Raw genomic sequence first — 72,089 nt, 5'->3', positions numbered from 1 at the left:
GAAGTTGGGAATAGTATGTGATGAGTGTGCGGGATAGAGGAGAGAACCAGTGAAAGAATTTCTTAAATGTGTTATTGCTATTTTGAACTTCTGTTTGGTTGAGCTTGATGCATATGTTTTGTTTTTCTTAGTTATATGTCTAGAAGTCCATGTTCATTAATGCATTATTTTTAGCCACATGTCCTAGTTGGGTTTACATTAATTTTAAGAATATTTTAGACCACTATCACCTTTGGTTTAAATTTGTTGGCCATTTATTTTTAACATCAAGGCTACTAGAAAATTTGAATTTGTCAAGTTTAAAGTAGTAAGCAAGTTTTGACTCAGTCTTTTAAACACTAGATTTCTTTATTAAATAAATAGTTTTAACAAATGAATTAATTTAAATGCTAGGCAATTAGTAGGCGCGTTTATAACTTCACAGAATCGCTTGCGTAGCGTGAAGTTTAACATTCAATAAATTAGTTCAATAACCTCACACCATAACCGTTAGTTTTAGTTAATTCTTTGCTAAAATCGATGATTCGCCTGCGTAGCGCGATAGTTAACTTTTAATAAATTTTAAAAAAAATTAATTTTCTCAAATATAGTAATTTTCCCAAAAGTCATAGCGTGCTAATAATCCTTGTCATGACTACGCATTCACTTGTGTAGTGTGGTTACGATATCTTGTTATTCTTTATCAATTCTAATAAAGTAAGTATTAAAAGCGAATAGGTAAAACATGAAAATCATATAAATCACAGTTTGTCCAAAATTAATTCAAGCCAAGTTTTAAGTCAAAAAAGCGACCGTGCTAGAACCACTGGACTCGGGGAATGCCTTACACCTTTTCTCCGGTCAACAGAATTCCTTACCTGAACTTTATTTTTGCAGACCAATAATAATAGAGTCAAACCTTCCTTTGACTAGGGATTCAAATAAAAGGTGACTTGGAACACCCAAAAAAAATCAATTCTAAATGGCGACTCTGAACAATAAAATAATCCCTACTCAAGTTTGTCACTTTAATTGGAAAAAATCTTTAACCCATAATCAACACACATTATCTTTTTGGGGTAGAAAAGGGGTGTGACAGCTCTAGCAACTCTGCTGGGGAATCTCAAGAATTCGAGCTTATACATTTACTTTATTTGGCTTTATTAATTTTTGTATATACTGTGATTTATTTGGGCCTATTGTGCTATTTGTTCGCTTTTTACCGCTTTGATATTGTTGAACTGTACATATAAATTGTATCCTCTCTCGCATCCCTCTGAGTCTTCTGATAATTAGTTATATTGTGTTTGCCTACCAGTATCACAAAATTTCTGTCTTGAGATAAAGCCAGTTAGCCTACCAGCTTCTGGTGAAGGATTTAGTCACACGTGTTTAGGCGGGAGAGTCGTTAGCTAGCCAGTGTTGTTCCACTACTGGTGACGCTTGACACTCCTCGACTCGGGTTGTCCGCCCGGGTAAGCCAGGTCTAGATACCATCTCCTTTAGGATTTACAAACTTAGAAAAATAAGCTACAAGCAATGAATATCCCTAGTAGGCTATGCTTTATTTGCATCATGTGCATTTGACTTAGCAGTGCTCGACACAGAGGCCGAGTTTTGTTTTAGGACAGGCCTTGTTGAGACCATTATATCATGTTATGTGCTACTTGTTGCATTATTTGGGAGGCTTGCATGTCGACCGACTTTAGCATAAGTCAGTTGAATGAACAGAGAAAAAATGATGTGGTCTAGTACATATAGTTTTTAAAGATTAATTTTCAAAAAAAAAAATATAGTCAATTTCAACCGAACTACGCGGGTCTGATTCTCACCGGATGTGAGATACGTAGGCAAACCTTATCGGTTCCGGCCCCCAATTTTCAAAAAATCCAAAAAGATATTTTTCTTTAATTCTTTCTTTAGCAGTGTTTTTTTGAGACGTCAAATCCAAAAATCCAAAAATATTTTCTTTCTTTTTTAAAAAAAACAAAAAATTAAAATCCAAAACTATTTTCTTTCTTCTTTAGAAGTCTTTCTTTCACCAATTCCCAAAAAAAAAATTAAAAATATTTCTGTTGCTAGGAGATTTTGTCGGATTAATTGTATATGAAAAAAAAGAGTTAGTTTATCTATTTTATTTATTACGTTCCTGAACTACGTAATGATCTGATTCATGCGGTGACATGATACGTAAGCAATCCACAAAAGGTTCGATCAAAATATTTTTCAATGATTCTAAGATGAGGGATCAAAATGAGGCGTGACTGAAAAGAAAAAAGGAGAGAAGAAGATAAGAGCGTCAATAAGAAGCAACCTCATAAGCCGGAATGAAACATGAAGCCTCCAAAAGCATGTTAGAAATAGTGACAATGATATGAGCATGGCACATTACGTGTGATTTATATCTATAAAATGCTGAACCCTAACATATTTGTTCTCTCTTATATAGTAAGTTTAAGGTGGTTGGTTTGTGGTGAAACTGGCAACACACCATTACTTCACCAGATCTAAAGGAACAGTAGTAATGGCCAACGATGATGAGATCGAGCTGGTCAGTGACGACCCCCAGGGTCAGTCAGTTGAACAAGAGTCGGAGAGGAAATAAGAAAATTGAGACAACAATTGTCTGATGTATATCAAGCTTGGGTGTCTGGTCAGCCTCTACCCCGAGGTCACTTAGAGGGAACTTTCACCGCATCCCTGGCTACTCAACCACCACTCCATGCAACGAGCGACCACATTTTACCGCCAGCTGGTACCTCTAATGTGCGACCGGAGGTCGCACCGGTCAGAACACTCCTCTAGTCACGTTTGGCGCATTGGTATATACAATCCCGCCTCCACCTCCTGTGACGAGACCAATCAACGAGCCACCATATCATGTTTATGATGGCCAATACTAATCTCCAAATATGGCTTTCGGGGTCTCGGCTCCATACAATCAGACTCCTCAGTATGAGTCACCAGTGAAAAATGAAAAGCTTGCCAAGACGGTTGAGCCGGATGAGATGGCGAGGAAAATAAAAAGTCTTGAACAGAACATAAAGAACATACAAGGACTAGGCGGTCACAAAAGTGTTTCGTTCAGTGATTTATGCATGTTCCCTCACATCCATTTGCCACCAGGGTTCAAGACCCCAAAATTTGAGAAGTATGATGGACACGGCGACCCTATCGCCCATTTGAAAAGGTACTGCAACCAGGTGAGGGGTGCAGGTGGAAAAGAAGAATTATTGATGTCTTATTTTAGGGAAAGTCTTGTGGGGGTAGCCTCCAAATGGTTCATTGACCAAGATATCTCTCACTGGCATGTCTGGGACGACATGGCCTAGGCCTTCATCAAACAATTTCAATACAATATTGATATTGTGCCGGATCACAATTCCCTGTCCAATATGAAGAAAAAGCCGACTGAAAGCTTTAGTGAGTATGCAATCAAAAGGAGGGAGCAAGCGGCTAGAGTTAAGCCACCCTTGGATAACCACGAGTTGATCATTATTTTTCTGGAGGCCCAAGAGCCTGATTACTTTCACAACATGATGTCCGCAATGGGTAGACCTTTTGCGAAAGCGATAAAAATAGGAAAAATGGTCGAAAATGGCCTCAAGACTGGCAGAATTGTAAGTCAAGCTGCTCTCAAAGCCACCACCCAAGCTATCCAAAATGGGTCGGGAAGTTTGGCAAATAGAAAAAAGAGAGATGAAGGGTCCATGATGACTTCGGGATCCAGGGAAGTTCAAAGAGGGGCATCGCACCCTTATGTGCAAGTTCTGCAGGGGAAATCCAGCTACCCTCAACATTACTATCCCCCGCCAATTCCTCAGTACTCTGTGGGACTGCCACAGTATACAGTGTTTAATGCTCAATCATATGCTCGGTCTCCCAATCAACAAGTACGGGCACCAGCTCCAAGGATCCCCAGACCTCAGCAGCAAAATTTTCGGGCACCCTACAATGCTCGTCCCAGGCAGGATTATGGTCGAGAGCTGAGGCGGTGGAAAAATTCACTCCATTGGCTGAATCATACTCTAGTCTATTCCAGAAGCAAAAGCAGATGGGCGTGATTGGACCTATTGCTCCCCACCATATGCATCCTGATTCACATGGATTTCAAGCAAATGCTAGATGTGAATCATTCAGGTGCCCCAGGGCATACCACTGATGCCTGTTGGACTCTGAAAAGAGCCATAGAAAGACTCATTGCGGAAAAGTTGATTGTGGTAACAAATGGCGAAGACCCTCCTAACGTTACAAACAACCTGCTGCCAGCACACAACGATGCCCATTTTGTGGGAATGATCGGTCGAGATCAAGAATACAAGCCGGTTGGCCGAGCAGAAATTACAGTGGGAACGATTCAAGAAGGAACAGGACTGGAAGTAAGTCCAAGCCAAGATGCACCATTGATTGTGAAAGGCACCCAGAGCTCAGGGAAGGCAACTTTATTTGTTCCAAAAATCTCGAGGTTGGAAGTTAGCTCCAATGTTCCAAGACCAAAGTTGTATGTCCTTAGAGGTCACCCTATCACCAAGAAGAATCTGGGTGGTACAAAGGGTATAACAGAGATGATCATAATCAAACCTGTCGTACAATCCCATGTGACAAACACGAAAACCATTCCTTGGAACTACAGCAAAACTGTAGTAACCTACAAAGGCAAGGAAATCATAGAAGAATTAGGGGAAACTGGAGGTCTGACTCGATCAGGGAGGTATTAATCTCCAGAAGAGTTGAGGAAGGCCAAGCAAATTAGAGAAGGCCAAATGCCAATAAAGAAACCGGTCACGGAAGAAGAGGCGGAGGAGTTTTTGAAAAAGATGAAAGTTCAGGATTACTCAATCATTGACCAGTTGAGAAAGACTGCTGCCCAAATCTCTCTGTTATCTTTGCTTATACACTCAGAAGAACATGCCCGTGTACTAATCAAAATCCTGAACGAGGCACATGTCTTAGAGAAGACCACTGTGAATCAGTTAGAGAAGATGACCAACAAATTTTTTGAGGTGAACAAAATCTCCTTTGCTGATGATGAACTTCCCGAGGAGGGAGCCGGGCACAATAGGGCTTTGCACCTGGTTGTCAAATGTGAGGGGAATTATGTAAAGAGAGTCATAGTTGATGGAGGCTCGAGTGTAGATGTATGTCATCTCTCTACCTTGCAGAGCATGAAGATCAACACGGACAGAATCCGAGCCAGCAATGTTCGCCGAGCTTTTGATGGCTCAGCGAGAGATACCATTAGGGAGATCAACCTCACTATGATGATTGGGCCTGTTGATTTTGAAATTGTCTTCCAAGTAGTGGACATGGAAACTTCTTATAATTTTCTTCTTGGAAGACCATGGATCCATACAGCCAGAGCTGTGCCATCCGCCTTGCATCAAATGCTCAAATTCAAGCACGACAGGCAAGAAATTATTGTTCACGGAGAACGAGTCATCCTTTTATAAAGATCTGTTAATCCCATGTATTGAGGCCAAGGAAGGATGTGAGTCTATTGTCTATCAGGCTTTCGAAGTGGTTGTTGTGGACCATGTTGAGGAAGGAAATCCCATCATGCATCCTCGTCTCTCCGCCACATATGTAATGGTGGCTGCACTTATGATGAGACAAGGTTATGAGCCAGGAAAAGGCTTGGGGACATCAATGCAAGGATTTTTATAACCCATTTCTCCGGTCAGTAACAAGGGTACTTTTGGTTTAGGCTTCAGGCCAACACAAGCAAACGAAGACAAAGCCAAGCAACACAAAAAGCATGGGTGGGTCTTGCAGCAACCTATCCCTCACATTTTCTATATTTTTGTCAAGCCACGATTCAAAGAGGGTCAAAATTCCTCGGCGCATGCAAACATTGATGAAATTTGCCATGGCCTCAGCCAGATGTTGTCTGAAGTGAATATGATCCAGGCTGGTGAAGGCACTAGTCATGCCGATATGCAACTAATTGGCCCAGACACCATGCTCAATAACTGGGAAGCAACTTCTCTCCCCACAAGGAAGGAGTCTTGGTAGTTGACTTTTGCAGCTTCTTTCTTTTATACTTTGGGTTACTTTCAGGGTTGTAATCCAAACATCTTAGTATGATTGTTTTATTTTGATGTTAACCCTTCTATCCTTTCAAATTCAATGAAATGCAGTTCAGTTTCGTATTAAATTTTGTATTTTTTCCTTTTCCTAATTCCTGCCATTTTATTTCCATTTCAGTTTTGTTAATGCTGGCTTTAATAACATGACATGCATGTGGAATTCACGCCCAGATCTCAAAAAGTTGTCTAATTTCGAAATAATGCATCAAGAGGTCGAGTATGATGAAGATAAGGTTTCTGATGAAATAAAAAGAGAGTTGGAACAATTTGAAAACAAGCCTAGGCCCAAACTCAATGAAACTGAGCCAATTAATATCGGAGGTCATGAAGAAGTCAGAGAAACAAAGATAAGCATTCACACTAAACAAAAAACCAGAGATGCCTTGATTCAGCTTTATTTGAGTATAGAGATGTGTTTGCCTGATCTTATGATGACATGCCTGGTTTAAGAGTCAATTTAGTGGTTCATAAGCTTCCCACGTATCCTGATTTTCCACCAGTCCAACAGAAGCAACGTAAATTTAAAACGGACATGAGTGATAAAATCAAAGAGGAAATAATGAAGTAATTGAGCACCAATGTTGTCAGAGCCGAACGATACACCACCTAGGTGGAAAATGTTGTGCATGTGCCAAAGAAAGATGGAAAAACTAGAGTCTGTGTTGACTACAGAGACCTGAACAAAGCAAGTCCGAAGGATAATTTTCCTTTGCGAGACATCCATATTCTTGTAGATAATTGCGCAAAGCATGAGATATAGTCATTTGTAGATTGCTATGCTGGGTACCACCAGATTCTAATGGATGACGATGACATAGAAAAGACTGCTTTCACCATTCCATGGGGTACTTATTGTTACAGGGTCATGCCATTTGATTTGAAGAATGCAGGGGCAACTTACATGAGAGCCATGACTACCATTTTCCACGACATGATGCACAAAGAGCTTCAAGTATATGTCGATGATGTCATCATAAAATCAAAGACACAGAATAATCACGTGCGCGATTTGAAAAAAAATATTGAACGGCTTCGAAGGTATGACCTTAAGCTTAATCCAGCCAAGTGTGCATTTGGGGTTCCATCTGGGAAACTCCTTGGTTTTATAGTCAGCCGGAGAACATCGAATTGGATCCATCTAAGATAAAGTCCATTCGAGATCTGCCACCCCAGAAGAACAAAAAGGAAGTCATGAAGAGGTTGAACTACATCAGTAGGTTCATTGCTCAACTCACAACCACGTACGAGCCCATTTTTAAGTTGCTGAAAAAGGATGCTGCTATCAAGTGGATGGACGATTGCCAAAATGCTTTTGACAGGATCAAAGATTATCTGTCAAAACCCCCTAGACTGGTCCCACCTAAACCTGGTAGGCCTTTGTTTTTATATCTATTGGTGATGGATAATTCCTTTGGATGCGTTCTGGGGCAACATGATGCAACAGGCAAAAAGGAACAAGTAATATATTATTTGAGCAAGAAGTTCACCAATTATGAGGTTAAGTACACCCTTTTAGAAAGAACATGTTATGCCTTGACTTAGGTCGCTCAGAAGTTGAGACATTATCTTTTGGACTATACTACTTACCTCATATCCAGAATGGATCCTCTGAAGTATATCTTCCAAAAGCCAATGCCTACTGGCAAGCTCGCAAAATGGCAAATCCTGCTCACAGAGTTCGACATCATCTATGTCACTCGCACCGTGATGAAAGCACAGGCTTTGGCCAATCATTTGGCAGAGAACCCAATTGATGATGAGTACAAGCCATTTACCACATACTTCCCAGATAAAGAGGTCAACTCAATAGAGGAAGTAGTTCCAGACGACAACCATGTATGGAAAATGTATTTTGATGGAGCTATCAATAGCAAAGGAGTTGGTATCGGGGCAATCCTCATCTCACCTATTGGACAGTATTACCCTACAATGGCCCGACTTCGGTTCTTCTGTACCAATAATACGGCAGAATACGAAGCCTGTATCATGGGTTTGAAAATGGCCCTCGATCTAGATGTGCATGAACTATTGGTTATGGGAGATTCTGACTTGCTTATCCGGTAAGCCCAAGGCAAATGGGAGACTCGAGACATCAAGCTTATTCCATACAGATAATGTGTACAATATTTGAGCAAAAGATTCAAATACATCGAGTTCAGGTACATTCCCAGGTTTCACAACGAGCTAGTCGATGCTTTGGCTACTTTAGCTTCGATGCTCCCTTATCCGGAAAACACTCATATCGATCCACTAAAAATCCAAGTTCGGAATCAACACGGTTATTGCAATACAATTGAGACAGAACCAGATGGTGAACCATGGTATCATGACATAAAATGATTCCTGAAAACAAGAGAATACCCAAAGCATGCCAAGGGAAATCAAAAAGAACTATAAGGTGGCTCGCCAGCGGTTTCTTCCTGAATGGGGAAATTTTGTAGAAAAGGACCCCAGATTTGAACTTGTTGAGATGCGTAGATGCCACAAAAGCTGAGCGGATCATGAGTGAAGTGCATTCGGGGGTATGCGTACCTCACATGAATGGATATATTTTGGCGAAAAAGATTCTGCGGGCAGGGTATTATTGGCTTACAATGGAGCGAGATTGCTTCAGTTTTATTCGCAAGTGTCACCAATGCCAGATTCACGGTGACCTGATTCACTCGCCACCTTCGGAGTTGCATCCCATGTCCTCTCCTTGGCCTTTCGTTGCTTGGGGAATGGATGTTATTGGGCCAATCGAGCCAAAGGCTTCAAATGGGCATAGATTCATTTTGGTTGCAATTGATTACTTCACCAAGTGGGTGGATGTTGTCACTTTCAAAGCAGTCACCAAAAAAGCAGTGGTAGACTTTGTTCATTCCAACATCATCTGCCGCTTTGGTATCCTAAAGACCATTATCACTGGCAATGCAGCCAATCTCAATAGTCATTTGATGAAGGAGGTATGCGAGCAATTTAAAATTATGCATCGCCATTCTACCCCTTACCAGCCAAAAGCCAATGGAGCTGTTGAAGCGGTAAATAAGAACATCAAGAAGATTCTTAGGAAAATGATCCAAGGTTCCAGACAATGGCATGAAAAGTTGCCTTTTGCTCTTTTGGGATACCACACGACTGCTCGCACATCTGTTGGTGCAACTCCTTATCTGTTGGTATATAGAAGGGAAGCTGTAATACCGGCTGAAGTCGAAATTCCCTCTCTTCGGATCATTGTGGAGTCGGAGATTGAAGATACAGAATGGGTAAAGACCCAATTAGAATAACTTATGCTGATTGATGAAAAACGGCTAGCAGCAGTGTGCTTTGGCCAGTTATACCAGCAAAGAATGGAACACGCTTACAACAAGAAAGTGCGTCCAAGGCACTTCGAGGTAGGCCAACTCGTTCTGAAACGCGTTCTTCCATACCAAGTAGAAGCTAAAGGAAAGTTCGCCCAAACTGAAAAGGACCATACATCATCAAGAAAGTGTTACCAAAAGGGGCCTTGCACTTGGTAGATGAAGAAGGACGGGTACCAAACATGACTAATTAATGCAGATGCAGTCAAAAGATATTATGTCTGATATATACCCACTGTGAAACTTTCACGCATGATTTTCTTAGATCGAGATGACGAAGGCTACCATTGCTCGCTATTACAAATAAGTGTCACCCTTTTGTTACCCCTTTTAAGCTGTATTTGTCTTCCTGGTTTTCCACTTTTTGGAATATGTGCAGTTACAAAAGCAAAAAAAAAAAAAAAGTCAAACAATAAATTTTCTGAGTCATTGAACTACGTCAGACCTGATTCCGAAAGGATACGTAGGCAGCCTTACCCTGGGTTCGGTCCCATCACAAAAAAAAATCCATATTCCCAATACTCCAAAGCTGGGGCAAAAGTTTGTTTTATTTTACGGTTTTTTCTGTAGAAGCGATTCCAAAAGTTGTAATTCAGTTCAAGGTTCTTTTTTCCTTTTCCCTGTTAAGAACTTCTAATCGATCTTTGAGAATATTTGAAGTCCCCATACCAGGGGCATTGGGCAACCTTCCGCATGTCGTATCTTAGTAAAAAAAAAAAGAAAAATAAATGAGAGAGTCTTATCGGTGAAAACCATATGGGCACCATAAGGCGACAGTGATTAGAGAAATGAGAGAGGTCAGTTAGCGAAAACCCGCAAAGGGCGCTACTAGCTAGATGAGGGTCTTCGATGCTCCGGCATGAGCACAACCAAGACAGTTTCAAGATGAGCATTTGCGACGTATTTTGAGAATTAGACAGCTCAGACAGATCAGGCGTCCAGTCCAAAATGCATGTCATGATTCATTGAAGTCGGCACATATCTCCAGATAAGTCTCCTTATTTCTCTCCCCAAAATGGACACCTTTTATTTAGACACAATACCTTTTTCACTTCCAATTGCTCTTCTATTCTTTTCCATAATTTTTCTTAGATTCCCTTTTGGTCTAATCTTGCATCAAAAGCAAAGCAAAAACTGGCTACAGTTTCCCCGTAATGCCGAGCATAATTTGGAGCATATACGGCATTGGCGAAGGCAGGAATCCATCTGTGATCTCTTTTGATAAGGCGGACAAAGTGTCTCAAAGAAACTGAAAAGGACGCCTAAGCAAGACTTGCTTCATGGGAAAGTTGATAAGCACTACAGACAGAAATTGGTTCTGGGTGCAAGACAACTAAGTTTGATTTTAAAGGAAAATTGCCTTGCCTTAGGGACAAGGATTAGCAGTACCATGGACATCCGGGTATGAAACAGCCAGGGGCAACGTCAGAAAGACAATGTCTCTAGAAAGCGATACAGAGTATCCGGGAACCTCGGTACCACACTGACAAAATCAGTTCTTCGACAGCGGAAGGGTGAATTCAAACTACTCAGGGCATCAAGGCCACAAACCGACCACCACTTTAAAAACTCACAAATTTTTCTTTGTTTGAAGCAGGATCAAAGCAGTGCAGAATGGCGATTCTCAAAGGGCGAATGTCACCAAAGGTAAGTTTCCTCAAAATCTCCACTTTCCTTTATTTACAGCATGCATCATTATTGTCCATACCACCCATTTTTGTAGCTTAAACCAGGTAGAACCTTTTCGCCTAGGGGGATCCATCTCACAGTTCCGGGTAGAAGTACTCTTCGCTCATGATGTTTTACGTAGCTTAACCCAGATAGAACCTTTTCGCCTAGGGGGATCTAACTCATAGTTTCCGGGTAGAAATACTCTTCGCTCAGGCTGTTTTATGTAGCTTAACCCAGGTAGAACCTTTTCGCCTAAGGGGATTCAGCTCATAGTTCCGAATAGAAGTACTTTTCACTCAGATGTTTTACAGTAGCTTAACCCACGTAGAACCTTTTTCGCCTAGGGGAACCCAGCTCTCATATTTTCGGGTAGAAGTACTCTTCGCCCATGCTTGTTTTTCATAGATTAACCCAGGTAGAACATTTTTGCCTAGGGGGATCCAACTCATAGTTTCCGAGTAGAAGTACTCTTCGCTCAGGCTGTTTTTCGTAGCTTAACCCGGGTAGAACCTTTTCGCCTAGGGAGATTCAACTCATAGTTCCGAGTAGAAGTACTCTTTGCTCAGATATTTTATAGTAGCTTAACTCAGGTAGAACCATTTCGCCTAGGGGAATCCAGCTCATATTTTCGGGTAGAAGTAATCTTCACTTAGGCTGTTATACGTAGCTTAACCCAGGTAGAACTTTTTTGCCTAGGGGGTTCCAGCTCATGTTTTCGGGTAGAAGTACTCTTCGCCAAAGTTTGCTTTTCGTAGTTTAACCTAGGTAGAACCTTTTCGCCCAGGAATTCAACATCCTTTCAGTAATACAGGGTGTCAGCCCCCGGTTACACTCATTTCTGTAATACAGGGTACCAACCCCTTGTTAAGCTCCTTTCAGTAATATAGGGTGCCAGCCCCTGGTTACACTCCTTTCAGTAATACAACGTACCAACCCCTGGTTACACACCTTTCAGTAATACAAGGTGCCAACCCCTGGTTACACTCATTTATGTAATACAGGGTACCAACCCCTGGTTACACTCCTTTCGGTAATACAGGGTACGAACCCCTGGTTACATTCCTTCTCAGTAATACATGGTGCCAACCCCTGGTTACACTTCTTTCAGTAATACAGGGTACCAACCCCTGGTTACATTCCTTCTCAGTAATACAGGGTGCCAACCCCTGGTTACACTTCTTTCAGTAATACAGGGTGCCAACCCCTGGTTACACTCCTTTTAGTAATACAGGATGCCAGCCCCTGGTTACACTTATTTCTGTAATACAGGGTGCCAACCCCTGGTTACACTCATTTCGGTAATATAGGGTACCAACCTCTGGTTATACTCCTTTCGATAATATAGGGTACCAATCCCTAGTTACATTTCCTTTCGGTAATACAGGGTACTAACCCCTGGTTATATTCCTTCTCAGTAATACAGGGTGTCAACCCCTGGTTACACTTCTTTCAGTAATACAGGGTACCAACCCCTGGTTACATTCCTTCTCAGTAATACAGGGTGCCAACCCCTGGTTACATTTCTTTCGGTAATACAGGGTACCAACCCCTGGTTACACTCATTTCGGTAATATAGGGTACCAACCTCTGGTTATATTTTCTTTCGGTAATACATGGTACCAACCCCCGGTTACATTTCCTTTCAGTAATATAGGGTACCAACCTCCGGTTACACTCCTTTCAGTAATACAGGGTACCAACCCCTGGTTACATTCCTTCTCAGTAATGCAGGGTGCCAACCCCTGGTTACACTTCTTTCAGTAATACAGGGTGCCAACCCCTAGTTACACTCATTTCAGTAATACAGGGTGCCAACCCCTGGTTACACTTCTTTTGGTAATACAGGGTACCAACCCCTGGTTACACTTATTTTGGTAATATAGGGTACCAACCCCTGGTTACATTTTCTTTCGGTAATACAGGGTACCAACCCCCGATTACATTCCCTTTCAGTAATATAGGGTATCATCCTCTAATTCCATTTCCTTTGGTAACATAAGTTACTTCCCCTCGTGGTTGCATATCCTCACATAGTTAGTTTATACTACTTCCGTTGTCTTCATTTCAACAAATTAGATACTTTAGCTTTCTCTAACTTACAAAATTTTCCTAGTGCCAAACTGGGGCAGAAAAAATTTGTGCATTTTGTTTGTATTTAATGGCTTTGCAGGCCCCGCCGCATAGCAAAAGTTACGATTAAAGCTTGCAGTTTTAGCTTTCTCCTCAGAATAAAGAAGTTTTTCGGTCACAAGATAGTTGGAGTTAGCATGGATAATGTATCAGCAGCCTAGCTTCTCGAGTTTCATTTTCTCGAATTCTGATCCGGAAAGTAAGCAATCGAGAATGAGCCATGATCTTTTCCTCAAAGAGCATCAAGATCCAATCTAAGGTCAACACAAGCGAGCAGGTCAAGAATCAAGATTTGACTCCACAAGACACATAGATTAGGAATTTTGTAACTCTTAGTTTGCAGACATATGAAGTTCTTTCTCTTTTCCTTTTGATGTAATCAGCAAGTAACAATAACAGCAACAACAACAGCAATAACAGTCTTAAATCTAGTGTCTAGTAGTTCCAGCTACCAAACATTTCCAGAACTACACTAACAGTTCTAAATTTGGTCATGAGGGTATGAAAACCCGGATTATGTGTTATGTGATTGGTCTCGAGGTGACGCACATGCTAGGTGACGGACGTATTGGCGTGCACCGTAGGAATTATGACTTGGTCAAATTCCATGATGTGAATAACTAATTTTTGTATTGTTTTAACACCTCCTAAAGTCATTAGTGTTTTGTTGCTTTAATTATTTTTTCCAATTTTTGTGTCTTTGATTGCATATTTCCTATCATAAAAATACCAAAAAATAGTTCTTTCTTTATTTGTGCATTTTAAGAATTAACTAACTATTCAATTGGTGAATTAATCTAGTTAATTGATCATTTGAATAAGTTACTTAATTAATTTATTTGTTTGTGTAAATTTAGTTTAATAAGTAGGATTAAGAAAGAAATTAGACCAAATTTGAAAGAGAAAGTGGCCAAAAGTGCAAGATAAGGGGCTGCCCTTGAAAGGGTCTGAAACAACGTAGTTTTGCCTTAAAACTACGTCGTTTCATTAAGTGACCCAAGATCAAATCTCACACATTGATTACCCCTTGATCTAATGGTCCATATTTGATCTCTCATGAGGCATATTTGATCTCTCAAGAGGTATTTAAAGCCTCAAAAATCTAAAAAATTCTCTCATTTCTCCCATAACTCTTTCTCTCTTCTCTCTCTCTCTTCTCTCTCTTCTCTCCGCCGCCGCCGCCGGAAATCACCCACCGACGGTGGCCAACCTCCAAACACCCCTAAATTCACACCATGTAATATCTACAACCTCCTCTTTCCATATCTCCAAACCAATTCTTTCAAAACCCCCTCAAACTCCTTGAATTTTAGATCTAGGAAACTTTAGTCACCACTTTTTGGTCCAAATTCTTGAAGCTCCGGCCAACACCACCCTACAATACATACATGATTGGATAGAGCTCCACGAGACCTATCTTTTCCTACCCATTTCACTCCCAAAATCCCCGTCGCCGCCGCCCCGCTCCTCACTGCCGCCGCGGCTCCACTGCCTCACCACCGCCAAAATACCTCGAACCCCCATCTTAGCTATTTTTTGGCCCAAAGACACTCGTTTCTTTTGGCGAGATGATGAAACTCATTTCGTTCTAGCATCTACCTGAAAGAAACGTGCGTTTTGGAGTCGGGCAGTCGCCCTTTAGCATCTCCGGCATCTTCTCGTGGTCAAACAGCTTCAAGCATACTTGTTAGGTATAATCGTCATCTCTTTAATTAATTTCTAATTTTTTATATTAGTAGATTAGTTTCTGATTTTTGATTTTTCTGTTTTGGTTGTTTCTTGTTAATTAGAGTTTCAAGTTAGGTTTATTTAATTAGTTATCTCTGTTTAGTTTAGTGGTTTGTTAGATTTGTTATTGATTTAAACATGATCTTTAATGTATTAGTTAAATCGTTCACTTAATTAGTCGATTATTTAGTTGTTGTTAGTTGTTGTCCGATTGTTAACGATGCTCATTCTGTTTTGAGCATTAGTTTGTGAATTTAGTTATTTGTTTAGTAATTAGTTTGCACAAATCGAATTCATTCCCATCAAGTTGGTTTGAATACTTAGTTCAATTACGTTTTTAGTCTCGTCTATGCTTTGTCAGTTCATAGTTGTCCAAGTTTGATTTGTGTTGAGCAAGTAGTTTATTGTTGATGGTTAAAATCTGAAATTTAGTTTATTTTATCACAAAATAGGGTAATAGTAGCTTTACTACTAGGGCGGCTGAAAGGACATTTTTTCTCCTTGCTTTTGACACAGCAGGTTGTCCTTTCACCTTTGGGACAGACCTTGAACAGTGTTTAGCACACAAAATCAGTCTTTTGGACAGATTTTTCGTGAACCAAAATCTGTCCAAAAAGGAACACACACTGATCACATATTTGTTGGACAGTCTTTGCACCCTAAAAATATAACTTGGAGAGTAAAAAATCAGCAACTAAAGTACCATTTAGTAAGTTGAAATGGGGAGCTTTGTGAGTAAATTTTAGAGTGCAAACTTTTAGAAAAGTATAAGTCTTCTTTAGAGCTGGTTATGGGTTTCTTCTAAGGTTTTCGGGCTATTTAAAAACAAAATTGCTGTTGTTTTCTGCCTGTGTTTGCTGCTGTTTTTGTTTTCCTGCTGAGCTCTATTTCTTCATTGCTGTATTTATTTTCTGCAATCCAGGTATTTTCTTAAACTTTACAATGCAGATTTTTATATTCAATGGATGAGGATATGACTCTTTTTCAGCTCTATGGATACGCTTGATGTGCTTTACTGGAATAAATGAATGTTTAGCATGTTATTCATATAGTCATATTTCAACATGTACATCTGTAATATTTGGTTGATCCTCCATTTTTCTATACATGTGTAGCTCAAATAACATTATGTTAAGTGTATCTAGTTAAGGAAAAAAATATCTTTTATAATTATTATGTAGAGTTTAGTTTCCTTTGCCTTGGTTTTATGTATTTTGTGGTTTTGTTATTTTAATTTTTCTCTTAGTGCTAAAAATAACTGATAGTAATACTTCTCTTCTTGGTTAAGTTGAAATGAAGTTGGGGAATAGTATGTGATGAGTGTGCGGAGAGAGAAGAGAACCAGTGAAAGAATTTCTTAAATGTGTTATTGTTATTTTGAACTTCTGTTTGGTTGAGCTTGATGCATATGTTTTGTTTTTCTTAGTTATATGTCTAGAAGTCCATGTTCATTAATGCATTATTTTTAGCTACATATCCTAGTTGGGTTTATATTAATTTTAAGAATATTTTAAGCCACTATCACCTTTGGTTTAAATTTGTTGACCATTTTTTTTTAACATCAAGGCTACTAGAAAATTTAAATTTGTCAAGTTTAAAGTTGTAAACAAGTTTTGACTCAGTCTTTTAAATACTAGATTTCTTTATTAAATAAATAGTTTTAACAAATGAATTAATTTAAACGCTAGGCAATTAGTAGGCACGTTTATAACTTCACGGAATCGCTTGCATAGCGTGAAGTTTAACATTCAATAAATTAGTTCAATAACCTCATATCATAACCATTAGTTTTAGTTAATTCTTTGCTAAAATCAATGATTCGCTTGCGTAGCGCGATAGTTAACTTTTAATAAATTTTAAAAAAAATTAATTTTCTCAAATGTAGTAATTTTTCCAAAAGTCATAGCGTGCTAATAATCCTTGTCATGACTACGCATTCGCTTGCGTAGTGTGGTTACGATATCTTGTTATTCTTTATCAATTCTAATAAAGCAAGTATTAAAAGCGGATAGGTAAAATATGAAAATCATATAAATCACAGTTTGTCCAAAATTAATTCAAGCCAAGTTTTAAGTCAATAAAGCGACCGTGCTAAAACCACGGGACTCGGAAAATGCCTTACACCTTCTTCCCGGTCAACAGAATTCCTTACCTTAACTTTGTTTTCGCAGACCAATAATAATAGAGTCAAACCTTCATTCGACTAGGGATTCAAATAAAAGGTGACTTGGAACACCCAAAAAAAATCAATCCCAAGTGGCGACTCTGAACAATAAAATAATCTCTACTCAAGTTTGTCACTTTAATTGGAAAAACTCTTTAACCCACAATCAACTCACATTATCTTTTTGGGGTAGAAAAGGGGTGTGACATACACAAAGTTATAATAGTAATTTACTATGGTTAAGTGAAAAATACTGAGAATATGTAGTAATTAAAGTGCAAGTACAGGTTGCGCTACATTCAAGTGATTTTCAATGATTCTATAAGTCGTAACCACTCTTTTGTTCAAGTCGTAAGATTTAACACAATTAAAAGGTTAATGTATTCGAACCTAGTCGTGGGAATTTCATCGATGGACATCAGCAGGTGTCAAACAAAAAATTGAACAATCCAATACAAAACCGTGTTAATACGTACTCCATCCGTTCTAATTTATGTGAACCTGTTTGACTGGGCACGGAGTTTAAGAAAAAATAAAACTTTTGGAATTTGTGGTCATAAACAATTGAAAAGGGGGCTCAGAGTATTTATATGGTTATAAAAGCATCTTATTAAGAGTAAAATTGTAAGTTTAAGCAAAACTGTTTCCAAATTTAGAAAAGGGTCATTCTTTTTGGAACGGACCAAAAAGAAAATAGGTTAACATAAACTGGAACGGAGGTAGCATATATTTTTCTTTGATGACCAAGTTATCCGGGCTCAGTCCATTTCATTGACCACTAGTCAACACCCTTCCGGGCAAAAGGTATAAATATCTTCCCAAGTAATCACTACTCAAGTAGTAATACAAAAAGGTGATCGTCTCCAAAAGGGTTATGAGAAATTTACCTTATTTGAACTAAAACTTTACTGACTGACCAGAGAGAAAAGCAGCTTTCTTGATTCGGATTTGACAAGGAATATATGGAAGCGCCTTTATCTTCCTAGGTAATTGGCTACACGAAGGGAGTAAAAAAGAAAGTACAATGCAAAAATAATGAATTACACTATTTAACAAAGACAAGATATACCAATTACAAGTCAAAGATATGAATAAAAAGGAAATAAGAAACAAAAAATCAAAAAATGTCTCAAAACAAGTCCTGATATTGCAGACTCCTGTAAATTAAAATCAAAACCTGTCTGAGAGTTTGCTATCAAGAAGCACAGGGATTGTTAAAGTTGAATATTCTGAATCAAACTCTCTGCCTTTAGTAACCCCTTTTACTGCTTCTAAATATTGCTCCAGTTTATTAGCCACATAATGCATGGTTGGCCTATTAGCCGAGGAGGGTGAGCAACAACTGATTGCTAATCTTACATATTTTTCCACCAATTCACTATCATAGCTTCCCTCTAGCCTGGGGTCAATAACATCGGCAACATCACCGGTGGTAAGGGAAAGACCAACCCATTGAGTTATGTGTGTTTACCCGAAAAATGGATAGAGTTGAATTTATACGCAGTTCCGAGGATATGTGGCGTAACTTAACACAAAATGTAAAGGATAAATAGAAATGTAAATATAGATTGCAAAGAATGCAAAATAGATAAGGTTATCAGGAACAATGAATCTTAGGATTCAACAAATAGAATCAATCTAAGAAATCTGAAAGAACGATTCTTTACTGTAGAAGAATATATCACTTTTATTACAATGTAAGCCTGAGAAAACTTGTTTTACAGAAATGGTAACCAACCCCTTTTATAGTGGATTTGGCTCTAAGCATAATACAATAAATATTCAGTGGGAGACCCATGATAAGTCAGTTTTTCCATGATTTCTGCCAAGATTCTCTCTAGTGGGATTGCAATGGCTTTTGTCTGCGAGCTCGATCTTGCTTAGAACCCTCGATTTTGGTTTGAGCTTGATTTTAGCTCAAACTCGTGATCTTGGTTCGAGCCCGATCCTGGCTCGAGCCCTCGAATTGATTCGAGGTCAATGCTGGTTGGTCTCTGGATTATCAGTATGATAGATCTACTCTGCATCATGGTTCGATTTCGATTTGAGCTTGATGATGATATCGAACTCGACACGGATTGGCCTTCCGGGTTCGAGGTTAGTTTGTTCCACCTTCGGGGTCTTACTTCGATAGATCATCGTTCGAACTCGATCGGACGTGCTAAGGCCGAAACCTATTTCGACCTTATACAATGTGAAAGTTTTTGCTTGTTACCAAAGGGGGCTGTCTTGTGACTAGTTCCAGAAAGCACGACTCCGAAGCTATAAACATCACTCTTTTCATGCAACTTCTGTAAATGAGCATACCTGCAAGCCAAGAATGGCTAGGACGGTCAGGATTTAATTCATAATCACTGACGGTGTAAAGAATTATATACCATCAGTGTAATTTAACCTATTACATAAGGTTATTTATAATTTATTGTAATGGTCAATTCAAAGCGTGAAAAATGCAGATCGTAAAACTTATTACTCAGGATCAAGATAACCGATGGTGCCAACAACTGCTGTTGACACAAAAGAGCTCTCATCTAACGAAAAAGCTCTGGAAATTCCAAAATCAGCAAGTTTTGCTTGGAAATTTTCATCTAATAAGATGTTGGTACTCTTAACATCTCTGTGGACAATAGGCGGCGTGCAAGCATTATGCAGATAATCCAAACCTAGCAAGTCCTCGTTAACTTCAGTAAAAAATAAAGAAAAGACCTACTCCCTCCGTTCCATGTGAACCTGTTTGACTGGGCACGGAATTAAAGAAAAAATGAAACTTTTGGAATTTGTGGTCCTAAACAAGTCAAAAAGGGGCCCAGAGTATTTGTGTGATTATAAAAGCTTCTCATTAAGGGTAGAGTTGTAAGTTTAAGATAAATTGTTTCCAAATTTAGAAAGGGGTCATTCTTTTTGGAACGGACCAGAAAGGAAATAGGTTCACATGAACTGGAACGGAAGTAGTAATATGGTAGAAAAATAGAAGAAGAAACAAAAGAACTAAGGAGTACTATACAACATGAAGAAGCAGAAGAAGAAAATGAAATGAAAATACACGAGGGGGGGAAAAGCACTGTGAGAGATGTTTGCTTACCTTCTGCTGCATCCAGGGCAACTTGAAGTCTCTCAATCCAACTCAGTGATTTTTGACTATGACTTGCATCAGCAAACTAAGCTGCTCTAACACAATTGCTTGATGTATCAGGAATTGTATACTATCAGTTGAATATGAGAACAGGCTCAGGAATATTTAGACAACAATTTCAGGGTTGAACAGGTCCAATTAAAAGAAAATAAGGGATAGAAATATTACGTAAAATAGGATTTTTCTTTTAGATGATTTGAAGTGACATTGGCTATGAAACATACGGAACAAAATACTCAGGAGCAAACGAAGTATCATTGAATAACCACATATTCCTCGGTTTGAAGATATAGTCCATTGTCAAACAGTTTATCACATTGTGGCCTTAATGGAAATAGAAAGAGCGAAAACTTACTTGTTAGTTAGTCAGAAGCATTTGAAAAGACTAAGAAGATTTAAACATGAAAATTGTCAATTCTCACCATCGAGATGCTCTTCACTGTCCCATTTGCCATGTACTCGTACACAAGTGCCATATAAGCACCTTCATAACAGTACCCAATAAGTGAAATCAACTTTCTGTGATGAACTCTTCCCAGTAGCTCAGCCTACAAAACCAGATATGAAATTAATATAGATTAGTTCCGCTGTTTCTGTAAGTCTATACAGATCCTACAAATTGTTGTTTAAAGAGAATTCATGTATTCAATAGGGCCAAGTTCAAACCTCAAGCTGAAATTCCTTGTAACCAGTCTCAGCAAGCATCTTCACAGCAACTTCTTTGCCATCCAAGTAGCCATAGTATACTATCCCAAGTCCACCTCTGCCTAGAATATTCTCAAAGTTGTTGGTCATACTCACTATTTTAGTATATGAGAATCGCTGGCTTTTCAACTCAAAAGACTTGACCCTTTTATTCCCTGATTATAGAAACATTGTCGTAATTCAGTGAAAAAATCTTCACCTTGAGAATGATAAGAACAAAAAGAAACTTGTACACAGCATACCTTTGCGTTTCATGACGTAACAAATAGTGATAGCCACAATTGAGAGTATCAACAATGCAGCTGCTGATGCAACTACTGGAACTGTAAACTTCTTTTTGTTACATTCAACTGATTGACAACGATTTGGATTTCGGGCTACAAATCCATCCATGCTGTTGAAAAAAGGTGTATTACTCCATAGACTAATGAACAAAGGTTCTATCCAAGAGTTATCAACAATATCTCTATTTAAATAAGAGAAAGATACTTAGTTAATCAAACCCCACAAAAGAAGAAAAAAACTACTTTTAGCATTTTTGGACTTGACACTTGAGGAAGGAACCAATCCAAGTGAAAGGTCATTACACTATAACAGGAATAATACCTCCCCTCTGCTTGAACCTAATCCCAGTCAGAAGCACCTTTAACCAGAAAACCATTCTAAAACAACCAGACTTGTTACTTTTATTGCATAACATGGAACTTGAAAGGGGCCTAATAGAAGAACACCTAAACCTTAGTACCTGGCTTGATTTTTTTCCTTCGAATTTTCGCGATGTTTTGCTCTAATCTTAGTTAGACGTGTGGAGATAGACGAAATCCTAAGAGAATTAAAAGATAAGCCCATCGGCTGGCATAGGCATTATAAATTGCTGGCACTAGCGCTGTGCATTGTTTCTGTTTGATTGAAGGAAAGGGACAAAAGAGAAGCAGAACCATATCCTTCACGAATTCAGTCTGAGCATAAACTCATTTTAACTGCGATAGAGAGTACAATATTTAGCTATGTGTAGAGCATATTATCTAGTGGAAACTAAAGTAAGTTTTGCGCAAACAAAAAAAGAAGACATAATAGGGAAGATAGTAGTCCTCCACGTATAAACTAGTACTACTAAATGATGATATGGAAATTTATCAGCATACCTGAGCAACAAGACTCCATTATTTGCTTTTTCAGAAAGCTCAACTGGAATTGAACCCCAGAACTTGTTCCCAGTTAAGTTTCTAAATAAAAATAGCAAAGATACTTTATTCATCAGATTAAAAATGACCATGAAACCAAGATGAAGAAGGAAGTACAAATAGGACTTACAGGAACCTCAAGGATGTAAATCCAGCAAGAAAGCTAGGCACTGGACCAGTCAAATCGTTGTCCGATAGATCCCTGAGATTATCAAAATCACTTCATTCTCTTGAACTATGATCCTTTTTTTGTCAATCTTGAATCTTCATAGATTTTAATTCTTTTTTCAGGTTTGGGGAAGCTTACAAGTACTGTAAAGCAGTTAAATTTGATATGATAGTTAAATTTAATCCACTGGAGGACAAGTCCCTGGAAAGAGTTTTGAACATTTAGCAGTAAAATTTAGAAGAGCTTAAAGATACCTTATTTTGAAAGCACCTAGGGGTAAACTTATTCCTCATCCAATTTATTCTGCAACTGGAAAATATATTGGGCAACTCAAATGATATAATTAGTACTGAAAACATACAGGCCTATGATTCGGGTACAACTGCTGGAACTGTAATTGCAGCGAAGACCTTCCCATGTGTAATCTTTCGGGAAGCATGGATCTCCTTGCCAGTTTTTCTTCACATCATAAGTTGCCTTAATATCCATGATTGCATCAACTACACTCAAATAAAGCAGAGTAGGGATAAACAAAAGAGAACATGAAAAGGAAACCAAATTGTTTGTTAAACCTTTTGCTCTATGATATTATGTTAGTAAATTATCCAGAGGGATTAATATTTCTCTTACAAGATATTTAGCAGATATTTTCACAAGATATTTTGCGAACATAAATATTGAACTCAACAAATATAAATCTTAGACCTACCTATGCTTAATAGGCAAATTATAGTTGCCTTATTTGAGATTTTAGCTTATAACACGTAATTTTTAGGTAAGCTGCCTCCTCTCGAATTTTAGATATCAAAACTATATTTTCGTAAACAAGGAGGTGGATTTGTCCATTAAAATTAACTTCCCTTTTGTTTTAATACATTTCGGGTAACAAAGCTACTACCTTTCTAAGATTTTATTAGATCATGAATATCAAATTTTCAACTTCCCCAAGTGATCAGTCTAATTATATCAGAAAGAAGTTCATCCATTTGTAGATTAAGATATATTGCTGTTACGCACAATTTGAAAGGACCCGGACATCATCTTTCATAATGTTTGAAATAACAATGTGTAGCCCAATTAAAATGTGATCCTTTCCAGTAATCAACAGCTGAAATAACAACAACGCTTAAGCAATCTTAATCTAAAAACGATCCTGGGGAGACAGAACAGTATACGCACCATCATTTTCATCAGTATGAAGCTTCAATAACCTTTTAGAAGAATAAACCTCAAGTTCATTAATAAGCGGTGGTAGCGTCAAATTGTTGGTTCGACGCAACGTGCAGTTGAATTTGCTAGCCATTCGCTTATCTTCCATGACAAAAGTGGTCAAGTACTCTGGCTCAAATTCTGCCCACACAGTTTCATCATTAATAACGACATCAAATTTTCTGCTCTGGTTAGGGTTTAGGCTCACAATCAGAGGTGGATTTAAGATTTGATCCATATGGGTTCGAAAGTATAATCTTTTAAGTTAGTGGGTTCTAAATTAATATTTTGTATATATTTATTAAATTTTTTAATATAAATACAGAATTTGAACAAAAACTACTCATTGTGGCTCCGCGCTCACAATTTCAGCAAAATGCAAGTAGGTGTAGTACTCGATTTCGGGATCAGCAGGACCCCATGAAAGAGTCAAGGTACTTGAATTTCGTAGCGTTGCTGCCGTCCCCATCGCAAGGTTCGGCGTGTAAAATTCCTTCTCAACATCCCCGTCAACTTCTCTTCTTGCGGAGATTATGTGTCTAGAAGTTGCATAAATTTTTGTATAAATTACGATTAAACCCACTATACAATTACTATTTTACGATTAAAATTACGTACTTCTAAGATTGAACCCGCTTGCATAAAATCCTGGGTCCATCACTGCCATTGTGATCGTTGAAACGTTTCCCATATTCGATCATAAGCGTCAAATACGTATCTGAGTGAAAGAAAGAAGAAAAGTGCTAGTGATACCTATTAAAGGGAAAATTAATGTCCAAATTTAGACTTCTACGAGACAAAAATAGCTCTCTAATTTTACTCTGAATAGTATTTATATCAAGAATTAACTCAAATAACTGTTTACCTAATTTTTTGTAGGAAAAAAAATAGTCAGTGAATATGTATATGTAAATTTCATGTATAATATGCATATAATTGTGTAATCAATATATAATCTATTTATATATCGGATAGAAAAAGTAAATAATGAATCTGACCGACTATTATATTTTCGGTTATTTATCCTTTGTTGTCGCAAATTCGTAGTATTTGTCCTTACTCTTTAACCTTCAACGTGGAATTGATGGACTTCAATTGTCAAATAAACAAAAATAATAACGATGTTAGACTCCAATTGTCAATGTACTCGTGGCTATTGTTTAAAAATTAAATTACATTTCGTTATTCTTAGGAAAAATACGAGACTTATGTATAGGGTGAAATATGATATGACACGTGATCGTCTAAAGGGAGGACACGTGAAACCCAAGACGGGGATGGCCGAAGATCGAACGTAGCCATTCCGCTTGTCATCAGAAAGGATAACGTTCATAAAGGTGTGTTAAATGCTCTATACCCGTAGCATTTAATAGGGGATATTCTACAGCATTAAAAGCGACGGTCCGTTACAGAGAATTTGGCATTTATGTTCACCGTTCTGTCTTTATCAATGACCCTCATAATTGACATTAAAGGAGGACACGATCATGGGATGACGCGTGTTCGGGCATTACATGCGGAGAGACGTGCGTCTAATCAACTGTCAGGAACCTTCAGAGGGAGTTATAGTAATTTTCGCTAAAAAGGTGTTTCTACCAACTTTCCGGTAACACAAAATTATGTCATCGGAAAGCAGGGGGGCTAATTGTATATGGTGAAGTATGATATGACACATGGTCGTCTAAAGGGAGGACTACCTGAAATCACTTTCTTTTTATGATGTAGAAAATATATTTTCTTCTATTTCAACAAAATGAGTATTTTCTTTTTATGATATAAAAAAATATTTTCTTTCATTTCAACAAAAAAAAATACTTTCTTTTATGATGTAGAAAAAGTATTTTCTTTCGTTTCAACAAAATAATGTAGTAAAAAGTATTTTTTTTCATTTCAACAAAATGAGTATTTTCTTTTCATGATGTGAAAAAAATATTTCCTTTCATTTTAACAAAATGAATACTTTTTTCATTTTGTAGAAAAAGTACTTTCTTTTTCAACCAAAAAAAAGAGTATTATCTTTTAAGTTTTTTTGGTAACAACTGTAAATATTATTACCATACCAGCCAACGTAAACATCAATACACCTAAAGAGCACCTAAACACACATCTACCTTCGAGGAAGGTTAATGTATGAAATTTTAGGCCTCTAGAATAAAACTAAGTACATAGAATTCTTTGTAAGATATCATTCCTATTTCTAGCTTTTCTTGACACACTATGGAATTCTACTCTATCTACTATTTTTTTTTTTATCTGATCTATAACTGTCTCAATATGAACATTTTGACTTCTGAAAATGATCAAGTTCCTCGCCCTCCATGTATGGTAAATTATTGCTCCCCAGACTGCTACTATTAACTTCTTTGTGATCTTATGTCAATGCTTCTTCCTGATTGTTTCCATCACTAGTTTCACCTCTCCAGCTTGGATCTAGATACTCAACCAGTCTCTCAATGTACGTCGTAGCTTACCAGACCATTCACAATCTGCAAACAAATGTAAGGAAGTTTATGTACTTTGAGTTGAGCATAAACTGCACGCAGGGCTATCTACTGGAATGTTCAAGTGGCTGAGCCTTTCCTTTGTTAGCAGCCTATTTCGCACTGCTAGCCATAGAATGAATCTATGTTTTGGTTGTGCAAAAGCTATCGAGACTAGTTCACTAATTCTCCACCTTACTTTCATGCCTATAAGGGCATTATAGCTGAGGGAAATAGAGTATCTTCCTATTGAACTCAGTATGTATCTGCCATTAGTAAACCAACTGATCATACTGCTTTTGATAAAATTTATTTTCTTCCAATACCAACTACAATCCATGGGGGGATTATGCATCCATATATTGCTATCATTCTTCATATATAAGTCGTGAACCCATTTAATCCACAAAGAATCCTGTTTTTCAGCCAATTGCCAAATTAATTTGCCAATAGATGTAATATTCCAATTCCTGCATCCTTTGATATTGAGACCTCCATACTTTTTTGGCACACTTATTCTATCCCAAGATACAAGTGGAGGTTTCTTCTTCCTCTCAGTGCCCCCCATAAGTACTCCCTACAAGTTTATCTACCTCTTTCAGGAAACTCTGAGGCAATATGAATACAGCACCCCAGAAATTATGAATAGAGAATATCACTGCATTGATGATTTGTAACTTTCCAGCATAGGACAACTATTTAGCATACCCATTCTGAATTTTCTGAGTAATCTTATCAATCAGCTGATGACATTCTAGTTTGTTTCTTTTTTTAGGAGAAACTGATAATCCCAAATACCTTATAGGAAAAGTCCCTAGTGAAAATCCAGTGATGCTTAGTAAAGTTGCCTTTGTATGGTCATCTACTCCTGCTATGAAGATGTTTGATTTTTCCATGTTTGCTATCAATCTTGTAACCCTAGTGAAGTGATTTAAAGCCTCAATAACTCTCCTAATATATTTCTCTTGGCCTTTACAAAATATCATCAAGTCATCAGCAAAAACTAAATGTGTAAGCTTTAGGTGCTTACACATTGGGTGGTATTTGAAATCAGGTAAGTCACTCATATACTTGAGTATTCTATACAGGTACTCCATGACTAATACAAATAAAAGGAGAGACATGGGATCCCCTTGTCTCAGTTCCCTTTTACCATTAAATTAGCCATGTCCCTCTCCATTAACTATTATAGAGTACTTTGGAGATGTGACACACTCCATCACATGCCTAACAAACCTCACTGGAAAACCATACCCTAGCAGTGCTTCTTACACAAACTCTTAACTCACCATATCATAAGCTTTCCTGAGATCAATCTTCGTAAGACACCTATGAGTAGTTTTCCTATTATAGTGCCTGAGAATGTCATGGCATATTGGCACATTATGAACCATAGTTCTGCCTTGTATAAATGCTGTTTGGTTCTCAGCAACTATCTGACTCACACCTTGCTTTAACTTCAAACAAATCATCTTTGAGATGACCTTATATATCACATTATAACAAGCAATTGGCCTGAATTGACTTGTATTTTCAGGGTTAGTCACCTTTGGTATAAGGGCAATATTAGTGACATTGATTTGTTTCAGCAATTGTCCAGTTTGAAAGAACTCCAGTACCGCCTCAGTGATATCCTTACCTATGACCCTCCATGCAGCTCTATAGAAGCCACTCCCATATCCATTCGGCCCAGGACTCTTATTGATATCAATACTAAACACTGCCTTTTTCACCTCCTCAATGGTGAAAGGCTCCAAAATCCTTATTTGCTGGTCAATTGTTAATAAGGGACCATTATTGAGGAATCCTCAAAAAGTGTTCACTCTTTCTTCACGTGTTTTCCCTAAAAGGTCTTTATAGTACTGCACAAAGATCTTAGCTATGTTTTCATGTTCTGTTTGCATACATCCTGCAACATCCTTCAGCTGTGTGATGACTTATTTCAACTTCCTATGTTTAATAACTGAATGAAAATACCTGGTGTTTTCATCACCAAGCCTTATCCAGTTAGCCTTACTTCTTTGCTGCAAATAGATTTCTGTTAAGTAAGAAGATTTTTCGAGTTTTTGATACTTCTCTCTTTCAGTTTGTTGTAATTCAAGGTTATCTGGATCAAGATGAAGCTGCTCTTGGATATTCTGCAAAGCAGTTCTGCCCTCATTAGCTTCAGATACTATGTTCCTGAAGCTTTGAGTATTTAGCTTCTTCAATTCTCTTTTTAGCATCTTCATTTTCCTTACCACCTGAAATATTTTGCAACCATCTATCAGTATATTCCATCCTGCTTCAACCACCTTCAGAAATTGTTTATGCTCAGACCATGCATTACAATATTTAAAAGTTCTTTTTGGTTTTCTACTATTATCATCAAATGTAATCTTTATTGGGCAGTGATCACTGATACCCTCAGGTAAGTAAACAGCCTTACAAATGGGCATATTTTGTAGCCACTCAGCATTGATGAACATCCAGTCAATTTTTGAGAATACTCTCTAGTCAGAGCCTTTATCATTCCAAGTATATCTCTGGCCACCATGTGCCAACTCCATCAAACCACAGGTGTCCAAGAAGGTTTTGAAATCTATAACTTCTTCCCATGTAACAAGATTCCCTCCTAGTCTATCCTCACTACTTAACACTAAGTTGAAATCCCCAACCACAAGCCAAGGCAACCCACTCTTGTTGCTTTGTGTTATTAACTCAGTCCATAGTGTTTTCCTCTCCTCTTTTGTGTTAAAGGCATATACAAAGGAGATAATACAAGTTATTTGTGTGGGGATGTATTTAACCTCACAAGTCACTATCTGCGCATCTATAATGATAGGAACAATATTGTAGAAGTCTGGTCTCCATCCAATTAACACTCTCCCATTATAATGAGCATCTAGATTAGTGATATATTGCCACCCTTCAAATATTTTAGTGGCTATGTCAACAATCTTATTTCTCTTAACTTTAGTCTCCAGCAATCCCACTAATCCTACTTCCTCATTTCTGCAAAGAGATTTAACTTCCCTCTGCTTATTAGGGGCATTAAGCCCCCTTATATTCCAACACATGATCCTAACCATTCCCATATATCGGAATAGTTCGACCACCCTCATTCCCATCTTGGCCAATCCTATTGTCAGCATTGCTAGTTGTCTCTTGCAGCACATGAAAGGAGTTATTCCCAACCAACTATTGTTGAGTCTTAAATTGTTTTCTAGCTTGACTCTTAGGGGTAATCCAACTTGTTGTAGTTTGATCCTTCTGTTCCTTCACTACTAACTTTAGTGGTTGATTCTCCTTGTTAGCATCTCCATGTTGTTTCCCTACAGGTGGCTTTTTAGTCTGCTCCTCAGCCCCCAATCTCTCTTTTTGAGTTTTTGTAGGATCTATGCCTTGCTTCAATTGAACAGCCTCATCTTGTTCCCCTATTATTTTATTTTCAGTCACATAATTATTTTTCCTACACTTTGCAATGTCATGCCCATACTGATGGCAAAATTTGCATAGAGTAGGTCTCCAATCATAAAGAACTTTCTGCTCAATCAGGTATCCTTTCTCATTCCTAAATACTAATGTATCTGGTAGCTTTACATCCATGCCTACTTCCACCAACAACCTCGCAAAGTTCAATCCAGCCTTTTTCTCTGTATTCTGATCTACCATGAGTGGCTTGCCCACTAAACTACCTATTTTGCTCAGTCCCTTTGGGCTCCAGTACTTGAAGTCTAGGCCAGGCAGCTTGATCCATATAGGAACAGTCTGAATTTCCTCTTTGGAGAACTCCATGTCAGGGTTCCAAGCTTTGACAATAAGTGGCTTATTGTCAAAATGGAAGATATTCCCTTGTAAAACATCATTCTTTTCAGCAACAGAATCAAATCTCACCAAAATGATGCCATTTTTAAGCATAGCAATTTGACTAATTCTATGCTTACCCCACAACCTCTGGATGTAACTTTTGATTACTTCAAACGGGGGATGGGCTCCCAATACATAGCATACAACAACAAAACTCCAGTATTCAATTTCAGTTGCTATATCATCCAGCTCTATATCAGTGATCGAAGACTCGCCATGCACAACCGGAGCAACAAATTGCAGCTTGAAACCAGCTTTGTTGATCTTAATTATGTCAAACTTGTCCCATATTGATCCTTTTGGAGGTGGTGTATTCAATTCCTCCTCGACTTCATCGGCCCATGACTTTCTTCCTTCCATCGTTGTTACGTTTTTTCCTTTATCAGTTGAATTTTGCACAATCTCTGTCCATTGACGTATAGCTTGTTTCTTATCAACAGAGCCAACCCTAATTTGTGTTACCTCTGTAGCAATTGGAGGCACCGCAGATTCCCCCTCACTCTCACTTTGATTTCGTCTCGTTGTCTTTGAAGTTAATGTAATCTCTGCAATTTGGGAAGGCGTTGCTAGGTTTTCAATTGTTTTGGCCAAAATTGGGGTTACCGTTCCATTGATTCCCACTTCCTCTCCAATTTCCTTCATGATTTGCTTGGTTAGCTTTCGATCCTCTTGTTACGTTGTCTTTTGCGCTAGCTGCTTGAGCCATTCAAGCTTTCTGAGATGGAATTCGAGCTCTCTTTCCCATGGCCGGCGCACGTTAGTAAACTTGCATCGAGAGAGAAAAAACCATCACAAAAAGTTTATTTTCTTTTAAGTTATGTAGCACAAATTCCAACGTTGTTTTTGAGTGAAAAAGTAAAGCAGCACATTAGTCCCTTTTGGGTTTGTGTGGATTTTTAAAAGAATAATTAAATTCTTGAAGAAAATAGAGTCCTGAAAACGTTGAGTTTAGAGTTTGGGGGAGGAGGGAGGGGGAGAACAAGAAACATGGAGATTTGGGGGAAGGAGGTAAAGGAAGTAACATAAAAAAATTATTTTTCTAAAAAGTATTTTCACTCTCTAAACAAATACTAGAAAATATTTTCCGAAAAAAGTTTTTCACTCACCAACCAAACATGAAAAAAGAAGTGATAAAACCACTCATTTTTCAAGAAAACATTTTCTAGGAAAATATTTTACATGGAAAACATTTTCCTTCGTACCAAACACACCCTTCATCGCTTGTGTAATTTAGTGGAAAACTTCAAAAATGTTCGCTAGATGACTTGAGTTTTCTGGGTAACCCACAGTCGATAGTCACGAATCCTGAAAGAAATAAATCCCAAGAAAATTAATTGATTTACACTTTACAGTGACTAAAACAATCACATGAAAACAAGAAAAACTTTTCAATATTAGTTACCTGATTGATCATCAAAAACTGGCTGGCCATGAGTTACAAGGATGATAGCCAAAAGACCAACAACGGGAAAAAGGAAATATTTTTGCAACTTATTGGAGTTGGCCATTAGGGGAGTCTGCTCCATGGATATGGCGAGAGGCAAACTCTTCACTAGATTAGAACGCCTCATATGTAGCTAAATTCATGTAGGAAAACAGATCAAAGGTAAAGGAGTAACCTTTCCTCCTTTAGAAAGAACGATTGTCCTCATTACCAAGAATAACAAATAACTACTCCCTCTATCTCAAAAATATTGGCATGGGTCAAAGTATTTAACTTTGACTATGAATTTGGGCATAAATTCTTCAAGTTTTTGAAAATAAAATTTATATTTTTAGAAACTATATAAAAAAATATTATAAGTCATAATAATTCATAATTTAAAATATTTATAAAATATTTAAGAACAATGTGGTCAAAGAACAACCTCGTGGATTTTCCCAATAATAACAATTTTTTTGAAACAGAGGAAGTATATTATTCTCTTCTCTCTTTTTTTTAGCTCGAAGACGGACATAAAGATATAGTTATCCCTTGAAAAAATAAAATTCGTCCATAAAATAAAAGCCTAATAATGTCTTCCAGATAATTTAAGGGAAATATGCTCTTAAAAATTAATCAATTTGACCTTTAAAGTCAACTTATAACACCTTAGGTCAGAAAGTACATAAAAGCGGAAGTATTCATGAGGATTCAAAAAATAATTTCAGACCTCCTATTAGTCACATTTGCAACCAACGATTCCAAAAAATCCCTGCTAGATAGTTATAAAGTTGCAAAGGATTTTTCACAGTTAACAAATATTTATCTTTAATTGTTGGTATTTAATGTCTCAGTTGGTGGATTATTACTTTAATAAGTTGAGAACTTTTCATGCTTGCTAAACTCTTAACTAAATTAATTGTTAAATGTTCAAATACAGGTCTCTGAGTACTACTCTCTCTGTTCACTTTTACTTGTCCACTATTGATTTTGTACACCGTTTAAGAAAATAATAAATAAAGTGCATAGTTTATCATGGTATCCATATTAATTGGTGTATAGTCTTAATGGATTTGGAGAATAATTTGGAATGAGTAATTAATGCTAAGGGTAAAATAAAAAAAATAAATTATTTTTCTCTTGTTATGTTAAAAAGGACAAGTAAAAATAAAACTTTATTTTTAGAATACTTGACAATTAAAAGTAAACTGAGGGAGGGAGTAGTTGTTATTTACAAACACACCAATTGCTGTTCAAATATTGAAGGCCAGTGTATGTTAGAACCTTACCAAAACTAGCATCCTTTTATTCACAGGCCTCTGAGTTGGTTGGGCGGAAAACTTCAAAGATGTTATGACTTATGACTTTTGGGACATAAGTGAGATTGATGTAAAGATGTGCGAACACGTTCCCAATTTTATTACTTCCACTTGCTTTATCAATGTTCCCAATTATATAAATTCATAAACAATAACTAACATTTAGTTAGTAAATGTTCTTTTATAAACCGCCTTAAAAGAAGGGCGTCGTGTATTATTGCCAGTATATTCTTGTAAAAGGTAAAACGTAAAAAGTAAAAAGTGAAAGGAAAAAAAAAGATTAAGAGCGGGACGAGAAATCTTACATCCTTACATTTTACCTAAATGAATGACATGCCATTTTACCAAAAATAAGTAAGCAGGCTTTTCTGTAATTGTGGGTAGTTTATTAAGTTTTTCTTTTTTTTAAATTAAAGAAGGACGGAGACGATTGTAGTTCTTGTGCATCAGTATGAACGAATATGTAAATTCAGTGATAGATGTGATTGATGGAGTTGTGAATTGAGAATGTATATATTTTTAGCCGCTCAAAAAAATAATAGCTGATAATATATATATATATATAGTATTATATTTTTTTTTACTAGGGAGTACAATTAATTTCGGCTGACCGGCCAATTTTATATTTTGCCCTTGTGAATTTGCTTGCAAATACTGGTCTAGTTCCACATAGGAGCATAGTCTAACTTAGTGTTTTAAAAGGTGTTTTCGGGGCGAGCCCCAGGGCAAGGCGTACCAAAAAGGCCCCGGGGCGATGGTGTGGGGCGAAAGTCTCAAGAGGCGTACACCCACCAATTCGGGACGTATGCCCGGGCGTTTGAGGCTCATTTTTTCAGTGAGGAGTAAGCCCCAGAGACTTTTTCAAATTAAAACAAAATTTGTTGAATAAGTTCTTCATATAATACACAAATTCTTAAAAGTCAGTTTGGTAATTACTCAAAAGGTTTAAAAAGGAACTCAAAAGTATTAAATTTAAAAGCCAAGACCTTTTTTTATTGATTGAAACCCTAATTCATGGTCTTTCCCAAATCTCTATTTTGTCCGCTAGTCTGCTAATATCTCCCAAAAGCAACGAATATTTTTTTTTTTTACAAATATAAAGAGAACTACATTCTCCTTCATAGTAGCAAGTTCAAAGTTCAAATTGCAGGTTAATCATCCTTTTTATTCCTCAATGTAGAAAACTTTATTCTTTTAGACTCAAGTTACTTGTGCTTGTAAGTAGCGTGTAATAGATTGTTTTGACTATTGTTGTGGGAACACACGCCCCCACTTGAGAAAAAGCCAAATAAATGGCCATATTACAGATGGAGCATATATATTTCAAATATTTATAGTTTTCTTCAATTTTTATGTAATTTTACCTGTTTATAAATATTTACTGTCATTATATTATTTTATAAAATATTAAAAATTAAATACCTATGGGGCTTACGTCTCGCTGAGGTATATGTAAAACGTCATCGCCTTACGCCCACGCCTTTTAAAACACTGGTCTAACCTTGTTAGAGCCCAACATATTAAAGACGAAGGGCCAACTAAGAGTCCAAGGGAGCTGCTGATTCTATTTTGGGCCTTCCGGAGCACTAGCCCATGCCCATATATATATATATATTTTGGAAAAATTACCCAAACTGTCACTCTATAAACTCTCCCAACCAAAAATAGCCCAAAACAAAATATCTACTAAAAAAGGCTCAAATGTCATTTTGGGCCCAAATAGTTCAATTAATGTCAGTTTTTTTGTATCTGTTATTTTTGTAATACAAACACCGTTCTCTTCTCTAAGTTCTCTCTCTCTCTCTCTCTCTCTCTCTCTCTCTCTCTCTCTCTCTCTCTCTCTCTATATATATATATATATATATATATATATATATATATATATATATATATATATATATATATATATAATTTTTTACTAAATTGAACAAAAATTGCTGAAATTGACGAAAAAACAAGATGCATTTGCGGTTATTTTCGTCTGAATCCAGGTAATTTGGAGTAGAAAATCTCTTATTTTGTATATTTTTCGGATTGCATGTGTTTTTGGAGAAGCGATGTTGCTTTTTTAGGCTTTTGCGACTGAATTGTTTAGTTAGAGTTCATCGTAGGTATCTGTTATATATGATTTTGTTAGTTTTGGTTGAGTTTTGTATCAATTTCTTCACAAAATTCTGCAACCGTTTGTTCGTATAATTTTTTTTAAAATTTTTCTCATTGAACCAAGTTTCAATTGTGAAACAGAGTAATATGACAAGACAAACTCGTTCGATGAGTTCTTCACCTTATACAAAGTCGGTTTCAATTGAGAAATCGAGCAACATGAGAAGAGAAACTAGTTGAAAAATCGATTGATGAATAAAATATGGGAAGACAAAACCGTTCCTATAGTATTAAAGTGTTAGAATCTCGAAAGGACGTAGTTGGACAATCTGAAAAAAAAGAAGAGCAAAAGGGTTAGAGTGGATGATGTTGAAGGTAAGAGAAAACGTGTCGTGGAGGATGAAGTGAATTTGGGTGTCAAACCAAAAAATAGTAAGGTTCAGAAGGCAGAAAAAGTTAAAATTCTTGACAAAGTTTGTAAGGTACATATAATTTCAGTTATATTTTTTTCTATTGGTGAATCTTCTTTTAAAATTGGATTTAGTTTGTATTTGTTTGTTTTTAATTCGTGTCATTTATTTGTAGCCTTGGAAGCTTTCGCCTTACGCCCACGCCTTTTAAAACACTGGTCTAACCTTGTTAGAGCCCAACATATTAAAGACGAAGGGCCAACTAAGAGTCCAAGGGAGCTGCTGATTCTATTTTGGGCCTTCCGGAGCACTAGCCCATGCCCATATATATATATATATTTTGGAAAAATTACCCAAACTGTCACTCTATAAACTCTCCCAACCAAAAATAGCCCAAAACAAAATATCTACTAAAAAAGGCTCAAATGTCATTTTGGGCCCAAATAGTTCAATTAATGTCAGTTTTTTTGTATCTGTTATTTTTGTAATACAAACACCGTTCTCTTCTCTAAGTTCTCTCTCTCTCTCTCTCTCTCTCTCTCTCTCTCTCTCTTATATATATATATATATATATATATATATATATATATATATATGTGTGTAATTTTTTACTAAATTGAACAAAAATTGCTGAAATTGACGAAAAAACAAGATGCATTTGCGGTTATTTTCGTCTGAATCCAGGTAATTTGGAGTAGAAAATCTCTTATTTTGTATATTTTTCGGATTGCATGTGTTTTTGGAGAAGCGATGTTGCTTTTTTAGGCTTTTGCGACTGAATTGTTTAGTTAGAGTTCATCGTAGGTATCTGTTATATATGATTTTGTTAGTTTTGGTTGAGTTTTGTATCAATTTCTTCACAAAATTCTGCAACCGTTTGTTCGTATAATTTTTTTTAAAATTTTTCTCATTGAACCAAGTTTCAATTGTGAAACAGAGTAATATGACAAGACAAACTCGTTCGATGAGTTCTTCACCTTATACAAAGTCGGTTTCAATTGAGAAATCGAGCAACATGAGAAGAGAAACTAGTTGAAAAATCGATTGATGAATAAAATATGGGAAGACAAAACCGTTCCTATAGTATTAAAGTGTTAGAATCTCGAAAGGATGTAGTTGGACAATCTGAAAAAAAAGAAGAGCAAAAGGGTTAGAGTGGATGATGTTGAAGGTAAGAGAAAACGTGTCGTGGAGGATGAAGTGAATTTGGGTGTCAAACCAAAAAATAGTAAGGTTCAGAAGGCAGAAAAAGTTAAAATTCTTGACAAAGTTTGTAAGGTACATATAATTTCAGTTATATTTTTTTCTATTGGTGAATCTTCTTTTAAAATTGGATTTAGTTTGTATTTGTTTGTTTTTAATTCGTGTCATTTATTTGTAGCCTTGGAAGCTTTATATTCCAGTTGGTGAGCATTTTCCTGTTACTCATTGGACATCATGCACTAATGTGTACATCGTATCAGTTTTACAGTCAAAGTTGACTGATGTCCAGCTTCGGATGTTTAGGGAAAGCTGTTTTGGTTATTTTCTTGATTTACCTCGAATTGTTATCCAGGCACAACTGATTCGTTCTTTAATGTTTAGAGAGTTGGTTCAAGATAAGTGTAATCAATTTTATGTAAAATTGAATGACGAATGTGTTTTACGTTTTGGTCTTCGGGAATTTGGTGTTGTAAGTGGTTTAAACTGTTGTGGCAATGAACATGTTGAGGGTAACTTCAGTGGACCTAATAGGTTGGTGGATACTTATTTTTCTATTTTTGAAGCGGTATCAAAGAAGTCGCTTATTGATTATTTTGAGAAGAAGATATGGCAGTCTGATGAAGACACAGTTATAATTACAATCATTTATTTCATAAACACATTTCTAATGTTCACTCAAGCTCAGAAGACATTTATAAATAAACGTGATTTCCATCTTGTCGAGAGTGGTGATTATGTATCATTTTCTTGGGGTAAGATTGCGTTTCGAGCTTTAATGAAGTCGGTGAAGGACATGTTGAGGGAAAAGTCTGAGTTTTATAGGATTGGTGGATTTTCTCTTGCACTACAGGTGTGGTTCTATGAATGTTGCATTGTAGTTGATAAAAAGTTTGTTGTTCGCATTGGAGATCATACACCACACTTATTGAATTGGGAAATGACAGACAGGCCAACACGTGAAGACTTCTCTACTGGTTTCTTCAACAACACATGGAATAAGGTACCAGCTTTTATGTATTGATGGGTTATACATATATGATACACTGTAATTTATTGTGATACATCAAATATACAGTTTTTATACATCTTTGATACATCTAGGACTAAAGCATTTTTTGTTACATTTGCAGTTTAAAAATATTTCTCCTACAACTGAAGAGCTAAGGAGATTTACTTTGCCAGTTGAAGTTAACAATGAGTATCGAAAATATTTGACATCACGTAATAGGGGAAAACTTCCTATTGATGATAGCGATGATTTTGTCACGCCACCTCCGAAACAAATTAAGGAGTCTGTCCCACCAAAAAAGGCGCCGAGTGTCCAACCTGTTGATTATGATCGTGAGTTGCAAAAGTTAAAAGCCGATGTTAAACAAGTTTGTATTGATTTTTTATATATATATTTTTTGAAAGTTTTGTTAAAAATGTATATTCAAAGTCTATTATTTTTCTTATTTGTTTCCTTTTGTAGCTCCATAAGCAGTTAAAGTCCTTCATGGAATATGTTTTTGATAAATTAAAGGTAGTCTTTGAGTTGATAAATTCCAAGGTATGTATTTCTTTTCCATTGTGCATTTTCTTTTATTTTTTTAGTTAACTTACTGTATCATTTTTTTAAAAATAGTTTGGTGCAAGCGAAGACAAATATGGTGCACATCCAGAGGAAGGCACCAGAGGTCGTCAAGACAATAATGATTTTATGAGTAATATGGAGTTTGGTGAAAATAAAGATGTTGACATGGATGGTTGTAAGGTGTGTTTTGTTGTGCATTTTGCACTTTTTCTTTTTCTTTTCTTTGTTATTTTTGATAATTAGATTCTTTTTAAAAAATTAGGTCAGTGGAAGTGAAGGCAAAGATGTTCCACATTCTCAGGGAGATACCAGTGCGCATCATCATAACAACATTGTGCTCGATGCAACAGATTGGTTAGGTATCAATATCATGGAAGAACCTTCTGGTGTGAAAGCTAACATGTTCATTGTTAAAGTAACTTTCACACTAGATGTATTGCATGCTTGCGCTATTGGTGAGACTGCAAATGAGGCGACATGGGAGATGGAGGTAGAATCTGATAAAGAAAAGGTTCCCGAATCTCAAACTGGCGTTGTTTGTGTGACTGCAAGTGTTCATGAGGCGGCAAGGGAGATGAATGAACAATCTGAGAAAGAGGTTCCTGAATCTCAAATTGTTATGTACTATCCTGAATTACTTTTTAAAGTTTCGCCGTAAATGAAAAAAAGAAAGAGATGTCCTGAAAAGGCCATGCAGTCTCCATTCATTATTGTATTTGATTCAGGATTCAGTACTGGTGTTGTTGCAGTGAAAGAAAAAAATAAATTTATGTTGTTAAGCATCCTTTTCAAAGCAAAATCAGAAGTGGAGTTAACAACTCTTTGTTGAATGTAGTTGATGCGTGGGTCAAAGAAGGGAAGTCCAGAAAGAAGTATGTTTTCAACTTCAGAGTTTTGTTCAGTTTTATATCTTAATATATTGTCATTTGTAGCATTATTTTATATCAAATCACTGTATTTCTTTTGTGTATATCTGTTACCAGGAATAAAATTTACCCAAACTATGTTAGTGAACTCAATTCTGCTTATGATCTTGGTGTATATCATGTTGAAGACAAAAAATAATTTTACACTTTGGTATATAATGGTCAGCCTTTGTATGACTTGGTATGTAAGAAGTTACTTTTACAGTTTTGTTTTTTTAATTTTAGCCAGTGTACACGTGGTCAGGCCTCTTAAGTTAGAACAACTTATTAATTGCTATCTTTCTTAGCACAAGAGAAGTAGTGAGCATTCATTTTCCTTTGGTTTCTATGAATTTGGTTTGAAAAAGCATAGTTGCTTAAAGCTTACGAGCCTTCGGTGATTAATTATTTGTTATGTTTTGTTTAAGCACATTGATGTTTTATTCTATTATTTGAGAAAGAAGGGGAAGTATGACAAAGACTTACATGTAACATTCACCACCACAGATTGGTACTTCGACGAGAAAATTAATGAGTTGTGGCAAGCATTTAATGATACAGATGGAGATAGTGCAGTGTGCAATCCGAAATATGTCATTGTAGAGTATATTCAGGGGTATGTCTTGGATGTTAATGTTCCACGGCACACTGTCGAGCACGTCTTAGTGCCAATTAATGTTGTGAAACAATGGCATTGGATAATAGTTGTGATGTCCTTCAAGGATAGGTGCATTTATGTGTATGACTCTATGCGCTGTGGAGTTGCTCATCAAGCCAAAGTTCATAATACAATGCATAAGTATTCTGTGTTGCTGCCTTATTTTTTCGTGCACACGTATTTCTATTTAAACAAAAAAATATCAACTGGTGTACTGGTGTCTACAAATCTAAGGACTTGATTATCCCTGTTGATGTAAAACTGGTTGAAGGACTGCCTCAACAAGTCAAAGCGTATAAGTTTCTTTCAACACAATCTATTTTGTTTTTAGATTTTGCAGTTTGATAATTATTGTTATTTTTATTTGTAGTGATTGTGGTATATTTGCGGCATCATTTGTCGAGTATTTTATTGAGGGCAAGATGCCTCGTAAAAAATTCAATGCCCATGCACACCGGCACAAATTTGGTACTCTCTTGTGGGATTATGCTAGAAAGAAGATGGAATTGAACGCGCAAAATAATGATGAGATTATTGATCGACAGAATAAGTCACGAAAACGGAAGAAGTAGTTACCTTTGTCATTGTTGTAGGATGAACTCAATAATTTTATTTTGTATTGTGTTCTGTTATGTTGTCAATATTGTAAGATGGATCAGATTTGTTTGTGTTTGAATTTTATGAATACTTTTAAGATTTGTACGGAAGCCAGGGGCTGATCTTTAAATAGGAAAACAAATGAGATGTCTGCTCTGTTATAAAAGTTTAATGAGTTTTAGTGCAATATTGAAGTGTTGCAGTTAGTTTATTTTGGCGTTTTCTCCCTTGATTTTGTATTGTGAATTCAAGATATGAAAAATATACGGTAGTTTGTGATACATTGTCTCTGCCAAATACACGCATGATACATATATGATACACATATGATACACACATAATACATAGATGATACAGTCTTTTTGAATTGCTGCACAGTTAGTTTCTTCACAATGATTTATGCAGTTTGTTTGGTTTCGAAATATGTATTGATGAAGCCACACTCTCATTTTCAAATTTCTAAAACTCTTTGCACAATTTTCTAGCTGCTACTAATGTTTTCCATTAGTTAGCTTTGTTATTACACAAATATAGACATGAGTAAGAGCTGATACACAGAGACACATAGGTGATACACAAGAGATACATAGATGATACAACTTCTTTTTTAATCAAACAGATGTATAATTTACCGACACACAAAGATACATAGGTGATACACAAGAGATACAAATATGATACATAGCTGATACAACTTTTTTTTTAATCAAAGAGATGTATAATTTAAAAAATACACTTGTAACATGATTTTATATGATAGATCAGATATTTATTTATATCTAAAATTCAAATAACATTCTGCATTGATACATTTCTTGATATATTGGATTCTTCTAAATCTTTATGATATTCAGTAAAGTAATATAACAAGTAATTCTAAGTTTAACATATTGCATCCTCTCTTTGGATTATTTCTACAAGTGTTTTTGTTATGACCTTGTTCTCCGCACTGTCTACATGAAATCGACCTTTTTCGTTTCCTTTCAGATATTGGCTTGCACCTCCCCTTCCTTGGCCTTCCTATTGATTTAGTCACGTCTGGTGGCAAGACTTTTTCATCTAGAACTTCTGCAAGAGTTTTCCATGTGCTTTCATCAGGAACCGGATAAATTAGAATTTCATAGGTCTTCAATATGTACTTCCTAATGTAGTACACCAAGCAATACTCAATGTGATCAATGTATTTATATTTTAATACTACCCAAGCATGTGCACATGGAAGCTCATCCAACTGAAACCTTCTACAGCTGCAAGTTCGATCTTTTAGGAACATCATTCTCTGCTTACCCTTGTCAAGTACTGAATATAAGTAATTCGTCGAAGGGGTCACCTACAAAATTTATCAACTATCATTAGTGGTGACAAAGCAGATGCCCTAAAAACACATATAGTAGAGAGCCTACAAGATTCATAATAGCTTAATATCATGTCAAACCAACCAATATTTCAGCAGTGGGGTAGGCATAGATGCTACATTAAATTGAAAGCCTTATATACATGCTGGTAGTCGCCTAAAAGTTGAATAATTTGCTTACATAATGACTAATTTCTTGCATGTCCCAGAAAAAACAACAGAGAATAAAGGTAGACCAACCAGCTTTGAAAAGAAACAGAAAACCTGAAGCCTCGGGTAATAGATATAAGACCCTCAATTACTTGAACACTATAATATTTCTTTTGTGCAAACAATGAATATTAGAAAACGCTAGCTTTAATCAATTTAGTCGTCCTGTGCCGTGCAGGTGGACACTAGTTTGACAGAATCACATAAAGGGTTCAAGATATAACAGATCCGTAAATTCGGCATGATTACATATTATATACACAAGTATCTACATATTCTAGTCATACCTTCATCCGATGTGACAATTCGAGATTGTCCATCAGCATTGTATCACATTTTTCCCCAAGATCAGTAAATGACTCTATTGTATTCTTTTGGTTTGTAACGTTTCATCGTCCGATCAATTGCCTTATGTACTCCAGCAAAGGCAGTACTGGGGGTTCCCTAGCAGCCTTGAGCGTTGCATTAATCGACTCCGCAATGTTTGAAGTCATTGTCAATGTTCTGTTGACAGTGGAATGTGCTCTGGACCATCTTTCATACCCAACGTTGATTAAGTAATCTTTGAACCTCTTATCAATTCTCTCTACCTCTGCCATGTGGTAATCAAACTTCTCAACTGTGTATGCTTTGGCCATAGCAAAGAATATGTCTTTGAGCTGCAAATGGTTCTTCTTGTAAATTTTTTTTACATTATTCCATAGATGCCATATACAGACACAGTGAGGTACATGTGGATACAATGTTGCCTCTGCATTTTCAATGCCTTCATACTTGTCCGAGACTATGCACATTCCCTCACTTTCCCCAAATGCATCCTTGAACCTCGCAAAAAACTACTCCCAGAAAGCATTATTCTCTGAATCTACTATGGCATATGCGAGTGGTAGGATACTAACTAATAAATAAAATCATATAAATATATTTGAGTATATACATGAATTATATAAATATATATTTACATTATTATTCTTATTTTACCTGCTGGATCTTGTGTGGATGTTATCAATAATGTTCCTTTGTATGTCGATTTAAGAAAGGTTTCATCTACAACAACAACCGATTTGCAATACTGCCATCCTTTTATAGATGGATATAGTGTAACGAAAGCATACATGAACAAGTCTTCCTCTATTTTTTTCAAACTTACCACCGACATAGGATTTGTAAGATCCAGTATATAAAAGTAGCTTGGTAGCTTTTCATATGATTATCTCGGGTTCCCTCTCAGTAGTTGAACTGCATATTCCTTCGATCTCCATGCTTGCATATATGTGATTTGAAGACCATACTGCTTGTTCATATCTCCAATTATGTCATTAGGAGTGTATATTATTTTTGGGTCTTTATACTTGTCTATCAGAAGACTGTCGATGAGTTTTGCAGTAGCTTGACATTGTACGTAAGATCTGTCTTTCAGCGGGCATGAGTACAGTTTGCTAAAATTTATGACCTTGAAAAGTTTTGCTTTTTTCGGGCTCGAAGTCTTAAAACACCAATCGCAGTTGTTGTTGATGCACACTAGGCAGTACCTACGACAAAGATATAAATTTTTCCATCAATAAACAGAGCGACATAAAATACAATGATATAGTGATACATACTGCCATCAACAATACTAGATAAAAAAATACAACGGCCACAACTTAGAAATGTACAGCCACAGACTTACAAGCAGCAACTTACTTTCTGCATAATTATGCTTCTAACATCAACTACGATATACATTGAGATACATAATTATACAATAAATATTTTGATACCTGCTTTTACTTGATCTATGCACATTAAACTAGAATTTTTCCTTTACTGCCAAGTGCTTCATGACTTTGACTATCATAGCCTTGTCTTTATAAATTTGACCCTCTTCTACATCTATGTGTTGAGAGTCAGTTATTATTGTATTTTCATCAGATTTTGTATCCTGCCAGTCTTCTCCATCCCCAAACTCAATCATATTAATTGTATCGCCATTGTATCTCTCCTGTATAACTGAGCTTTATGCATACTTTGATGAAATCACAACAGATTTTGAATTGTAGCAGATCATATCCATATCATTTTCACTCGATGTTATACAAAGGGGATACATTGTAAATTTCGAACTTTTTTCAGCTCAAGATATACACATACACCCATATTATTGTGTATCATTATTGATAGAGAACCATTTTGGACAGTGTATTTGATTTCAATAACATTCAATGAAATATCTATCATAAGTTGTTTCGAAATCATGTCTACAAAATCTTCAAAACTTATATTTGGAGTAACTATTAAAGCATCGGCATTGTAATCTACAAAACTATTGTCAACATTTTATAGGCCATCATACTGAATAAAAATTAGTAAATTTACCATTGAAGTAGCTGAAATTAGGTCAAAACTCACTAATTCCTTGATTGATTTTGATTGTAGTTCGTAGTTCCTTCATAAAAGTTGTATCTTCAGAGAAATCGCGAAAGAAAATTGTTGCTTCTACAGTGAAATTGATCGATTTTGAGTGAAATTTGGAGCTCCTTTTGAGAATTCTTTGGGTGAGAAGGGCGTGATTTACAGAATGTAGGTCTCTGTAAAATTGATACACTTGAAAAACAGGGAAGGAAGGAATATCTTTAGCGTGATTCTCGGATGGAAGAATCCTTGTGTGTATCTCTAATTTTCGGCTACTTTTGGTAAGTGTCTAATTTTGGGTTAGAGGTTGGTAAGTTTGAGTTTAAATTGGCTGTTTATGTACTTTTTCCATATATTTTTGGGACTTTTCCGTATATATACAAGATTTTAAATTTAATTACTTGGTTTTGTCTAAGTTTTTATATTTATAGGAAGTAACTAAAGTCTTTACAAAATATATACAAATCCGGTTAAAATCTACAATTTATCTACAACTAAAATACATATTTTTTGTACACAATTCGGTCAAAAATTATAATTTACATATAATTTATATACAACTTATATACAATTATGTAAGTTTTAGATATTTTGTATATTATTTCTACACTCGACATACAAAATATATACAGTTTGTTTATGTCTTCTTTTTCGAGTTTCCATCTGAAATTTCAACCAAAACTACCTTGAATCTTCACCAAATTATCTCAAAATTGAGATATAAACTCCAAAGGATATTCTCAATCATTTGAAACAACACCCAATCCAAATAAAAAATAATTTTGCAAATTTCGATTTTCGAATTCAAAGTTTCTAAACTTTCTAATGGATTAATATAGTTTGCAATTCAATCTACTCACTTCTATGTAATACTATTTTGTTTATTGATTTCAAATCTAAAAGAATCAACAATCTTCCCTCGTTCAAAAGTGATAATTCGTTCATTATTTAATATAGGAAAAAAAAAATATAATAGAATTGCTTGATGCCAAATCTCTTTATTCTCGTATGACTGAAGTTGAGGAGAAAGAGGCCAAACATTCTTCTGTTAATTTATAATTTTAATTTTAGGGTGGAAGAGGGAGAGAAAGTATGGAAGATTAGAGTCTAAACATTATTTTGTATAAAATTGATAATTTGTATATGAATTTGTAATTAAGTTAAAAGATCAATAGTGAGAGTAAATAAGTTTCAAAATTAGTATGCATAAATAAAAATCTCTATATTTTTTCATTGATTGGAAAGTAATTTTCTACTTTTTCAATTCTCTTTTGTCTCTTCATGCTTATTTTCTCTCTATTTCACGTACTCAAAGTTGGGATTTTCTACATACTTTTCGAATACGTACTTATAAATACAAAGAGACGAATTCATTTCAACATGTTGTAGTTGTCAATCATTTGGTGGCAGCATATATCAATAGCTTTGAAGCAGATTTTTAAAAGATTTACATACAAATAAACATACTTACTCGTATTATTTTGAAGAATGATTTCTTCTTGGACTCTGTATTTTCTTTAAATTTTAAATTCACCATATCCAGGTAGGAGTCCGTCTCATAAATATATAGACAGTATACATACTTATATATATACTAGTCCAACCATACAAAAATTACTAAATTCTGATGTCAAATGCACCTTCAAATCTTAAAATTTCATTTTTGGAAAGTTTTACAAAAATTTCAATTTCTTCCATCTAAATCCGAAATAAATGATGAATATAGACATGTATTTATGAAATATAATCACTTTTGGTTATAGAATACTTACCCAATTCAAAGTCGTGAAAAATTCCTTTCGAATCGCCAAAATCCGAGACTCAAAACTCAAAAATGAGTAAAAATGGCCAAAATCCGATTTTATACATTATGCCCAGCATTTTCGCACCTACGGACTATATTTTCGCACCTGCGGCCTCGCATTTGCGAGACAAAGCTCGCATTTGCGGAACATGGCAGCTTTGTCCAGTGGCCGCATCTATGCCCAGAAATGTCACACATGCGGACTATATTTTCGCACCTGCGGCCTCGCATTTGCGAGACAAGGCTCGCATTTGCGGAACAGGGCAGCTTGTCCAGTGGCCGCATCTACCCCCAGAAATGCCGCACCTGCGACATCGCAGAAGCGGCTCGCCCATCGCAGAAGCGGTTGCGCACCTGCGCTCATTTATCTACAGAAGTGGAGCTCGGCAGGGCTGTCCAATGTCACAGAAGCGACTACGCACCTGCGTACAGAATGTCACAGGTGCGACGCACCAGATTCATCAATGGGCAGCAGGTTCCAATTGCTCTGTGGCTCGTCCGAAACTCATCCGAGCCACTTGGGATCTCGTCCGAATATTCCAACAAGTCCAGAAATATAATACGAACTTACTCGGGGTTTCAAATCACATCAAACAACATCGAAATTACAATTCACACCCCGATTCGAACTTTTGAGTTTCAAACTTTTTAATTTGCAAAACTCGTACCAAAACATATTAAACGAACCTGGAATGACTTTAAATTTGGTACACCAGTCATAAATGACATAACGAAGCTATTCCAATTCCCGGAATCTCAATCCAAGTCCGATATCAAAAAGTCAAATCCGTGTCAAACTTTGAAAATCTTTAGCCTTTAAATTTCAAGTTTCCGTTAAATGGCGATAATTTGAGCTAGGGATCTCCGAATTCAATTTCGGGCATACGCCCCAAGTCCCAAATCACGATACAGACCTATCGGGACTGTCAAAATACTGATCCGGGTCTGTTTGCTCAAAAGGTTGACCGAAGTCAACTCAGTTGAGTTTCGAAACTCTATTTCACATTTTAATCCATTTTTCACATAAAAACTTTTCAAAAAAATTATACAGACTGCGCACGTAAGTCGAGGAATGATGAATAGTATTTTTCGTGGTCTTAGACACAGTAATGAATGTTTAAATTAAAGATGACATTTTGGGTCATCACAGCCAAACAAGCTATAAGTATTTATATTACATCAGAATTTGTTTGATGGTTATTTCATCAAAATATTATAAAACTTAATTATTGAATATAAATATTTATCTAATTTTTTATCCTCTAGTGCGCATCTACATTCCCAAATAAATATTTTTTGAAATTCTAATCTATTAAATAATGAATTTTTCGTAAAACTCTAGTCACTGAATTAGGTCGGTCTTGAGGAAGTTGTTCTCTAAAAACAATTCTAAATCTTTATCCAATCATATTATAAATAGTTATCATTTTTCTTAATATGTTAAAAGCTTGAAAAATAAGTAATAATTTAAAGTATTGAAAAGGAGATCTAATGCATTCCTAATGAAGCTTAAAAATTAATGGTAACTTTTTGATAATTGATTTATCATCAAGATTCTAAAACAAATTATGTAGAAAAATGAAGCTAAGCTAATTTTTATAATAAAAGAGATTAAAAGTTTAAAAACTTGCTCGACATAAAAAAAAAAATAAATGGTATATATTAGAGAATTACATATTTAAAGATTGATTTTTCTAATTTAGAGGAAGGTTCAGTAAACAATATGTATTATGACTATAGATTATAAGTATAATCAATTTTTCATTTCCACGAAGAATAATAAATAAATCTGATTTAATTTGTCAAGATTCTAGAATAAATATTTTATGTAGGAAATAAATTAAAGCTACTTTTTATAACATAAGAAATTAAACGTTTTAAAACATGTTCTGATTATTTTTCTCTGGTTTAATATTTGACATATTACGGAGTTTAAGAAAAAAATAAAAACTTTTAGAACTTTGTCGGAATACCTCAAAACCCATCTAGACTTGGCACGGATTATTAGTTACACCCCTAAACTATTTGTGGCCTTAATTAACGCCCTCCTGAACGCTGACGTGGCAAAGAGTGTGGATACACTATCTTTTAAGCATGTGGGAGTGAAGAAAAATCGAATAATCAGCTTTCAAGTGGGTTATTTTTTAACTGTTAATTATCACATAGTCATAAGAATGAATTATTTGTCACAATAATGTATTTTTTCTTGCTTCATTTTAATATACAATGTGTACTTTACCCTAACTTTTATTCTTTTTAATTTTTTCTACATATATAATGTCTATTTATTTCAACTGTGTATTTTTTCTTTTTCGGGCAAAATTTACAAAATTTTTGGCTGGAACTCCATCATTTTAGCCAAATAAACTTCTAGCTAAAATAATAGAGTACCAATTGTGCATTTCTTATTGTTTTTCTTTAGATATAATGGTTATTTATTTGAATTGTATATTTTTATTTTTTAGTCAAATTAATAAAAAAAATTGGCTACAATTCCATTATTTTTTGCCACATAAAGAAGGTATAGTCAAAATAATAAACTTGTAATTGTGTATTTTTTTTTATTTCTTCTTTATATGTAATGACTATTTTATTTCAATTGTATTTTTATTCTGGCAAAATTTGTGAAAAATATACTTCGAGATCCTTAATTTTTAGCTAAATAATTTTTTAGCCAAAATAATAAAGTTTTAATTATGTATTTTTATATCTTTTTTAGAATTCATAACTATTTATTTTAACTGTGTATTTTTTTTATGTCAAATCTAAAAAAACTAAAACTCATCATTTTTATAACAACAACAACAACAACAACAACAACAACAACAACAACAACAACAACAAACCCAGTGGATTCTCACGAATGGGATAACTCATCCTTTTTAGCTAAATAAAAAAAATAGCTTAAATAAAAAAGTTCTAGCCTAGTTTTATTATAAATTTTATTAGATTAAAATAATTTAAAAAAAGTAATACACTTAAAAAAGTAAAAAACATATTTAATTATTCAAAAATGACATGGACAGGAAAAATTTACGTGGCAGGAGAGTGCATTCCACTAGAGTCGTCAATATGGGACTTGGTCCGCTGGACCGGCCTAACCCAACCCAACCCATGATTTAATAGGGTTGGACTAAGATTTATGGAGCCCATTTAAAAATGAGGCTTTTAATCCCGATCCAAGTAAGCCCGTGTCCCATGAGGCAGGGCTGAGGCTGACCCGTGGGCTTAATAAATATATTTAATTAAAAATATTAAAAAAAATATAGAGAACTAAAAATAACAAGAAGAATAGTCAAATCTCAAACTAGTAATATTTTTATGTAAATTTAAATATTTTTTGTTCTTAAAATTTTAGTTATTTATTAATGTTTAACTAATTAATATTGCACATAATTATAGGTTTAGATGAAAATAAAGATGTTAAAATATTTTTATTTCACAAGAGGATTAAAATGTACTTGATGAAAATAATTTGTTGGTATTGGATATTGCCATGAACACCTTAAAATATTTTTGAGTAGTTTGTTTTGTGTATTGACTTTTAATAAATGAAATATTCTCATTTTTTTGTGTTTTATAGTAATCTACTAGAGCAATATCAAAAGTTATTAAGTTTTTTTGTAACGACCCGACTTGTCGTTTTAAGAATTAACGCCCCGTTCAGCGACTTAAGGTCCCGAGCAGTTATGTAATGTGCATTATGATTTACGAGTATGATCGAGTTTGGTTTTTGGAAGGTTCGGAATTAAATTGGAAGAACAATCCTAATTTTTGAAGCTTAAATGAAAAGAGTTGATCGGAGTTTGACTTTTGAGCAAACGACTCCGGAATAGAATTTTGATAATGTCAATAGTTTTGTATGGTGATTTCAGACTTAGTCGTATGTCCGGATTTGGATTTGGAAGTCCGTAGGACAATTTGATGCATTTTGGCGAAAGTTGGAAAATGGAAAATTTTTGAAAAGTTTGACCGGGAGTTGACTTTATTGATATCGGGGTCGAAATACGATTCCGAAAATTGAAACAACTACATTATGTTATTTAGGACCCGTGTGTAAAATTTGGGGTCATTCCGGATTGATTTGATGGTTTTCGGCATCGAATGTAGAATTTAAAATTCGTTATTTTTTAGTAAGCTTGAATTGGGGTGCGATTCGTGTTTCAGTATTGTTTAATATAATTTGAGGCATCGACTAATTTTGTGTCATGTTATGGGACTTATTAATATACTTGGTTGGGGTCCCATGGGGCTCGGATGAGTTTTGGAAGAGTTTGGTGTTTTGAGCATAATCATGTAATGATCCAAAGGTCCATTTTTAGTTCTAGAGATCGAAAATCTATTTCGAGACTTCAGGGAGTTTGCTAATGAACTATAGAAATGATATGGAATATTTGGTCTAATTTCATCAAGTCGTGATTGGGTTTTTAGCGCGAAATATGAGTTAATTGTTTAACAAATAAAATTGGTATCGCATTGAGCAAATAAGCTCCGAATTGAGTTTTGATTGAACGAATAGGTTCGTATTATTATTTGTGACTCATAGGAACAAGAATCGTCGAATTCCGAATTCGCATAATGGAGTTAGAGCCTTTTGAGTGAAACATAAATTGCTGGTGTAAACAATTCTGGTGTGCACCTTTAGCGACCAGATTTGGCACTTTTAGCGACGGAAATTGGACTTTTAGCGACCAGAATAGTATTTTTATTGGGCAGGAACTTAAGGACCAAAAATAGTCATTTCCTTCATTTCGTTTTTGGATTTTTAGAGCACGATTCTTGGGTGATTTTGAGGATTTCTTCAAGACTTCAACTTGGGTAAGTGTCCTATGGAAGAAATTGAGATTTTTGAAAAATCTTTCAAAAACGGAAAATTTTAATTTGGAGGCCGAGTTGTTATCGGAATTTGATAAAATTGGTATAGTTGAACTCGTATCGAAATGGGTATTCGGATTTCGTGAAAATTCTGCCGGGTTCCGAGATGCGGCCCCGCGTTGACTTTTTAATGTAAAATTTTAAGTTGACGTTTTATTGTCCGGAATTATTTTTGATGAATTTTAATGAAGTTATACAATTAATTTGATTAGATTTGAGCTGTCCGGAGGTCAATTCAAGGAAGAAGGCGAATTTGGATTATTGGCCTAACTTAAAAAAGGTAAGTATCTTGCCTAACCTTGAGTAGGGGAATTACCCCTTAGGCATTGAGTTTTATGTGAAAGTTGTGTGATTGAAAGTCATGTACGCGAGGTGATGAGTACGTACTCAGGCTTATATGTACAAATTTTATTGGTTTAAAGTCTTAGGTATTTTTATGAATTAAATTGGATAATTGTTGGCATTTAGTAAATCATTGAACTTATCATGCCCCATTCCTTGTTTGTCGAGTTTGTATTTTATATAATAATTTGGTGTGATTGTCACTTGAATTTTTATGTGAATTCCATGTGTTTGTTGATTTGATATTTTCTTGGAATTTAATTCCTTATGGATTTTCCATCTCCAAATAATTAATTAAATAAGTTTAAATTGGGGTGTTAATATAATTATCTAAAATTTGAATTTAAGAAGGCGTTGTTCCTTGATGAATTACTTTCCAGTTCATGTTGTTGAAATTGGTATTGAGTTATAAAGGTCGTAAATCATATTGAGACAAAGTGTTAAACTGTGAAATATTATTCTGTTGAATTGTTCACTCCCAGATATTTTTATTAAGATTTTATGCACATTATGGCCGAGCCATGGATCCCTTATTGTGAAAATTAATGTATTGTTGATTTTCTGTGGCAAGTTATAATATTTGAGCACTTGATGTGCAATATGTGATATGTTGTAATATTTGAGCACTTGAGGTGCAATTTATGAGATATTGTGATATTGGCACGTGATATTGTTGGGAGATTTGTTCGGATATTTGCACGAGGTTTCTGCCGTGCTATTGTTAATTACTATTGATACATGCACATGCGGCGTGACAAGGGGACAATATATATGTGGGTTTGCGCATGTGGCGAGATAAGGTGGGAATATTATCATGCGCGTGCGACGAGATAAGACATGCATTTATTTTATTATTGCGCACGTGACGAGACAATGTGGGCTATATCGGAAATTGATTTGTGATGACTTGTGATGGCCTGGGGGTATTGTTATTGAAATTTATTTATGATTTGGGAGTACGAGGCGGTACCTCGGGACTGCCCTTTTGTTGATATTTCTCTATGGCTGCACTTGCCTTTGGTTATTTTATTTTCCCGTAATATGTAAATTTATGTGTTATCTGTGATGTATTATTTGACTTAATATTAAGTGTTTTGTATTTCTTGTAGTATTATGCTGGCTTTATGTCACGGCCCAAAATCCCACCACAGGCATCGTGATGGCACCTAGTCTCTAAGACTAGGTAAGCTGATTTCAATTACCTTTTGAAGCCATTTCTTTTTTTGAATTAAATAAATAATCAAAACTGACAGCGGAACAAATATGAATATACAACCTCCCAAGACTAGTAGTACTGAGTCACGAACTCTAACTGAATACATAGAATGATCACGAGGACCGAATATACAATATTATTTGATTACAAGTTAACAGTATAATGAAATGAAAAAACTCCAAGGGACTGCGACGACCAAGCAGCTTTACCTTAAATCCTTACGATCCCACTTTAACTCTGCTCAAGTCTGTTATCTTCAATACCTGGCTCTGCACAAAATGTGCAAAAGTGTAGAGTGAGCACACCACAGTCGGTACCCAATAAGTATCAAGACTAACCTCAATGGAGTAGAGACGAGGTACAGTCAAGACACTCACTAGTCTAATAACCTGTGCAATATAATATACAAAATAATAGGAAACAAATAATAATAAAGGCAGGATAAAACAATCAGTGATATGCACAACAGACAACAAGAATACCATTAATATCACTCAACAATTAATAAACACAACTACACCCAATTAAATCAAGTCCTTCAAATAAATGTCTTTCACATAGTTCTTCCAGATAACTCTTTTTCAAATATAATTTTCTCAAATGATTTTTTTTCAAATATAATTCTTTCAATAAATTTTTTCAAATACAATTTCCTTTATATAATACTTTCTAAGTAAAAATCCTTCCAAATAAATATTTTTAATATAATTCTTTCAATTAAAAAGTCACCACGTGACACCTCATTTCATAATTATCAAAATACGGGTCTCAACCCATTTTATATTTTTCGTAAACATGGGTCTCAGCCCATTTTCATATTTTCATGGCACCTCGTGCCCATAATTAAATTATCATATTTTTCTGGCACCTCGTGCCCTCATTTCATATCACAACTGTACGGACAATTCACGTGCCAAATATTATTATCATTTCATCACAGCACCTCGTACCCACATTTTATATCACAACTGCACGGACAATTCACGTGCCAATATCCCCATTTCATATCACAATTCACGGCACCTCGTGCCCACATTTTATTTTATAAACCGCCTGGCAATAGCTACGGGCTCCCAATTTCAACATAAATCAGATTATTATCAATTTACTAACAACAAGATAAGTTGCACGAGGTATAAAAATAAACACAAGAAAATCACAACATCACATGAAAATTGTCAACATCACAACCCCACATCATCACATATCGTCCCTCATAATAGCCACCCTTATCGCTCTTATTGCCACCCTTATCGCTCTTATAGCCATCCTTATCGCTCCGCCCAGACAATATCAATAGCCACCCTTATCGCTCCTATAGCCATCCTTATCGCTCCGCCCAGACAATATCAATAGCCAACAAACACAACAGTGAAATGCCACCTTTATAACCACATAATATCAACGGTGAAATGCAACTTTTATCTCCCTAAAATAACAACTCACACAACACAACAATTTACACGAAAAAATTATCACAATAACATAACAAAAATCAATTCATATCACAATTTTTCCAATGGCCACAACCAAATTTCAAAGCTACAACCAAGTCAATTAATTTCACAACAAATGACCAAAAGCTCCACACAATGTGTACAACACCCAAAAACAATCAATAGAGATAGAAATTACTCAACATAAAGCAAAGACATTATTTAAATTCAATTTTTCAATAATTATATAAACACCTCTTCTTTAGCTCATTTAATTAATTATTTGCAGAAGGAAAATCCATAATGAAATTAAATTACAATAATTATCAAACCAGCAAATTCACGAAATTTCATAAATAATCAAACAACAATCACATCACATTGTCATATAACAACAGAGTCGACAACAAAGATTTAGGCATGACAAGTAGATGATTAAATATATGCCAACAATTATTCAATTTATTACACAATATGCTCAAGACTTTAACTCAATAAAATTTGCACATATAAACCAAGTACGTACTCGTCACCTCGCGTACATGGTTTTCAATTACACAAATGGCACATAAGATTCAATGTCTAAGGAAAAATTCCCCCACTCGAGGTTAAGCAAGACACTTACCTCTATGAAATTATGCTGATATTCCAAAATCGCCTTCTTGCTTGAATTGACCTCCTGACAGCTCAAATCTATCTAAATTAATTGTATAACTTCATTAAAATTCATCGCAAACAATTCCGGATAATAATACGCCGACTTAAAAATTTATTCCAAAAATTCAACAAAAGTCAACGCGGGACTCGCCTCTCAGAACCCGACATAATTTTTATGAAATCCGAACACCCATTCCGATACGAGTTCAACCATACCAATTTTATCGAATTCCAATAACAACTCGACTTCCAAATCTTAAATTTTTGTTTTTGAAAGATTTTACAAAAATCCTGGTTTTTCCTCCATTAAATCCGAATTAAATGATGGATTCAAAGACATAATCATGGAAATTAATCAAAACTTGATAAGAATCACTTACCCCAAACACCCACGCAAGAATCTCTCCAAAAATTGCCTTCTACCGAGCTCCAAATTAGATTTTGAGTTATGAACTCAAACCCCTATTTTTGGGACTTTTAATTCTGCCCAGATAGGCCTTCTTCGCGTTCGCGACCTCTGTTTCACGTTCGCGAAGGCCAAAACCCGACTGCCTCAAATCCTTCATCGCGTTCGCGACCTCCTCGTCGCGTTCGTGAAGGCCAACTGTTTCTGCCCCATCATTTCCTCTTCGCGTTCGCGAACTCCTTGTCGCGTTCGCGACGACCAGCTGACCAACTCCTTCACGTTCGCGTTCCATGCTTCACGTTCGCGAAGGCTAAACGACCCCAGGCCCCAATCTTCCTTTCTTCTTCGCGTTCGCATTGCCTGGGCCGCGTTCGCAAAGGCTTGCCCTGCTTCTTCTTCACGTTCGCGTCCACAGCTTCGCGTTCGCGAAGGCCAAACCATCAGTCCCTCAAATTCCTCTTCGCGAATGCAGGACTCCCTTCGCATTCGCGAAGAAGGAAACCAGACTTCAGCAACAGCAGTCCAAACAGCTTCAATTTAGTCTGAAACACACCCGAGCCCCTCGAGACCTCAACCAAAACTACCATCAAGTCCCAAAATATCATACGAACTTAGTCGAATTCTCAAATCACCTCAAACAACAACAAAACGACGAATCGCATCCCAAATCAAAATCTATGAACTTTGAACTTTCAATTTCTATAACTTGTGCCGAAATACATCAAATCAATCCGGAATGACTTCAAATTTTGCACACAAGTCATAATTGACATTATGGACCTACTCTAACTTCCGGAATCAGATTTTCACCCCGATATCAAAAAGTCCACTTCCGGTCCAATTCTCCAAAAATTTGACTTTCGCCATTTCAAGCCTAAATTGGCTACAGACCTCAGATTCACAGTCCCAACACGCTCCTAAGTCCAAAATCACTCAACGGAGCTAACGGAACCAACAGAATTCCATTCCGGAGTCGTCTTCACACAGTTCCGAGTACAGTCGAAATTCTAAGACTTAAGCTTCCGTCTTAGGGACTAAGTGTCCCAAATCTCTCCAAATCATCCGTAAATCAAACTCGATCACACACGCGGGTCATAATACATATTTTGAGGCTTCTGAGACCTTAAGTCACTGAACGGGGCGTTAATTCTTAAAACGACAAGTCGGGTCATTACACTTTGTCTTTTTCGTACGAGACTCTGAGGATTTGTATTTCTGGTTTGTACTTGTTCTTAATGATTGAGTTATTTTAAATTAAAAAAATTACTATTATGTTTTAATTTAATAAGTTTTATATCCAAATCAGTAGCTTATCTGATGCTTTATTTTAATTGAAATGTCATTTTCTTTACTCGAACTATTTCAAAAATAAACTCATTTCTTTGTTGAATTCTTACTTGGTTTAAAATTTGTAACCTTAATTTATTGAAAATAAATTGATTGTGCATATTTTATGTATTGATATATTTGGCACGAGAGTTGTCTGTGCGGTTGTGATAGTGATATGGGAACGAGGTGCCGTGAGAATATTAAAGGGGGCTGAAACCCGTATTTTATGATTTTTATATAAGGATTATTTATTTGAAGAAATATATTCAGAGGGTATTTATTCGAAAGAATTATATGCGAAAGATTTATATTTGAAGGACTTGTTTAATTGGTTGTACTTGTGTTTCTTATTCGTCTGAGTAATAATTATGGTATTCTTGCTGCCTTGTTGTTTATATCACTAGTTGGTTATTATTGCTATCACTGCTATTTATTTCCTATTATTTTTGTATATTATATTGCACAGGTTATTTGACTAGTGAGTGTCTTGACTGTACTTCGTCACTACTCCACCGAGGTTAGTCTTGATACTTACTGGGAACCGACTGTGGTGTACTCATACTACACTTCTGTACATTTTTGTACAGAGCTAGGTAAATTGGAGTCAGTTGATCGCTAGCTAGCTGTACGGATCTTGTTGTGGAGACTCAAGGTAAACATGTTGCTGAGTTCGCAGGCTTCGGAGTCACCTTCTGATATTGTTCTCCCATTGTTTTATCTCTACTTCAAAACAGTTGTATTTATAGGCTTTCTGGTAACTCAATATTATCAGTCTTGATAGGTTGTTATAATTATTTCCGATGTTGGTTTCGACACTTGTATTAAATTATATGTTTTAAAAAAATAGCTCAAAATGTAATTGTAATCGGCTTACCTAGTCTTAGAGATTAGGTGCCATCACGACATCCTACAGAGGGAGATTTGGGTCTTGACATTTTTCAAAAGCTTTCTATCCAATATGAAACTTAAATTTTAAAATATATGAAAAATAATTTTAAAAATGGTGGTCCGGCCCGTGGGGGCCCATGACCCACGTAGGGCTTGGCTGGGTTGACTATTTTAAGGAACCATCGAAATAGTAGGTCAGCCTAGCCTAGTCCGTCAAATGCCAAAGCCCGCGTAGGCTGGGTTGGGCCAGCCCATATTGACAGTTCTACTCGTCACTTTCCTAGGATGAGATTGTCCAAGGGGATAACAATTATCGAATAACCAAGTTCAGGGGAGTAATTAATACTACGAATAGTTCAAGGTTGTAATTAATAATCAATGCCAAGTTAGGGGGGTCTTAAAGTATTTTGCCTTAAAATTTATCATCGAAAACAAGTGAGAAGAGTTTGTGTGGCTATAAATCATGTCATTCACGATAAAATATGAAGTTTAAAGTTGATTATTTCTAAATAAGGAAGTATGATATTATTTTTTTGACAAAAACATGACAGTATAACACATAAATTGGAACAGAGGGAGCACATAGTATATATATATATATATATATATATATATATATATATATATATATATATATATATATATATATATATCAAATAATGGTTTCCAATTTTGGCAGGGTTTAATTAGATCAAGCTGAGGTTATATACCAAATTTTTGTTTTCAATTTTGACAGGTCGTAAGATCAATCTATATTTTTTAAATTACATCCTGGTTGGGTAAGTGGAGGGGGGAAAACGAAAGGGGATACTACAGTAATAATGGGGTTTAAACCCTCAACATCTTAAGTGTTAAATGCAGGAATTTTACCTAGTAAGTCAACCCCGATCAATTTATATTATGTATTCTTTTGGGGTAAAAAACGAAGCTAAATCAAAAGTATATATTTTGGCGGAACTCGTCGCTTTACCGAAAAGTTAAATTTCGCTTTAAACGCAACGTAGGAAAAAGGGGGGAAAAAAACTAAATTGGTATCTAACTTTCTAAATAAACAACATTCAATAGTCTCGCTTCATTTAGTGACCGTCGATAAGATTTCAAAAATGCGAAAAAGAAGGAAATTAGGAAATCTTATTAAACCTTTTTTTTCTTGGGGGGGATTAATACTCGTCTGAGGCATGCACATTCATGACAAATTGTTCATAGTTGATCAGCAGAGCAAATTATTGTAACTCAGGCATATTGTTAACTGAGTTCGTTGTAAATTAAGGACCTATTTGTTCATAATTTATTTTTCTTTTCGAAACACATCTTCAAAATATTGTTTGGGTATAAATTGTACTAAATTTTTGAAATTTTTCTTGAAGACGAGTTTCAAGTTTGAAACAGTAGTTTCTACCACTTTTTCAAGTAAAAATTCATTTTTCCTCATAAAATTATAATATTTTTCAAAGTGAAATATATGTCCAAATATAATTTTAAATTTTTAATATTCTTTTTTAACTTAACTTCAAATACTATTTTTTTCTTTAAAAAAAGTATAATTGTATGTCCAAATTGCAATATTTTGTATCCATATGCTTAAAATTTAAATCCACCTAAGGTTCGCATTGTTTATTTCATATATAATCTGAGTAATTGTTATAGCTCTATTAGGCAAATTAAGTGCATATTTTTATGTAATATATGAATTCGGCCTTAGTTTTGAATAGTTTGAATCACTGTCTATTGCTCTATAGCAAGAAACAAAAGGAACAATGGAAGGAAAGAGAAGGGCAATGTAGCATCACGTAGGGGCATAGTCGTCTTTCTACATAGCGGGGACCAAGACCAGACCTCACTCGCCGTTGCGTTATCAGTTAACTTTATCATTTCTCTCTCTCTTTTCTGCTCAATTTCATTTCGGTACTGCTCCCAACTCTCAGTATAACAACTTCCTTCACTCCATTTTATCATTGCACTTTGCAACAATACAATTCCAAATTATTATTCCAAATTCCAGAATCATCTAAACTCCATTTATATACATGTTTTCTTAACAATCTCTCTATACTTTTCCATTCACTATCTCTCTTCTTCCACAGCATTTTCTCCATACCTCAGTGTCTTTAATTTCAGCATATACGACGATAGGTATAAACAAAGCTTTCATTTTCTCTCCTATGTTCTTCTTTTTATTTCTCACTTCAATCCTCAATCGCCTCAGTAAAACAAGTGTTTACTGTTGCAGATGAATAATATCTCTAACTCTTTCTCTCTGTGTGTAAGTGTGTGTATCGGTGTGTGTGTGTGTATAGACGGGGATGGATATATGGCAGTTAGGGTTTCTTCATTTTTTATGCTGTAAATTTTTTTCCAAGAAACCATCTTGGTTTTTTTTTCTCGGGAAAGAAAAATGGAGTACTCTAGGGTGTTCGAAATTGCAACCATTTCATGTGTTGATTCTCTTTAGTAAACTAAAATCTCCCAAAAAAAACAAAAAAATCACAACTTCCTCTCTTTTTTTCGTCTTGCTTTGATATGAATATAAAAGTTCATGAATCATGCATTTATTTGCGATTTCCGTGTAGGACTGATCAAGCAGCAGTTTAGTCAAAAGGCATCAGTGCTTGCACTGCTTGTGTATGGATGAATATTATATAAATATACAAATATTCAGTTGGCGTATACAGAAGAGCATGAGAGTGTTGAAATGTACGGACACTGAGCATGAATATTAGCAGTTCATGTCTGAGTATTTATCCGTATGAGTGTTTTTGCTCTTTTTGCTTTTGAGCCGCTATATTTAATGCAATACTATTCACGGAACTGATCATTTCTGGGGGAAAACCCTAATGGCAGCTCAACAGTACTTCTCCACTTTTCTTTTGATTTCTGTTTTACCCAGATAGATTGTCATTTTCAACTTTTTGAAATCTAACCCCAAAAAATCCAACTTTTTATGCAAATCGTTATCGTTAAACACATAATTAATAAGTATGTTCTTTGCTTTGTTTGCCTACAGATTATGGCAACAATGGAAACTTACTACAGAAAAAGATCCAAAAAAGCCATTCAAGCCAACCTCGTAAGCACTCTCTCTCTATATATATACGCTTTTTCTCTCTCTAAATAGGTGCACTACTTCAGGCAAGGAGGTGGTTTTTTATCAGAAAATCAGTATCTGAAAGTTTCCTTTTTCTGTTATGCTATTCTTTGGCTTCATTAAATGTGAGTCCTTTACACGCGCCTTTAACATATTGTTATGATCAAATGCACGCGCCACATTAATGGCATTTTTACTTGAGCAGTAGCTTTCAATACGAGTGCGTGCATGTATTGTGTTTTCCTGCAAAAAGACAAAAAGAAATCTGCTTGATAATGATGATGGCGATTGCTAAATAACCCGCATGAGTGGGGCGAAAGAAACACTTATTATACAAATACTAATTAGATTATGCATATGTTAATATAATATTCTAAGTGATCATAGTGTATATAATAAACTCGTGTTTGAGTATATTCTGTGACATATTTGAAGAAAAGAGAGAGAGAGAGAGTACGTGCATATATATTGTACTAGTCTGATCAGAAAGGATAATGGTGGTAGTGGGTGTTCATCTTTTGTAATACAGCTTTATTGTATATACATACAGGAAATGGATAACCTGAAAGGGCAAAAGCAAAGCAGTGTCGCCTGCGCAGACACTCCAGCTTTGGCCAGACATGACAACCAACCTCTTCTGCCCACATCTGATCGCTGTACCCTAAAACGCAATGGTACTCACTCACTCACTCTCTTTCTGCAGTAGTTGTACTGTATTTTAACCTCATATGAATCAATTTCTTAAACCCCCATTTCGGCATTTGTTTTTGTGTAGTAGTATCTATATATCTAATAAGTAAGCTTTTGGGTTTTCAAAAGTAGCTTAAGTTTCTGGGAAAATGTATTCTTATTATGATCCTTTTCTTTGCTTTTCAGCAGACCATGAAATTCTGCAGAATGCAAAGATGAATATTGAGATGGGTTCTATCTACGAGATTGATCATTTATATTTGCCTCCTAGGACCCCAGTTCAACTCAAGTCCATCCGAGTTGCTATGGTGAGAAAATCCTGATGTTATAGTACAAAAATTATTTTCTGGTTCTAAAGTTTAACGTAGACTAATTAATTAACCCAAATATGCTTTGATTTTTCAGGTGAGCGAGAGAACTGTATTGAATGTGGCAGTGAGGTACCCGAGCATGCAGTCACTACAAACATACTTCAGCAATAGCAAACGAGAAATGTATCCAGCTTTTGATGAGAAGTTCGTAATGGGAACAGCTCTGGCTAGTAAAGTGCTTCTTCGTCAAGTTCCTTCTCAGGAGTTTGCCGAGAAGAAACATCTTCATAGCTTCTGGTTAGTCAACTATACTACTTTGGGCGCTGTTCCTGCTGCAAAGAATGGCATCTGCTTGTCTCAGCTTAAGGTCAATGGGATGGTTACTTGGGGAATACGCCGGCAGGTCAAGTTTCTTGGGAGACACGAAGACCAAAGCAACAACACCAAGTCTTCTTCCAGCTTTGTTCAAGGAGAAGAAATTCCAAAACTGAAAACACCAGAAAAATCTGAAGAAGATGAAGAGGAGGAAGAGGACGACGAGGAGGAAGATGAAATTGATGGTGAATCAGTAAAGCAAAAAGATGAAGAAGCAGAAGAGGAAGATGATGAGGAAGCTGTAACAGAAAAGACTAACAAGAATCTAAAGAGAAAGAGGTATAGCTTTAGAACAACTACAGTAAAGAAAAAGGCAAAGACAACAAGGGGTCCCGAGAAGAAAAATAAGATTAAGAAGAAAAACAAATGCAGGGTTTTGTCAGTATACAAAGACCCCAAAGACCGTTGGTCTGCTGAGAGGTAATTAAATACTTTATATGTATTGCAGGTTCAGAAGGGGAAAAAAAGACCCCTGAATCATTTCCCTTTTCAAATGTGTTCAGGTACGAGTTGGCGGAGAAAAACTTAATGGAGGTGATGAAGGCAAAGGGAGCAATGGCTAATAACCCTATTATAAGGCCAGAGTTGAGAGCAGAGGCGCGGAAGCGCATTGGAGATACGGGCCTGCTGGATCATCTGCTCAAGCACTTGGCCGGTAAGATTGCACCTGGAGGAACTGAACGTTTTCGCCGCAGGCACAATGCTGAGGGAGCAATGGAGTATTGGCTGGAGAGTGCTGACTTAGTTAACATCAGGAAGGAGGCTGGTGTTAATGATCCTTATTGGATTCCCCCACCTGGTTGGAAGCTTGGAGACTCCCCCATTCAACACCCTATTTGTGCTCAGGAATTCAAGCACCTGAAAGATGAGATTTTTGTACTCAAAAGGTACTTAACAGAAAATTCTTCACTAGCTTTTCAATGTGCAAATGTCTATGTAACAGGAAAAAGTTGAAGTTGTTCTATGATTGTTCATGTGGAGCACTGAGGGTTTTGTTATGACTGTTATCATAATCAGAGACTGGGAGGAGATGGTGAGTTCCAAGGAACAGTTGGAAGAAGAAGTTGGAAGGCTGAAAAGGTAAATACAGTACTTATGATTACTGTAATTCAAAGTTTTTGTGTTGGTGAAATATAATTTATGGTTGTGTTAATATGTTCTTCTTTTCTTTTTTTTTTGTTTGAGCAGAAGGATTGAGGAGCTTGAATTCAAGAAGAAGCAAAGCCAAGCTATTGAGGCTTCAAAGACAATGGTAACGTATTAATTTCTAAAAGACGATAGTAGTTTATCATTCCTAACCCGTGTGATAATTACACTTCATGTTCCTTTTTTGTGGCAGGAAAAATACAAGAAGCAATTAATGATGACCACTTCAGATTTTATGGCCAAAATGGAGGTATTCTAATCAACTAACAAACGTTCTTGAATAAATTCTAGTCCTCCGCTTTTTTTTAAGTTAGTATTGGACCCCCAAAGTCCAAATTGGTCAAATTGGAGCCATGCTATTGCTTTGCATGTAGCCACATGAATGCTTGGAATTAATTAGATGCCACTAACACTTTCACCTTGTGCTTCGAATAACAATTGAGATACCCAACTTATATTCATTTCTCTAATCCATCAAACATGCATTATTTCCCCTCTCTGGTTAATTCTCTGAGTTTTTATGTTTCTTGTTAGGAGTGACTGGGAATGTAGGTTGAGGCTAATGGCTTGACTGGTTAGGAAGTAGATGCATATTACTGTAGCATGTACTATGATATGTAATAATAACTACTGTTTGGACTGGTAATTAAAATGGGTGCTCTGGTTATGAATACAGGAAAAGTGTCTGGGCCTAGTGTCTAAACTGGAAGAAAAAGAAAAGTCAATCTCCGCATTAATGTTGTCGACAGAAGGAAAGAAAAAGCAAGTGGAACCAGAGAAACAGGGAGTGCAAGAGGTAGTAACAGTGGAGGAAAAGAAGAGATCAAAAGCAGCTGATGATGATCAGAGCAAGGAGCTAATAGCAGTTGACCCCAAGCTGAAAGCAGCAACAAAAGCACAAAAAACTACTCCAACAGCTGAGGAAAAAGCTGCCAAGATACAAAGGCTTAAGAGTGGTTTCAGGATCTGCAAGCCCCAGGGTAGTTTCCTCTGGCCAAACATGGTTCGCAACAACAAGAACAATGGTGGCAACATGTCCAATCAGGTTATGGTCCAGGTTGAAGATGTTCATATGGTCCCTACACCACCCTCAGTCTCTTCTTCCACTGCCATAACAGCTCCTTCACTGCTGCCTTACTACCAGCAGGATAAGCAGCAGCCAGTTTCCCCTGTCAAGCCTGTTCCTGAAAGACGAGCTGTCACTGTTACTGTCTCCACCATCTCTAGTGAAACTCGCTATGAAGCTGGGGATAACAATTACTCTACTAGCAACAAGACAACCACTCTGATCAACTTAAATGATGTCCCTTTTAGCACTGGTGAAGTATTTCGGCAAGCCCCAACATCAAGGCAAACTATAACCACAACTACTGTCATGCCTCATGTGAGTATACCATCCTCTCTCTTCAATGCTAAATTACTTGCATTTTAGTGAAATCTTTATGTTGCAGAAAGGACTTAATAATTGATTGCCACCTTCTCTATGTATGTATTCAAGTCATTGCCCTCTCCGGTTCATGGAGACAAGATGAGTAAACCATGGCAAGCTTCAAGAGATGACAGGGCTAGCCAGGTTGCCATGAGTGAGAAGGACTCAGGTCAGCAACAAGCAAGCAAATGCTGCTCTTCTTCAGCCACATCCTTGCCCCAGGGTGCTGCAAGTTGGTTAGTTCTGGCTACTCCAAGCAACACTGATGCCTCAGATGAGTCCATCATTGAATGAGAAATTGGTAACTGGTTCATATTTAGGGGAACTACATAGGGTATAGTATCTAGACTATTATTAGGTCCTTTTGTTTCCAAGGGTATATAAGTTGAAGATTCTGCTTTTTTTGCCTTGTTTTGCTTTTGCTATGGATGCTGTTATTCTAATGGTATTGGTAGGAATCTGTGTATCTTTCTGTTTTGCTGGTCACTTGGGTTGAACCGGTAGATGAAGTATGTAAATCTGCATGGAAGGAAATATACTCCAGCATTTAATATCCAACCTCAGAGTTAAAGTTGAAGAAATATATGTTTCGAGTTCAACTGACACTTGACAAAATGATACTATGATTTTTATGGCATTATATTTTCATTTAAACCAGAAAGTTGCTGAGAACAGATTTTTTATTTAAACCAGCAAGTGGCTGAGAACAGACTTCGTACCCTTCATCAATTGGGTGCCAAAATTATTACTTATTGAACTTCATTAACTGCTAGATTTCATCGCCAGAAGGGGCAAAAACCAATGTAAATAATTCACGATTTCACTTACAGAAGGCGGCATCGTTTTCATTAATTGCAGCTCGTATTTACTGTACGAAAATTAGACCTGCTAAATTACTATAGAATGCTAAGAACATTACAAGTCACTCTTGTGCAGATGTCTTCATTAATTGCATTTCATACTAAAATCCACTCTTCTAAATAAGCAAATGCATCGAAAAACAAATAAATATAATTAGAGTCGGGCATTCCAGCTTGCGCAGTAGAATCCGATCTCACTGAAGTTGACACATTGAGACAGCGCTGCTATGAGCTTTCTTATATCATCCAATGTGTGAGCTGCACTCAGTGTTATCCTTAACCTGAGGAAAGGGGAGTAGGCAAGAGAGAATTTGAGTTCAGAGAAAATGAGAAAAGAAAGTAAAAATTAATGAACCTATTGTATGTGTAGGATAATATTCTGAAACTGCTTAACAAGTAAAAGCCCAAGATAAGCCACTGTCAGAAAAAACAAATCAAGCAAGGTGCACTTGATGACCAAAAACATCATAAAAGCATGTCAAAATTGAAACCAGCTTCATTCAAAGTTCCTCGAAAACAAAGAGGAAATGCAAGAAAACCAACCCAAAATTCTACACATAGCCAAGTACGAGACGCCCCAACACTAAAATTGCAGACTATAAAGAAAGTAATGTAATATATAATTATCATGCAGATGAAGGTGTGAAAAAATCATCAGGAGTCATCACAACTTCAGAGAGAGAGAGAGATACATCAGCGACAAACCTGCATGAGTTAGGAGCCACTGTTGGGGGTCTTATTGCAGTTATGTGAAAGCCAAGTTGCAAAAGATGCCTGTTAAGAAATGAATGAGACAGTTATGAACAAATTAAGAGAGACCGCGCTGGACAAAGAGAGATGGACAGTAAGAAAGGTAACCTGCTAGATTGCAGAGCCGTCGCTTCATTTCCCACAATAAGGGAGATGATAGGACTTGTAATGGGAATTCCTGTTAAATCACGGAAATCTTGCACCCTATTCCAAATAGCTCTTCTACGCCACATCTCCTTTTTTGCCACAACAACAGCAGCTGCATACGTTACATCATTAACAATGTATAAGTAAGCCGCAATAAGCTCGCAGTTCGAAAATTATGTCCAGTCTCCATCCTAACACAGTTCAGTTTTCCAGCTCACACTTATTTTTAATAGGCCATATTTCCTTTGCATTTTTTTCATCTAGGATAAGGAAAAAAATTGTCCATAAATATGAGATTGAGAAAGAGAATATTTCACTTAAGTGCCAGATAAGGCTATCCATTTCTTGCACCTTATCAGTCGATGAAGATGGAACGAAGACCATGAGAGACCAGGGTTCGAATTACACCAGAGAAAAAAAAGGGTGATTTCTTCTCTTCTATCTAAGATTTGGTGGGAAGAGTTACTCGGTACTTGTGGGAGGATTAAGGTAAGACAAGATAGTTGAGGTGCATGCAAACTGGACCGACACCACCATTATTTAAGTGAAAAAGAAGGAAGGAAAAGGCAGGAAGGAACGAAGGAGAAACTCCCCACTTCTCTCAGTTATGAGATACAAAAACAAATACTGTCATTTATAAAATGGCCTCAAATAAGAGCAATAACTAAATTTTTCATTCTGATAAGTAGATTTACCATGGGAAGCAGCAATTACAGGCACCGGGGTAGAAGTTGAAAATATGAAAGAGCGGCCTCTTGATTGTATCAATTGCTTCCATTTCTTGCTGTTCATTTAGCATTTCAACCCCAAAAAATAGAAGAATTGTAAATAATAACTTCTGATTGAAAATAATGGTCAATATGACTATCTAATATGTACCTAGTAGTCCAATTTTTTTAATAACCGAGAGATCCCCCGAGGCTAGTGTGTCCATAAAGCTATTGTGGCTCACAACAATCAATTTGACTTTCAAAAAGGTGGGCAGTGTGGCCATAATCAAATTTCTTTCTTTTTTCAAACAAAGGCGGCTATCATTGGATTGTTCAATATATATGTGCTGTTGTTTGAGGGAAATATTCCACATGTAATAGGAAGAAAAGCTAATACAGCAGACCAGGTATTGCCTTTTGCAAGGATAAATATCTTCAACTCAAACTTCAGGGATAGAGAACCAGATCTAAACCCAGAGTTTTATGGATGATTCGCACAAATAAAGGTAAGCAAAATCAATCTTCTACATAGGACTGGTTCAAGTTCTCATGAAGCGAGACTGGCACCAAAGTGTCATTCAACTGTCAACTGGTTTCAATGTTGGGACTCTCAGCAGTACATAAAATATTTTGCTCCTAAATGCAAGTCTCAGGTCCATTGAACAAATTAATCAACAGAAGATAAGAACTATAAATCCAATCAGTACTCGATAATTTTAAATCAGAGAGCATATGTATCAAGCTTCCTCTGTTCTTTCAATACTTTTACCTGCATGCTATGAATCCACCATGGCAACCTGCAGCCTTGCTCAGAGTACCTAGGCAAATGTCCACATCACTTTCACAATTGAACAACTCAGCGGCCCCACCACCAGTTTCACCACAAACAAATGTTGCATGAGCCTACGAGTGAGAGGGAAAGAAGAACTAAATTCTGTCACAATTAATTAAGCTATCATAGCAACCCAATTTAACTATACAAGTAGAAAAATGCAGTTCACTGCCACAAATGATCACATGAACAGGATTTAGGGAGAAAGTAAATGAACATGGAGACTGACTTTAATTTATTTTATTTTTATATCTGAGACCCCCAGGCTAGTGGTGCCTGGTCCGAAACTCGACGGATAACGGGGCCGCCCCTCTATCCTTCTCCAGTTAAATTCCAAGCGGGTTTGATTCCGCGACGTAACGCCTAACCCACGCATCACACATTATGTGATTACCGCTACAAAGACCCGGGGGTGAAATTTTAATCATCATTTACTTTGTAAAATGGTTCCACTAAAATATGCACTAGATTTATGTATAGAGGAAGGAAACTTTAATGTCTAAAGCTGTGGTGAGATTAGAGTAACAAAATAAAGTGACAGGTGTTGGCATCAGAAGCTTTGAAACTTGCATCATCAAATTGATAAAATGACAGACTTTTGTATCAGGTGCTTTGGAACTTACATCATCAATTGCCAACAAAAATCCATGCTTCTTACGAAGCTTCACAAGCTCAAGCATTGGGGCAAAGTCTCCATCCATACTAAATAAGCTGGTAATAAGAACAAACGTGAGGATTCATCAAATATTCCTACAACTACTTTTATCAATCACTGCATCATCTCTGCACCGTAAAAGATATCATACAAATAACTCAATCAAAGAGAAGCAATTCTCTATGCACATTACGACTTCAGCACCGCCATAACTCCTTCGTTCTTTTATCTCAGCTTTTGTGTTTACTGTTTTGTCTTTCTTTTTCATTGTAGATTTCTTGGATGATGCCAGAACAAATGAAATTGATAGAGATTGAAACTTTAATCGATACTAACCTGTCAGTAATGACAACTTTTCTCTTCATTGTACAATTTGTTCTGTTAAAACACAAACACACAATTAGTCAAAGAGACAATAACATCAAAGGAAGGTAGAAAAATAAAATAAAATAAGAACATACAATAGCTCATTAAGATGGCGCATGTCGCAATGCCGGTAGACAAAAACAGCTATGCTCTTTTGTTTCTCTGCTAGGCGTATACCATCAATAATTGATGCATGATTCAGGGCATCAGAAAAGACAGCAACCCTTGCATTTACTGAAGGTTGACCTCCACTAGCTAAGAGCATACTGACATTGCCTACAGCAGTCATAAAAGCCATGTTGGCTGAAAAGCCTGTGGGACAAAGAAGGCAATCCTAATATGAAATTAGAGGAAGAATGCATCAGTTTATATCAGTGATTCCCCTAAAAGGTGCAGATTCCCGCATCATACTCTTCGGCAGTAAGACTCAAAGCCAATTTTGAATTTTTTTTATGAAGAGCAAATTTTAGAAATTATCAGCCAGTTAAAATGATTCCAAGGGGTTTTCTCATTTTAATATGTATTCTGTAGTCAGATGGTTTCTGCATAAGTTATTTCTCTTCTACATTCTACAAAGCCTCCAGAGGCAAGAAACTTCCATGACTATATCAACACCATAACTGAAACCATTGTTGATTTTCTCTCTAACTCAAACGATTGTTCATTCTCTCTCTCTCTCTCTCTCCCCCTCCCTCCCTCCCTCCCTCTCTCTCTCTCTCAAACAAACCACGTTTAGTTAAATACATAGCAGCTGCAGCATCAACTACATTGGAAGCATTATAGATTTGACATTTTAACCTACAGAAAGATTATTCAAATCCTGCAACTACCAAAATCAAAAACCTAGCATCAGTTAGTCACTAAGAATAAGCAATCAGCTTCCAACCATGAGAATTTGGATCTGTTTGAGAAATTTCTGTGGAATTTATTTGCTATTATGAGAATGTTGATTGGTATAAATAATAATGGCTGTGGAGGTTGAGTCCAAAGGTATTACTACATTTCTTTCCTGCCAGCTCAAAGAGATCCACATTTTAGCAGTTGAAAGGAAAGAGACAGCTGTTTAGTGGTTAAGTCCAAGGGAAATCAAAGAATATCAGTGGATAAGCATTTTTCTCATTTATTGTTGAAGCAAGGAATACACTCATAAGATGGAAAGAAGAAGATGTAATTATTGAACCATGGCGAAGGTACGGATAAAGTATGGTAAATTGACTTCTTTGATGGGGAAAATCCCCAACCCGCACACAAAATGTAGATGTTCATTTCCTGTTGTATTTTTTTTTTTTTGTGTGTGTATATTTATTTATGAGTAAAATTAGAAGTATGAAAAAGATCATTAAAAATAGACTTTGGACATGACATCCTCCATCAATCTGGTTGATTTCAACATCAATATGAAGATAACAAAAACATTTGATTAATTGATAAGCTAAGGGGAACGTGTGTCATACTGTTATACCAACTCCACATTACTCTAACATGAATGCTTCATATAAACAAACATATGGGTTTCTATATACCCCGATGCAGCATTATAGGCCCTAAGTTCTAGTACCATAAGGAAAAGATAATTAGGAGAGTAACGTGAGATGCCAACTCATTTCACACTTCCAATGCCCACAATTATTCACAGTGTATTTATATTTGGTTTCCATTTAAGCAAGTTCATTACTCGAAACTTAAGACAATTATCAAAGAAATAAGTGAATACCTCCTTGCTTTTCAACTCCGCCAAGGATGACTCTAGCTGTCGATGATAATTTGTATAACCACATATTAGTGCAGAACCTCTTGGACCCATTCCATGCCTTTGAACTGCCTGAACACAAAAATTATAACAAATTAGCTAATAGGGAGCATTTAGTATCAGCCAAAAATCATTAATATATGCAAAGTTGAAGAGGCATAATTAGATGCCTGTGTTGCAGCCTTGATAATTGTAGGATGCGAACTCAAGCCCAGATAATCATTTCCGGAGAATAAAATTAACTTCTTGAATGTTCCAGCACTTGCCCCTACTTCAGTATCCGCCACACCGTTGCAACCAAGCTCATCTCCTACAAGGCAATTTTAAAGAAAATAGTGAAGACAACATTTCAACTTCGTAGAATACCCGACGGAAGAGAATAACAGCATAAGCATATGTATCATTCTTTTCTGGGCCAGTGGCAGATTCATTCTGTTCTTAAGCTACTATATTCAGCCTATGTGACTAGAATTTACAGCATTCTAAAGCTGCTACCTAGGTCGTTATTTCCAAATTTAGCAACAAAAAAAAGCGAAACTTTTCGCCGGCGATTACGCGGTAAGTGAAACTACCAACAAGAGAAGACTAAAATTGAAGTCGAAAAAGAAATTGATAAAAACGAAATGGAGCAAAAATAACCCGCACCAGAACTGGGAATGTCTTGCAACCATTTATGGTACGTAGTTTCTGAAATCTGAACTTCCACTGTGCCTCTATCCCATTGGCGTAATTCATCGAAAATTCCGAAGTCGTCGGCATTAGAAGGGCTTAACATGTTTGAATCCTTGGATAGATGAATGGGTCTAAGAGAACGGCGGAGTTTACGCGACTCCAGTTTCTGCAGTGCCAACTCAACCCATTCGTCCCATGAGTTCATCTTCCTTCGCGGGCGAGCAATGGCAGCGGCAGTTGTACTGAACCCCGGCCCGATAGGGAAATCACTAGCTGTTGGTTTTTGTGAAATGTTGTGGTGGAATGGTAATTTTATTCAGTTTGATTATATTGATTTCACGAGTTATTACTAACTTTTTTTTTTCTCAATTGTAATAAGGCGGCATTTGCTTGTGAAACTCTTTTTAAGTTTTTTCCGAGAAACAAATTCTAAATTTTAGGAAATGTTTTTCTCTAAGAAAATATATTCTAGAGTTTAGTTATTTTAAAGGTAAAAGGTCCAAAATTATTTCTTTACTGTGTAATCCATTATACTTTTCGTCCAAATTTATTCTATCGTTAATAAAATTTGCATAATTGACCATAACCCTAACGGATCTACACCGTGGCAGTTGAAGCTCTCAATTTTCTCCATATGTCAGCAGCTCCAACCCAACCCCTCTCTAATATTATGCATTTGAATAATTGACCCAAAAAACGTTCCCATTTCCCGTACAATCTCCTTACCCCACCCCCTAAAAATAAAATCTTTTCCCAACACTTTTTCATTTTTTTTTTCATTCTTTCTCTTTACCTTTTCCATTGCAGAGATTATAACTCCACCAAAATGAAATCTAGTCTTCTTCTCCCATTAACAAATGATCATTGTTGAAAAATTAGGGTTCACCAAAGGAATCACAATTGAAGACCTTCAATATGTCAACAATGGTATTCTGCAATAATGGCTCTTGAAACCCACTACGATATATTCTTCGGATGTCTAAAAATTTCGAATTTCACTTAGATTAGTTGATTATTTATGGAGGAGATCGACTAGGTGTTGTCGTTTTGAGCTTAATGTCGTGAATCAAACACTAATTTCGTGGATTTGAGTAAAAAATACTTGAACTATATTTTTTTGGTCGTCGAAATTCAAAGCTGGAAAAAGACTCGAGATCCTGAAATTTCTTGCTTCTTTTATATTGAAATCTAGTGGAGAAAATAAATTTTGGATCTTAAAAAGGAAAGAATAACACTGCATTCAAAAATTTGAAGAAAAAAAACAGAAATCACCATTGAAATAGTTGTAAAAGAGCTCAAAAACATAAGATGGGTATTCTGATTTGCTAAAGTTTGAACTGAGTATTTTGGAGTTTGTTGGGAATATTTATGTGGAGAAGTT

General features: G+C 36.1%; 5 protein-coding genes and 1 pseudogene across 5 annotated transcripts; 1 reads left to right on the top strand and 5 right to left on the bottom strand.

The window, feature by feature from the left end:
* Positions 1-18,738: 18,738 nt before the first annotated feature.
* Positions 18,739-23,846, bottom strand: LOC107811345 (putative leucine-rich repeat receptor-like serine/threonine-protein kinase At2g19230; annotated as a pseudogene).
* Positions 23,847-25,523: 1,677 nt separating this feature from the next.
* On the bottom strand, positions 25,524-31,470 carry LOC142180331 (uncharacterized). Its single transcript, XM_075252057.1, has 2 exons — positions 31,231-31,470; positions 25,524-31,133 (listed from the first exon to the last, which is right to left on the bottom strand). The coding sequence occupies exon 2, from the start codon at positions 30,468-30,470 to the stop codon at positions 29,160-29,162; it is 1,311 nt and encodes a 436-aa protein (XP_075108158.1). The 5' UTR covers positions 30,471-31,133; positions 31,231-31,470; the 3' UTR covers positions 25,524-29,159.
* Positions 26,675-27,076, bottom strand: LOC142179996 (uncharacterized). The gene has a single exon (XM_075250913.1). The coding sequence runs from the start codon at positions 27,074-27,076 to the stop codon at positions 26,675-26,677; it is 402 nt and encodes a 133-aa protein (XP_075107014.1).
* LOC142179995 (uncharacterized) lies at positions 28,472-29,113 on the bottom strand. The gene has a single exon (XM_075250912.1). The coding sequence runs from the start codon at positions 29,111-29,113 to the stop codon at positions 28,472-28,474; it is 642 nt and encodes a 213-aa protein (XP_075107013.1).
* Positions 31,471-60,854: 29,384 nt separating the features above from the next.
* LOC107787986 (uncharacterized) lies at positions 60,855-64,507 on the top strand. Its single transcript, XM_075251162.1, has 8 exons — positions 60,855-61,013; positions 61,111-61,811; positions 61,895-62,278; positions 62,409-62,471; positions 62,580-62,643; positions 62,731-62,787; positions 63,214-63,925; positions 64,061-64,507. The coding sequence occupies exons 1-8, from the start codon at positions 60,855-60,857 to the stop codon at positions 64,258-64,260; spliced, it is 2,340 nt and encodes a 779-aa protein (XP_075107263.1). The 3' UTR covers positions 64,261-64,507.
* Positions 64,508-64,790: 283 nt separating this feature from the next.
* Positions 64,791-71,025, bottom strand: LOC107787987 (8-amino-7-oxononanoate synthase). Its single transcript, XM_075252056.1, has 11 exons — positions 70,682-71,025; positions 70,207-70,346; positions 70,001-70,108; positions 68,382-68,620; positions 68,257-68,298; positions 67,889-67,976; positions 67,203-67,336; positions 66,419-66,507; positions 65,685-65,835; positions 65,532-65,600; positions 64,791-65,107 (listed from the first exon to the last, which is right to left on the bottom strand). The coding sequence occupies exons 1-11, from the start codon at positions 70,911-70,913 to the stop codon at positions 64,981-64,983; spliced, it is 1,419 nt and encodes a 472-aa protein (XP_075108157.1). The 5' UTR covers positions 70,914-71,025; the 3' UTR covers positions 64,791-64,980.
* Between the last annotated feature and the right edge of the window lie 1,064 nt (positions 71,026-72,089).

Source organism: Nicotiana tabacum, chromosome 4, assembly GCF_000715075.1.
Source record: "Nicotiana tabacum cultivar K326 chromosome 4, ASM71507v2, whole genome shotgun sequence".
NCBI classification, from domain to species: Eukaryota; Viridiplantae; Streptophyta; class Magnoliopsida; order Solanales; family Solanaceae; genus Nicotiana; species Nicotiana tabacum.
This window is presented reverse-complemented; position numbering and strand designations above follow the sequence as displayed.

What these genes read in the sequence shown, in the direction of transcription:
- LOC142179996 (XM_075250913.1), bottom strand. Translation starts at nt 27,076, where the DNA reads ATGGAGTACCTGTATAGAATACTCAAGTATATGAGTGACTTACCTGAT.
- LOC142179995 (XM_075250912.1), bottom strand. Translation starts at nt 29,113, where the DNA reads ATGCTGACAATAGGATTGGCCAAGATGGGAATGAGGGTGGTCGAACTA.
- LOC142180331 (XM_075252057.1), bottom strand. Translation starts at nt 30,470, where the DNA reads ATGAAGGAAATTGGAGAGGAAGTGGGAATCAATGGAACGGTAACCCCA.
- LOC107787986 (XM_075251162.1), top strand. Translation starts at nt 60,855, where the DNA reads ATGTATTCTTATTATGATCCTTTTCTTTGCTTTTCAGCAGACCATGAA. An exon ending in GAGATTTTTGTACTCAAAAG is followed by an intron (nt 62,279 to 62,408) that starts GTACTTAACAGA and finishes TATCATAATCAG; the next exon opens with AGACTGGGAGGAGATGGTGA. An exon ending in GAAGTTGGAAGGCTGAAAAG is followed by an intron (nt 62,472 to 62,579) that starts GTAAATACAGTA and finishes TTGTTTGAGCAG; the next exon opens with AAGGATTGAGGAGCTTGAAT.
- LOC107787987 (XM_075252056.1), bottom strand. Translation starts at nt 70,913, where the DNA reads ATGAACTCATGGGACGAATGGGTTGAGTTGGCACTGCAGAAACTGGAG. An exon ending in AAAGTTGTCATTACTGACAG is followed by an intron (nt 67,977 to 68,256) that starts GTTAGTATCGAT and finishes TCTTATTACCAG; the next exon opens with CTTATTTAGTATGGATGGAG. An exon ending in ACGGCTCTGCAATCTAGCAG is followed by an intron (nt 65,601 to 65,684) that starts GTTACCTTTCTT and finishes ATTTCTTAACAG; the next exon opens with GCATCTTTTGCAACTTGGCT.